At 41.8% G+C, this 72,089-nt stretch overlaps 1 protein-coding gene across 2 annotated transcripts; it reads right to left on the bottom strand.

Annotated features, from left to right (window-relative positions):
• Positions 1 to 28,015: 28,015 nt before the first annotated feature.
• LOC128689770 (uncharacterized) lies at positions 28,016 to 50,496 on the bottom strand. Of its 2 annotated transcripts, none has more exons than XM_053778230.2 (5): positions 49,916 to 50,496; positions 40,188 to 40,371; positions 39,680 to 39,828; positions 30,125 to 30,292; positions 28,016 to 29,363 (listed from the first exon to the last, which is right to left on the bottom strand). In XM_053778230.2, the coding sequence occupies exons 2-5, from the start codon at positions 40,363 to 40,365 to the stop codon at positions 29,211 to 29,213; spliced, it is 648 nt and encodes a 215-aa protein (XP_053634205.2). In that variant the 5' UTR covers positions 40,366 to 40,371; positions 49,916 to 50,496; the 3' UTR covers positions 28,016 to 29,210. The 2 variants fall into 2 exon arrangements, with proteins under 2 accessions (XP_053634205.2, XP_053634204.2); XM_053778229.2 differs by lacking the exon at positions 49,916 to 50,496 and adding an exon at positions 49,816 to 49,840.
• Between the last annotated feature and the right edge of the window lie 21,593 nt (positions 50,497 to 72,089).

The following is a 72,089-nucleotide window of genomic DNA, read 5'->3' as shown; positions in this document are numbered from 1 at the left end:
CCCTGTTATCCCTGCTTGGTCCTCCAGTTTTTGCACTAATCTCTTGTGTGGTACTGTGTCAAAAGCCTTCTTGCAGTCCAAGAAAATGCAATCCACCCACCCCTCTCTCTCTTGTCTTACTGCTGTCACCATGTCATAGAACTCCAGTAGGTTTGTGACACAGGATTTCCCGTCTCTGAAACCATGTTGTCTGCTGGTGATGAGATCATTCCTTTCTAGATGTTCCACCACTCTTCTCCTGACAATCTTTTCCATGATTTTGCATGCTATACATGTCAGTGACACTGGTCTGTAGTTTAGTGCTTCATGTCTGTCTCCTTTTTTAAAGATTGGGACCACATTTGCTGTCTTCCATGCCTCAGGCAATCTCCCCGTTTCGATAGATGTATTGAATATTGTTGTTAGGGGTACACATAGCGCCTCTGCTCCCTCTCTCAAGACCCATGGAGAGATGTTATCTGGCCCCATTGCCTTTGAGGTATCTAGCTCACTCAGAAGCCTCTTCACTTCTTCCTCGGTTGTGTGTACTGTGTCCAGCACATGGTGGTGTACCCCACCTCTCCGTCTTTCTGGAGCCCCTTCTGTCTCCACTGTGAACACTTCTTTGAATCTCTTGTTGAGTTCCTCACATACTTCACGGTCATTTCTTGTTGTCTCTCCTCCTTCCTTCCTTAGCCTGATTACCTGGTCCTTAATGGTTGTTTTCATCCTGATGTGGCTGTATAACAGCTTCGGGTCAGATTTGGCTTTTGCTGCTATGTCGTTTTCATATTGACGTTGGGCCTCCCTTCTTATCTGTGCATATTCGTTTCTGGCTCTACGACTGCTCTCCTTATTCTCCTGGGTCCTTTGCCTTCTATATTTCTTCCATTCCCTAGCATACTTGGTTTTTGCCTCCTTGCATCTTTGGGTGAACCATGGGCTCATCCTGGCTTTTTCATTATTCCTGTTACCCTTGGGTACAAACCTCTCCTCAGCCTCCTTGCACATTGTTGCTACATATTCCATCATCTCATTAACTGGCTTCCCTGCCAGTTCTCTGTCCCACTGAACCTCATTCAGGAAGTTCCTCATTCCTGTGTAGTCCCCTTTCCTGTAGTTTGGTTTCATTTGTCCTGGCCTTCCTGCTTCCCCCTCCACTTGTAGCTCTACTGTGTATTCGAAGCTCAAAACCACATGATCGCTGGCCCCAAGGGGTCTTTCATATGTGATGTCCTCAATATCTGCACTACTCAAGGTGAATACTAAGTCCAGTCTTGCTGGTTCATCCTCTCCTCTCTCTCTCTTGTAGTGTCCCTTACGTGTTGGTACATGAAGTTTTCCAGTACCACCTCCATCATCTTAGCCCTCCATGTATCTTGGCCCCCATGTGGCTCCAAGTTCTCCCATTCGATCTCCTTGTGGTTAAAGTCGCCCATGATCAGGAGCTTTGCCCTGCATGCATGAGCTCTTCTCGCCACTGCAGCCAGTGTGTCAACCATCGCTCTATTGCTCTCGTCATACTCTTGCCTTGGCCTCCTGCTGTTCTGTGGTGGGTTATACATCACTGCAATTATCACCTTGGGACCACCAGAGTGAAGTGTTCCCGCTATGTAATCACTTTCTTCTCCGCTGTCTCCTCTCTCCAGCTCATCAAAATTCCATCGGTGTTTGATCAGCAATGCCACTCCTCCACCCCCCCTGTTCCTTCTGTCTTTTCTCAGGATCTGGTATCCCGCTGGAAAGATGGCATCTGTTATCATACCTGTAAGCTTGGTTTCTGTGATCGCTATGATGTCTGGTGATGCCTCTTTGACTCTTTCGTGCCACTCCTCCCACTTGTTTGTTATTCCATCAGCGTTTGTGTACCATACCTTCAGTTTCCTTTCCAACACTGTGGTTTGGGGGGCCTGTGGGGGTGGGAGACCTGGTAGCATACTGTGGGATTCTATGGTTGGGGGTTGGGTGGAAGCTGTGGGTATGGATTGTATTGTGTGTTGGGATGGTGTGATAGGTTGTGGGGTTCTGAGGATAGTTGTGTGTGTGCTTGCCCTTGCTTCTCTGTTCTGCTCTGACTGACCTCTGCTGGTTCCATCCTTGTCTCCTTTCCTAGCTCCTTTCGCTTTTTTGTCCTCTCCCTCAGCTGCTTTCTCTCTGTTTGTGTTCTGTCTCTGTCTAGGAACACCTTCTTGTACTCTTCTGAACTTTTCAACCGTGGTTTCTCTTGGAGGATCCTGTTCCGCACTGTTTCTGTCCTGAGAATCAGCTTGATCGGTCGGTTTCTCCCCTTCAAGTACCCCCCTATTCTCTGAAAATTTACAATCTCATCCATGTCTTCTCCCCCTATTTCCGTGATGATTTTCTCAATCTCCTTTCTTTCTTCCTGCCGTCTTTCAGTGTGTGTCCTTTCCTCTCTCTCCCGAAGCCCATGGATAATCACTGATTTTGTCCTTTCCTCCTCCCATTGCCTCTTCCTCTGTGACTCTGGTTCCTGTCTGTATGTGGTCATTTTCTCCCTTGATTTTTCCAGTGGCTCTTGGTAGCATGGTTGTGCCTCAGCATTCGACCTATCTCCCTCTCCATCTGCACCCATCTGCTCTTCCCTTCCACTCCCTGGCCCTTCTTTGCAGGCTATGACCTTAGCATAATTCATATCTCCTTCCTTCTTGTTCAGCCTCTCATCATCTTACGGTGTGTCTTCTCTGGTCACTACCCCTGAGACTTGCTTCAGCCTGTTTACCTCAAATTCTAGGACCTTTACCCTGGCTACTGCAGTTTCGACTTGTGCCTCCCAATTCTTTGTCTCCTTCTCCAACCTCTTTTCCCATTTCACGGAGAGCTCTTTCTCCATTTTTTCAGAAAGCTCTCCTAATTTTCTCTCCCATTCTTGCTCTATTCTTTTCCACTGTTCCTCCATCCATTCCTCCCTACCAGTACCATTGTCATCTGATCCCTGATTCCTGCGAGTCCCAACCATTTTTTTTTAATGAAAGAGAGAGAGAAAGAGAAAAAGAAAAAAGGGGGAGAGAGTGAGAGATAGGGAGAGACAGAAGGGGAGCCTAGAAGGAGGGGAAAAGAAGGGAAAAGGGGGAGAAAGTGAGAGAGGGAAAAGGTAAGAGAGGGGGGAGTGACAAGGGAAGAGAGATAGAAAAAAAAGAGGAAGAGAGAGAGTAAGAGAGGAAGAGAGGGAGAGAGAGGAAGAGAGAAAGAGTGAAAGGAAGAGAGGAAGAGAGGAAGAGAGAGAGGATGAGAGAAAGGGGGAGAGAGAAAGAGAGAGAGAGAGAGAGAGGAAGAGAGAGGAGAGAGAGAGAGAGAGGAGAGGAGAGGAGAGGGAGAGAGATGGGGGGAAAGGAAGGGTTATAGGGTCACTTCACAGGAAGGTGTAAAATCCTGTATATGTGTGTGTGTGTCTATATATGTGTGTGTGTGTGTCTGTATGTGTGTGTGTGTGTGTGTGTGTGTGTGTGTGTGTGTGTGTGTGTGTGTGTGTGTGTGTGTGTGCTACAGCTATTCAAGTGCCTAACAGCAGAGCCTGTTCTCCCCAAGTGTGCGTGCATATGTTTATGTAAACAGTCCTTATTTCCCACGTATGTACTACATATATATTGTATATGTACCCGATCTCTTGGTTCCCACTGTACTGTCTTATGCGTTTAAAATTACGTTCAAAAATAAATACACTAGGCTTCGCCTATATGCCGCTACCTCTAAATTCTATTAAATGCCAGTAAATGCTGCTTATTCTAATTCTGATAGCTCGAGGAGAGTGACCCCCAATTCCAGCTAGAGACAGGTACTATTGACCCCATGCAACTCAAACTAGGTGAATATTACTTGCGGCTGGCAGTGGAGTAACGTTGCTGGTCTGTCCTGTGTCCCAGAAGTTGATGTTTGATGCTTCTTGGTAATTTTTCCACTAACTTCCTGTATGCACTATAGTCTCTAGCTCTTCTAATTTTTTCACTCACTCACTGTATTTACTGACACATCTATACATATCTCTTATCTCCCTGGTCTTGAGTCGCACTTATTCTTCAAAATACCCCACAGCGTTATTATGGCAACACTATTTAGGCCTGACACAACCGTTCACCCTTCCAACGGCCTCCACTAAACACTCAACCACTATTTCCTTTGTTTTCTTTTCTGTGATCACTTATATTTCCTTTTTTCGGGGCTTAAGTGATTATATGCACTCTCATGCGTGCACACGCCTATATCCCACACTCTATTCCTTATGGCACAGTCAGAAATTATCACCAAAACACGAGCTCAAACAGCGTGACTCCTCCACGAGTGTGTGTGTGTGTGTGTGTGTGTGTGTGTGTGTGTGTGTGTGTGTGTGTGTGTGTGTGTGTGTGTGTGTGTGTGTGTGTGTGTGTGTGTGTGTGTGTGTGTGTGTGTGTGTGTGTTTGAGCCATTACTCAGCATGCCGGTGATGTTTCTGATACACGACTCGGCACGCCGGGAAGTGAGACACGAAACACCTTTGAAGGTTCACCCTTGTCTTATTACCTCCATCAAGGCGTCACTTTCCACTAAACCTTTGATGGAGCCAAAGTCATTACCCGGTCTTCAAACAATATATAAAAATGTCGTCAATACTTTCTTCTAGCCAGATTACACATTTATCGATAAAATATTTTTTCTAAGCCGCGCATTGGGGGAGAATTTAGGAGGAAAATAAATTGAACTAGACTTACTTTAATGGCTATCCGAGAGGTGTATCCCCCATATCAAATAACCCCAGCACCCTCTACCTCAGTCTACGCAAGAGGCACAGAAGCTCTACCTCGAAACTGTCAAGGGGAGAAGGACCTGCAGCTAAACTGGTTAGTTAGGTAATTGGGTTAAGCCGATCAACACAGGAGGGTCATTACGGGTGCATGTAACCTGATCACTAAAAATTAGGACAACTTTAATCCAAAAACTGGGTGTATGGGGATTATGATAAACTCTAATTGTATATACATACTGAGATATACACCCCACAACGCCAGCCCAGGAGCTGGAGGTATGCGTAGTTTCATCTAACGTTAAAAAAATACATATATAAAATTAATAAAAGAAAGTAAATTTTCATTTTTCTCAGTTTTCCTAAATTATATTCCGAGTTTAATGTTTTACTGTCTGAAAGAAAAAAATATTTAATTAATATAATATTTTAGGAAAGAAAACATTTGCCTCTGCAGAGCTGCATCGGTGAATCTTGACGTGTTGTGTCCGTAGAGTTTTGTTTATCATCGTACACTGACAGCGTCAGTACCACGAGCACTGCTGGTGTCAGTACCACGAGCACTGCTGGTGTCAGTACCACGAGCATTGCTGGTGTCAGTACCACGACCACTGCTGGTGTCAGTACCACGAGCACTGCTGGTGTCAGCACCACGAGCACGGCTGGTGTCAGTACCACGAGCACTGCTGGTGTCAGTACCACGAGCACTGCTGGTGTCAGTACCACGACCACTGCTGGTGTCAGTACCACGACCACTGCTGGTGTCAGTACCACGACCACTGCTGGTGTCAGTACCACGAGCACTGCTGGTGTCAGCACCACGAGCACTGCTGGTGTCAGTACCACGAGCACTGCTGGTGTCAGTACCACGAGCACTGCTGGTGTCAGTACCACGAGCACTGCTGGTGTCAGTACCACGACCACTGCTGGTGTCAGTACCACGAGCACTGCTGGTGTCAGTACCACGACCACTGCTGGTGTCAGTACAACGAGCACTGCTGGTGTCAATACCACGAGCACTGCTGGTGTCAATACCACGAGCACTGCTGGTGTCAGTACCACGAGCACTGCTGGTGTCAGTACCACGAGCATTGCTGGTGTCAGTACCACGAGCACTGCTGGTGTCAGTACCACGAGCATTGCTGGTGTCAGTACCACGACCACTGCTGGTGTCAGTACCACGAGCACTGCTGGTGTCAGCACCACGAGCACTGCTGGTGTCAGTACCACGAGCACTGCTGGTGTCAGTACCACGAGCACTGCTGGTGTCAGTACCACGAGCACTGCTGGTGTCAGTACCACAACCACTGCTGGTGTCAGTACCACGACCACTGCTGGTGTCAGTACCACGACCACTGCTGGTGTCAGTACCACGACCACTGCTGGTGTCAGTACCACGAGCACTGCTGGTGTCAGTACCACGAGCACTGCTGGTGTCAGTACCACGACCACTGCTGGTGTCAGTACCACGAGCACTGTTGGTGTCAGTACCACGATCACTGCTGTTGTCAGTACCACGAGCACTGCTGTTGTCAGTACCACGACCACTGCTGGTGTCAATACCACGAGCACTGCTGGTGTCAGTACCACGACCACTGCTGGTGTCAGTACCACGAGCACTGCTGGTGTCAGTACCACGAGCACTGCTGGTGTCAGTACCACGACCACTGCTGGTGTCAGTACCACGACCACTGCTGGTGTCAGTACCACGACCACTGCTGGTGTCAGTACCACGAGCACTGCTGGTGTCAGTACCACGAGCACTGCTGGTGTCAGTACCACGAGCACTGCTGGTGTCAGTACCACGACCACTGCTGGTGTCAGTACCACGACCACTGCTGGTGTCAGTACCACGAGCACTGCTGGTGTCAGTACCACGAGCACTGCTGGTGTCAGTACCACGAGCACTGCTGGTGTCAGTACCACGAGCACTGCTGGTGTCAGTACCACGAGCACTGCTGGTGTCAGTACCACGATCACTGCTGTTGTCAGTACCACGAGCACTGCTGTTGTCAGTACCACGACCACTGCTGGTGTCAATACCACGAGCACTGCTGGTGTCAGTACCACGACCACTGCTGGTGTCAGTACCACGAGCACTGCTGGTGTCAGTACCACGAGCACTGCTGGTGTCAGTACCACGACCACTGCTGGTGTCAGTACCACGACCACTGCTGGTGTCAGTACCACGACCACTGCTGGTGTCAGTACCACGACCACTGCTGGTGTCAGTACCACGACCACTGCTGGTGTCAGTGCCACGAACACTGCTGGTGTCAGTACCACGAGCACCGCTGGTGTCAGTACCACGACCACTGCTGGTATCAGTACCACGATCACTGCTGGTGTCAGTACCACGAGCACTGCTGGTGTCAGTACCACGACCACTGCTGGTGTCAGTACCACGAGCACTGCTGGTGTCAGTACCACGACCACTGCTGGTGTCAGTACCACGACCACTGCTGGTGTCAGTACCACGACCACTGCTGGTGTCAGTACCACGACCACTGCTGTTGTCAGTACCACGAGCACTGCTGGTGTCAATACCACGAGCACTGCTGGTGTCAGTACCACGAGCACTGCTGGTGTCAGTACCACGAGCACTGCTGGTGTCAGTACCACGACCTCTGCTGGTGTCAGTACCACGAGCACTGCTGGTGTCAGTACCACGACCACTGCTGGTGTCAGTACCACGACCACTGCTGGTGTCAGTACCACGACCACTGCTGGTGTCAGTACCACGACCACTGCTGGTGTCAGTACCACGAGCACTGCTGGTGTCAGTACCACGAGCACTGCTGGTGTCAGTACCACGACCACTGCTGGTGTCAGTACCACGAGCACTGTTGGTGTCAGTACCACGATCACTGCTGTTGTCAGTACCACGAGCACTGCTGTTGTCAGTACCACGACCACTGCTGGTGTCAATACCACGAGCACTGCTGGTGTCAGTACCACGACCACTGCTGGTGTCAGTACCACGAGCACTGCTGGTGTCAGTACCACGAGCACTGCTGGTGTCAGTACCACGACCACTGCTGGTGTCAGTACCACGACCACTGCTGGTGTCAGTACCACGACCACTGCTGGTGTCAGTACCACGAGCACTGCTGGTGTCAGTACCACGAGCACTGCTGGTGTCAGTACCACGAGCACTGCTGGTGTCAGTACCACGACCACTGCTGGTGTCAGTACCACGACCACTGCTGGTGTCAGTACCACGAGCACTGCTGGTGTCAGTACCACGAGCACTGCTGGTGTCAGTACCACGAGCACTGCTGGTGTCAGTACCACGAGCACTGCTGGTGTCAGTACCACGAGCACTGCTGGTGTCAGTACCACGAGCACTGCTGGTGTCAGTACCACGATCACTGCTGTTGTCAGTACCACGAGCACTGCTGTTGTCAGTACCACGACCACTGCTGGTGTCAATACCACGAGCACTGCTGGTGTCAGTACCACGACCACTGCTGGTGTCAGTACCACGAGCACTGCTGGTGTCAGTACCACGAGCACTGCTGGTGTCAGTACCACGACCACTGCTGGTGTCAGTACCACGACCACTGCTGGTGTCAGTACCACGACCACTGCTGGTGTCAGTACCACGACCACAGCTGGTGTCAGTACCACGACCACTGCTGGTGTCAGTGCCACGAACACTGCTGGTGTCAGTACCACGAGCACCGCTGGTGTCAGTACCACGACCACTGCTGGTATCAGTACCACGATCACTGCTGGTGTCAGTACCACGAGCACTGCTGGTGTCAGTACCACGACCACTGCTGGTGTCAGTACCACGAGCACTGCTGGTGTCAGTACCACGACCACTGCTGGTGTCAGTACCACGACCACTGCTGGTGTCAGTACCACGACCACTGCTGGTGTCAGTACCACGACCACTGCTGTTGTCAGTACCACGAGCACTGCTGGTGTCAATACCACGAGCACTGCTGGTGTCAGTACCACGAACACTGCTGGTGTCAGTACCACGAGCACTGCTGGTGTCAGTACCACGACCTCTGCTGGTGTCAGTAACACGACCACTGCTGGTGTCAGTACCACGACCACTGCTGTTGTCAGTACCACGAGCACTGCTGGTGTCAATACCACGAGCACTGCTGGTGTCAGTACCACGAGCACTGCTGGTGTCAGTACCACGAGCACTGCTGGTGTCAGTACCACGAGCACTGCTTGTGTCAGTACCACGAGCACTGCTGGTGTCAGTACCACGACCACTGCTGGTGTCAGTACCACGAGCACTGCTGGTGTCAGTACCACGACCACTGCTGTTGTCAGCACCACGCGCACTGCTGGTGTCAATACCACGAGCACTGCTTGTGTCAGTACCACGAGCACTGTTGGTGTCAGTACCACGACCACTGCTGGTGTCAGTACCACGACCACTGCTGTTGTCAGTACCACGAGCACTGCTGGTGTCAATACCACGAGCACTGCTGATGTCAGTATCACGAGCACTGCTGGTGCCGGTACCACGACCACTGCTGGTGTCAGTACCACGATCACTGCTGGTGTCAGTACCACGACCACTGCTGGTGTCAGTACCACGAGCACTGCTGGTGTCAGTACCACGACCACTGATGGTGTCAGTACCACGAGCACTGCTGGTGTCAGTACCACGAGCACTGCTGGTGTCAGTACCACGACCACTGCTGGTGTCAGTACCACGACCACTGCTGTTGTCAGTATCACGACCACTGCTGGTGTCAGTACCACGACGGCTGCTGTTGTCAGTACCACGACCACTGCTGGTGTCAGTACCACGAGCACTGCTGATGTCAGTACCATGAGCACTGCTGGTGTCAGTACCATGAGCACTGCTGGTGTCAGTACCACGAGCACTGCTGGTGCCAGTACCACGAGCACTGCTGGTGTCAGTTCCATCAGCACTGCTGGTGTCAGTACCATGAGCACTGCTGGTGTCAGTACCACGAGCACTACTGGTGTCGGTACCACGAGCACTGCTGGTGTCGGTACCACGAGCACTGCTTGTGTCAGTACCACGACCACTGCTGGTGTCAGTACCACGAGCACTGCTGGTGTCAGTACCACGACCACTGCTGGTGTCAGTACCACGACCACTGCCGGTGTCAGTACCACGAGCACTGCTGGTGTCAGTACCACGACCACTGCTGGTGTCAGTACCACGAGCACTGCTGGTGTCAGTACCACGAGCACTGCTGGTGTCAGTACCACGACCACTGCTGGTGTCAGTACCACGACCACTGCTGGTGTCAGTACCACGAGCACTGCTGGTGTCAGTACCACGACCACTGCTGGTGTCAGTACCACGACCACTGCTGGTGTCAGTACCACGAGCACTGCTGGTGTCAGTACCACGAGCACTGCTGGTGTCAGTACCACGACCACTGCTGGTGTCAGTACCACGAGCACTGCTGGTGTCAGTACCACGACCACTGCTGGTGTCAGTACCACGAGCACTGCTGGTGTCAGTACCACGACCACTGCTTGTGTCAGTACCACGAGCACTGCTGGTGTCAGTACCACGACCACTGCCGGTGTCAGTACCACGAGCACTGCTGGTGTCAGTACCACGACCACTGCTGGTGTCAGTACCACGAGCACTGCTGGTGTCAGTACCACGAGCACTGCTGGTGTCAGTACCACGAGCACTGCTGGTGTCAGTACCACGAGCACTGCTGGTGTCAGTACTACGAGCACTGCTGGTGTCAGTACCACGACCACTGCTGGTGTCAGTACCACGAGCACTGCTGGTGTCAGTACCACGACCACTGCTGGTGTCAGTACCACGAGCACGCTACAGAACCTGCAATAATGGTACTCATGGTGTCATTACCACAGGCACATTACAGTACTTACTCACCGATGCGATAAAAGGTACAAATGAGAGGACAGAGGTGATGGAAAGGATGAATGAGAAGGCAGATAAGATAAAAAGGTCCAGTGAAAGGACTTGTATTGGAAAAATGAGTTAAGGCAGAGGTGATGGAAAGGACGAGTGGGTGGACTGATGTGATGGAAGTGGGACTAGAGAAGTTAATTACTCGTTGCTAATAAAATTACATTCTAACATTGTTATTAATTAATAATCTACCTTCATTATCAATTTTCAGCTCTCTTAATTTCTTACTTTCAATGTCAATATTCTGCTGGCCTGACTAATTTCCTGTCGTGTTATATAAAACCCAGTGATAATATAATTAAACAATTTTAGTTACACGAATCGCAGTCTGTAACATATCTGTAACAAGTCATGGACTAAGTCACAGAAAAACTTGTTGAAATAGAAGAGATCTCCTTATTTAGTTAGAAAATGGATTGTTGGGTTTGTTATTCAGTCAAGTATAGCATTACAAACAGTACACAATACTGACAACATTGAGAGGATGACATCTGCAGTACCTAGGCATGTTATTGTCGAAACGTTTCGCCTGTGCAGCAGGCTTTTTTAGTCGTTTACAGGCGCTAATAACACGAGATATTACAAGAAGTTGACAGATAGTCTTGATGTGATCAGTCCCGCAACCTTGGTAAGTAGTGGTCAGTCTCTATGAAGACGACTGATCAGGTCAAAATTACCTCTCCATTTCTTCTTCGACCGAAGAAGCTTGCTATACAGGCGATACACTGTAGAATAAAGATACGCATTTGCTGCACGTGTGCCTTGCTCTGGCAGATCAGACCTTGCTGCCACACTGAGGTGACTCAGCGTCAGGAGGCAACCTTACTGACATAAATAATGCACATATCATTCCTGATAGATGACACGGCTTAACTGTTTCAGCATGCAGGTATCACTAACTTTACAATTATCTTTTGTTACAGGAAGCACTGCTCTTACAATTATCCTTGCATCATTGCAGTATATTCTGGATATTTTGGTTTAATGCTGCAAAGCTTAGTAACATGCTTATATTCTTCATTACTGTTAGTGATATTACCGTATTTTCACATTCTGGTACATTCTGAGACAGTAAAGGAGTGTATTTATCTTCCTCTCCACACACTGTCTTTCCTCTTGGAGTTAGTACAGCAGCCTGACACTTATACAAGCAACCAAAATTAATCTTAGCCACTATCCTATCCACTCTGCTATTCCCTCCTACCTAACCGTAATGATTTCTTATATTTCTTATATATAAAACACTGTAGACATTCTATACGTCCTATTATACATCTCTCGTTGAACTCGTACTCGAGATTTTTAAATGTTTTTTTTTATGTAATCTGCTGCAGTGTTTCTTTAAACCCAGTCTTGTTTTCTTGTGCTCGTGTTTCTGGCAGTTCATCAGCTTCCATTCCCTTCAATGATGCACGAGATGGTACCAGTCCACACACTCCATTGCTAGTATTGTGTCACTTTTTAAACATTTTCATTATTTTTAGTGATATTGCTGGAATTTAGATTGAATATGACTGACATTTAGTGAAAAAATAAAAGTGAGTCGATCTTGTTATGTTCACAACCTCAGTGACAACAGTCATGTAGAGGCAACTAATTCAGCCGAGGTTGATGACATACAGTCCTCTGAAGTCTTAAGAGAATTTTTTATAATTTCTGATAAACTTTTTTTGTTTCCGACTACAGCAAGCCTTGATGCAGCAACACCTCTTTCAGGATCTGTTGCTCCATCAGTGAACATCTGGACGAAAACATCAGTGTTAATGACAGCAGGGTATTCGCTGCCATATGAAAACCCGACAACTGGAATTTGTGGCCATATGACAGAGGCCTTCTGCTGGCTTGCTAGTCCACCCCTTTAAACATTAAAGGTAACAACATCATTGGATGATTACATTTTGGCAATATTTTTCGTGTCCATCCTACTAAACACAACGTCCATTTACCAATCGTTTTAGTGGACACACGATACGATGTTGCCACAAGTGATTCTGTTCCCCTTTAAACAGTTACACTGACTCAAGCTATGTCTGCTAAAGGTGAGTTACTGTACAGTAGCTGAGAACTTTCCTTCTCTTGGGTACCTCGGGTCACACAACGTCCTCAGTAACACCATGACTCAACAGCATCCCAACTCAGTATCTACCCATCAATACTGAGAATTAAATCTCAGATCACCGAATTTTTGACATTCATACAACCACGGTTAACTCAGATTTTTTTCTTGTAAGCCGTAAGAAGTCTTAATTTTACTAAAAAAAATAGAAATTATTTACACATGTATGAACAAATGTATAAATACATGTTATAAGTGTTTTGTAAAACAGGTTAAGCCCTTCTCTTATGGTCGCCCTAAACACCTTAAAACCTTAATTAGGTATCCCTCCAGTGGAGATACCAGTACAATAGCAGCTGTAAATACCAGCACATACCTCTCGGTGTATATACAATTTATTATACTTACACACCTCTCAGTGTAGTTATAGGCACGGACGCACCCTTACTATACGTACACGCACACGTCTCTAGGCGCATATATATATATATATATATATATATATATATATATATATATATATATATATATATATATATATATATATATATATATATATATATATATATATATATATATATATATATATATATATATATATATATATATATATATATATATATATATATATATATATATATATATATATATATATATATATATATATATATATATATATATATATATATATATATATATATATATATACATATATATATATATATATATATATATATATATATATATTAAATATAAATATATATAAATATATAAATATATATATTAAATATAAATATATATAAATATATAAATATATATATTAAATATAAATATATATAAATATATAAATATACATATAAATATATATATATATATACATATATATTAAAGATTATGAATTTCCTCCAGCTCCTCCGAAGCCGGACGCGAGCCAAGTAATCAGCAACCATTTCCCCTCTGGATGGCCACGCTGAGGCGCTGGAACATGAAAGTGGCTGCCCTTGAGTCCCTGGTGGTGTCGGTGAGTCTGAAACCCAATTCTTTAAGGAAACTGATGAAGCCACTGTGTGGCGAAACGTTTCCTGAATAAAGATTCCCATATGCTGCATAAGTGTCTCAATCTTCAACTTGCATTTATCTACATTGAACTGCATCTGCCACTTTTCTGACCAAGAGTAGAGTTTGTCTAAATCCTCCTGAAGTTCCCTAACATCTACGTTTGAATCAATTATCCTACCTATCTTCGTGTCATCGGCGAATTTGCTCATCTCACTAGTAATTCCTTCATCAAGATCATTGATATATATTATAAACAACAACGGTCCCAAGACTGATCCCTGTGGAACGCCACTTGTTACTGATCCCCACTCGGATTTAACCCCATTTATGGACACTCTCTGCTTCCTGTCTGTGAGCCATGATTCGATCCACGAGAGCACTCTTCCCCCAATGCCATGAGCTGCTACTTTCTTCAACAGTCTTTGGTGCGGAACTCTATCAAATGCCTTACTAAAATCTAAGTAAATAATATCAAATTCTTTATCGTGGTCAACAGCCTCAAAAGCTTTACTGAAAAAAGTTAATAAATTAGTTAGACAAGACCGGCCTCTTGTGAATCCATGCTGAGTATCATTAATCAAGCTGTGCTTATCGAGATGGCTTCTTATAATTTGAGCTATAATTGACTCTAGTAATTTGCCTACAATTGAGGTCAGGCTTATTGGGCGGTAATTTGACGGTAACGACTTGTCCCCTGTTTTAAAAATAGGAATTACATTAGCCATCTTCCACATATGAGACACTACACCTGTTTGAAGAGATAAATTAAAAATATTAGTTAATGGTTCACAGACTTCCATTTTGCATTCCTTTAGAACCCTTGAAAAAACCTCATCAGGACCCGGTGACTTATTTTGCTTCAGTCGGTCTATCTGCTTCACAACCATTTCACTAGTGACTATGATGTTACATAATTTATCTTCTTCTGGCCCACTATAAAAATTAATTACCGGAATATTATTAGTGTCTTCCTGTGTAAAAACCGAGTTAGTTTTACAATCCCTAGCAACTTTAATTTCATAGTCCCTTTTAGCTTTTCTTATCCCCTTTTTAATGTCCCTCTTAGTGTCAATATACTGATTCATAAGATGACCCTCGCCTCTTTTGATACGCCTATAAATTCCTTTCTTATGCCCTAGTAGATATTTGAGCCTATTATTCATCCATTTTCGGTCATTTCTATTTGATCTAATTTCCTTATAAGGGATAAACGTTCTTTGAGCAGCATGTATTGTGTTCAGAAAACTGTCATATTGATAGCTCTCTTCGTTACCCCAGTCAACAGATGATAAGTGTTCTCTAAGCCCATCGTAATCTGCTAAGCGAAAATCTGGGACTGTTACTGAGTTATCCCTACTATCATACTTCCATTCAATTCTAAATGTAATTGATTTGTGGTCGCTAGCACCCAGTTCTTCTGAAACTTCTAAATTATTAACAAGGGATTCATTGTTTGCCAGAACTAAGTCAAGCAGGTTATTACCCCTTGTAGGTTCTGTCACAAACTGCTTCAGAAAACAATCCTGAACTACTTCTAAGAAGTCGTATGATTCTAAATTCCCAGTCAAGAAATTCCAATCAATATGACTAAAGTTAAAGTCTCCTAGAATTACTACATTATCGTGCCTTGTGGCCCTAACAATTTCCTCCCATAGTAGTCTTCCCTGGTCCCTATCTAAATTTGGGGGACGGTATAACACACCTAAAGTTAATTTTACATGCCCCTCTGAAAATCCTATCCAAACAGACTCTGTATGTGTTACTTCAGACTTAATACCCGTTTTTATGCAACAGTTCAAGCGATCTCGGACATACAATGCCACCCCACCCCCCTTCACGATACTTCTATCTACTTGGAACAATTTGAAACCCTGAATGTGACATTCTGCAGGCATGTCCCGACTTTTTGAATTAAACCACGTCTCAGTAATGGCAAATACATCTATGTTACCTGCACTAGCAACTAGTCTCAACTCGTCCATCTTATTCCTAGCACTGCGACTATTTGTGTAATATATACTTAAGGACCCTCCTTTCTCTTTATCATTCCTGCTCCTTTCTGATATTCCACTAAACCTATTACTGTCCTTGTCAATTAGTGCCACTGGCTTTCCGATATCCACCTCATTTTGCCTATTACTAGTTCTCCTAGTACTCATATTACTACCCTGAGACTTCACAGTTTTCCCGCCAAAACCCATACCACTAACTATTCCTAGTTTAAAGACCTAACAGCTCCCTCCACTGCGTTGGCCAGTGCTCCCACCCCACACCTAGACAAGTGAACCCCATCCCTGGCATACATGTCATTTCTGCCATAGAAGAGGTCCCAGTTGTCAATGAATGTTACCGCATTTTCCTTACAGTATTTGTCCAGCCAGCAATTGACACCAATTGCTCTGGACAACCATTCATTTCCAACTCCTCTCCTTGGCAAAATGCCACATATGACAGGTTTCCCACCCTTCTTCCTAATTATCTCTATTGCTGACCTATACCTGCTAATCAGGTCCTCACTCCTACGTCTGCCAACATCGTTGCCTCCAGCACTGAGACAGATAATAGGATTGCTCCCATTACCTCTCATGATGTCATCCAGACGGCTAACAATATCCTTCATCCTAGCCCCAGGAAAACACACTCTCTGCCTCCTACTCCTATCCTTCAAACAGAATGCCCTATCCATGTACCTAATCTGGCTATCCCCAACAACAACAATGTTTTTACCTTCCTTGGCGTCGTCCGTAGTGATGCTCCGAGTAGTCGACTCACATTCGCCAGGTAGCATTACACCACTTGTAGAATTCGTCATGACGTTCTCGATGGTCTTCGTTGGGGTTTCTAGGGATGTCTCACTCACGTCTGCCAATGCTTCCTTGGTGCTCATTGTGGCATTCCCAGTAGAACACTCACATTCGTCAGGTAGCACCGAGAATGAGTTGGAAGTTTCCACGGCAGTCTTCTGGTTTCTCGTTGTTTCTGCCTCTCCAACCGTTTTCTTAATCTTCAGCTTGGTTCCATGTTGCCCGGCCACTGACCAAGCTCCCCTCTTAACCTGGGGACTCACAACAGGAGGACTACTACGAATCCTCTTGTTCTCCTCCGTTAATCGCCGTATCTCCAGTTTAGCAACTCTGAGTTCTTCTCTCAGCTGCTGGTAAAGCTGCTCAAGAGAGGGCATCCTGGTTCAGATTCACAGAGAGCACACAAACAGGTCTTCACAGAGCTAAGTACATGTCACCACTGTTAAGTACATGTCACCACTGAGCTAAGTACATGTCACCACTGAGCTAAGTACATGTCACCACTGAGCTAAGTACATGTCACCACTAAGCTAAGTACATGTCACCACTGAGCTAAGTACATGTCACCACTGAGCTAAGTACATGTCACCACTGAGCTAAGTACATGTCACCACTGAGCTAAGTACATGTCACCACTCTAAGTACATGTCACCATATATATATATATATATATATATATATATATATATATATATATATATATATATATATATATATATATATATATATATATATATATATATATATATATATATATATATAAATATATATATATATATATATATATATATATATATATATATATATATATATATATATATATATATATATATATATATATATATATATATATATATATATATATATATATATATTAGGTATTAGGTTGGTAGACAGCAACCAGCCAGGGAGGTACTATTGTCCTGCCGAGTGTGAAACGAAAACCTGTAATTGTTTTACATGATGGTAGGATTGCTGGCGTCCTTTTTTTCTGTCTCATAAACACGAGGGAAAATAGGTATGTCTTGCGACTACTACTTACATTTAGGTCACATTACACATGCGTGTACAAGCATATATATACACACCCCTCTGGGTTTTCAACTATTTTCTTAATAGTTCTTGTTCTTTTTTATTTTCCCTTATCTCAATGAGGAAGTGGAACAGAATTCTTCCTCCGTCAGCCATTCGTGTCGTAAGAGGAGACTAAAATGTCGGAAGCAAAGGGATAGTAAACCCTACTCCTGTATAAATTACTAAATTTTAAGAGAAATTTTCGTTTTCTTTTTAGTTCACCCTGCCTGGGTGGAATACGGCTGGTTTGTGTAAAAAATTTATATATATATATATATATATATATATATATATATATATATATATATATATATATATATATATATATATATATATATATATATATATATATGTGTGTGTGTGTGTGTGTGTGTGTGTGTGTGTGTGTGTGTGTGTGTGTGTGTGTGTGTGTGTGTGTGTGTGTGTGTGTGTGTGTGTGTGTGTGTGTGTGTGTGTGTGTGTGTACTCACCTAATTGTACTCACCTAATTGTCGTTGCAGGGGTCGAGACTCAGCTCCTGGCCCCGCCTCTTCACTGATCGCTACTAGGTCCTCTCCCTCTCTGTTCCCTGAGCTTTGTCATACCTCTTCTTAAAACTATGTATGGTTCCTGCCTCCACTACTTCACTTGCTAGGCTATTCCACTTCCTAACGACTCTATGACTGAAGAAATACTTCCTAACGTCCCTGTGACTCGTCTGAGTCTTCAGCTTCCAGTTGTGACCCCTTGTTTCTGTGTCCCCTCTCTGGAACATCCTATCTCTGTCCACCTTGCCTATTCCCCGCAGTATCTTGTATGTCGTTGTCATGTCTCCCCTGACCCTTCTGTCCTCCAGTGTCGTCAGTCCAATTTCCCTCAACCTTTCCTCGTACGACATTTCCCTGAGCTCTGGGACTAGCCTTGTTGCAAACCTTTGTACTTTCTCTAACTTCTTGACGTGCTTGACCAGGTGTGGGTTCCAGACTGGTGATGCATACTCCAGTATGGGCCTAACATACACAGCGTACAGCGTCTTGAACGATTCCTTATTAAGGTATCGGAACTCTATTCTCAGGTTTGCCAGGCGCCCGTATGCCGCAGCAGTTATTTGGTTGATGTGTGCCTCCGGTGACGTGCTCGGTGTTATGGTCACCCCAAGGTCTTTCTCCCTGAGTGAGGTCTGTAGTCTTTGTCCACCTAGCCTATACTCTGTCTGCGGTCTTCTTTGCCCCTCCCCAATCTTCATGACTTTGCATTTGGCAGGGTTGAATTCGAGAAGCCAGTTTCTGGACCACATGTCCAGCCTGTCCAGGTCTTTGCAGTCCTGCCTCATCCTCATCCGGTTTAATTCTTCTCATCAGCTTCACGTCATCTGCGAATAGGGACACTTCAAAATCTATTCCTTCCATCATGTCGTTCGCATATATCAAAATTAGCACTGGTCCTAGAACTGACCCCTGTGGGACCCCGCACGTCACAGGCGCCCACTGTGATACCTCTTCACGTACCATGACTCGTTGTTGCCTCCCTGTCAGGTATTCCCTGATCCATTGCAGTGCCCTCCCTGTTATATGCGCCTGATCCCCCAGCTTCTGCACTAATCTCTTGTGGGGAACTGTGTCAAAGACCTTCCTGCAGTCTAGGAAAATGCAATCAACCCACCCATCTCTCTCGTGTCTTACTTCTGTTACCTTGTCATAAAACTCCAGAAGGTTTGTGACACAGGATTTGCCTTCCATGAACCCATGCTGGTTTTCATTTATAATCTTGTCCCGTTCCAGGTGTTCGACCACTCTCCTCCTGATAATCTTCTCCATGACTTTGCACACAATGCATGTCAGAGACACAGGTCTGTAGTTTAGTGCCTCATTTCTGTTTCCTTTCTTAAATATGGGGACTACATTTGCTGTCTTCCATTTCTCAGGTAGTTGCCCAGTTTCAAGGGATGTGAAGATTGTGGTTAGGGGCACGCACAGCATCTCTGCTCCTTCTCTAAGGACCCACGGGGAGATGTCCGGTTCCATCGCCTTTGAGGTATCAAGGTCACTTAGCAGCTTCTTCACCTCCTCCTCGGTTGTTCGTATGTCATCCAACACTTGATGGTATATTCCTTCTTGATGTTCCCTTCTGTGCTGTCTTCCCAGAGCCCTTCCTGTCTCTACTGTAAAAACTTCCTTAAATCTCCTGTTTAGCTCCTCACATACCTCCTGATCATTTCTTGTGAGTTCTCCACCTTCTGTCCTCAGTCTGATCACCTGGTCTTTGACCGTTGTCTTCCTCCTGATGTGGCTATACAACAGTTTCGGGTCAGTCTTGATTTTCGATGCTATGTTATTTTCATACTGTCTCTGGGCCTCCCTCCTTACCTGTGCATACTCGTTCCTGGCTCTGCGACTAATCTCCCTATTTTCGTGTGTTCTCTGCCTTCTGTACTTTTTCCATTCTCTATTGCACTTTGTTTTTGCCTCCTTACACCGTCGGGTAAACCAGGGGCTCGTTCTGGTCTTCCCTTTGTTTCTGTTGCCTTTGGGAATAAACCTTTCCACTGCCTCCTTGCATTTTGTTGTTACATATTCCATCATTTCATATACTGGCTTTCCTGCCAGTTCTGTGTGTGTGTGTGTGTGTGTGTGTGTGTGTGTGTGTGTGTGTGTGTGTGTGTGTGTGTGTACTGTTAAACATACAGTTACATTCCTAGTGGTGAATATGTAATATGAATAATATTTTTACCGTTACGTAGATAATGACATTACCTGTATTCCGAAAAAAATTAATGTAACATTCTGATGACGATGTGTCCTGTGTTCTGAACAAAGTTAATCCAATATCTGCTGATTTCTTTACGAGATCGTTGTCAGTATTGTCTGCGCTGATGTTTATGCGCAGAATAATCGGTAAAGCAGATTCTAAAAACAAATTTCTCTTTCACACATTGGACATTAAAGTTCCCCTTAGAGGGAATGGGGTGAGAGGAAAGGGAAAGCCAGACACACTTCAAAAACACGAACAGAGGACAGACACAGAGTATCTTTTGGTGCGACAAGATGATAAAACTCCATCAGAGGACTAGAGAACATCCTCACGGTGATCACTTGGCTCTGAGAAGCTACGGTCGTTGATGCTTCTCGCTTCACACTGGAGTGAGGCTTCATTCACTCAATGGTTTGTGCTTGCTTCACACATCAGGTGTGAGGATTCACTCACCAGGTGTGAGGAATCACTCACCAGGTGTGAGGCTTCTCTCATCAGGTGTGAGGTTTCACACACTAGGTGTGAAGCTTCACTCAGTGGTTCATCCACGCTTCACACATCAGGTGTGAGGATTCACTCACTCAGTGAAACACACAAGGTTTCACTCAGTAAAACATACAAGGCTTCACTCAGTGAAACACACAAGGCTTCACTCAGTGAAACACGCAAGGCTTCACTCAGTGAAACACACAAGGCTTCACTCAGTGAAACACGCAAGGCTTCACTCAACGAAACAACCGAGGCTTCCCAGGTCAACCCTTCAAGGAGGAGAGGCGCCTTGTTGCTCATGGAAACCTCTTCATTTCCTCAGATCAAACCAGATGACCCTCCAACAAGCTTGCCTCTTTCCAGACTGCACAAATAATAATAATAATAATAATAATAATAATAATAATAATAATAATAATAATAATAATAATAATAATAATAATAATAATAAGCATTATAAATCTAGGTGAATACGGAAATAAAACCTGAATTACTGTACAGAATTATTAACATGTTAAATAAAACATGGGTATAGGTGAACAACGTGTTTATATTTCTCGTGTGTTGTCCAAGGGTCAACAAAGCTGCCACTGTTTTTGACACTGTGTTTGATACAACTTTCCATCCATCACACACAAACACACCCCGTACGCATCTACATATATATGCATGCATATATATATATATATATATATATATATACATATATATATATATATATATATATATATATATATATATATATATTTTTATTATCACACCGGCCGATTCCCACCAAGGCAGGGTGGCCCGAAAAAGAAAAACTTTCACCATCATTCACTCCATCACTGTCTTGCCAGAAGGGTGCTTTACACTACAGTTTTTAAACTGCAACATTAACACCCCTCCTTCAGAGTGCAGGCACTGTACTTCCCATCTCCAGGACTCAAGTCCGGCCTGCCGGTTTCCCTGAATCCCTTCATAAATGTTACTTTGCTCACACTCCAACAGCACGTCAAGTATTAAAAACCATTTGTCTCCATTCACTCCTATCAAACACGCTCACGCATGCCTGCTGGAAGTCCAAGCCCCTCGCACACAAAACCTCCTTTACCCCCTCCCTCCAACCCTTCCTAGGCCGACCCCTACCCCGCCTTCCTTCCACTACAGACTGATACACTCTTGAAGTCATTCTGTTTCGCTCCATTCTCTCTACATGTCCGAACCACCTCAACAACCCTTCCTCAGCCCTCTGGACAACAGTTTTGGTAATCCCGCACCTCCTCCTAACTTCCAAACTACGAATTCTCTGCATTATATTCACACCACACATTGCCCTCAGACATGACATCTCCACTGCCTCCAGCCTTCTCCTCGCTGCAACATTCATCACCCACGCTTCACACCCATATAAGAGCGTTGGTAAAACTATACTCTCATACATTCCCCTCTTTGCCTCCAAGGACAAAGTTCTTTGTTTCCACAGACTCCTAAGTGCACCACTCACTCTTTTTCCCTCATCAATTCTATGATTCACCTCATCTTTCATAGACCCATCCGCTGACACGTCCACTCCCAAATATCTGAATACGTTCACCTCCTCCATACTCTCTCCCTCCAATCTGATATTCAATCTTTCATCACCTAATCTTTTTGTTATCCTCATAACCTTACTCTTTCCTGTATTCACCTTTAATTTTCTTCTTTTGCACACCCTACCAAATTCATCCACCAATCTCTGCAACTTCTCTTCAGAATCTCCCAAGAGCACAGTGTCATCAGCAAAGAGCAGCTGTGACAACTCCCACTTTGTGTGTGATTCTTTATCTTTTAACTCCACGCCTCTTGCCAAAACCCTCGCATTTACTTCTCTTACAACCCCATCTATAAATATATTAAACAACCACGGTGACATCACACATCCTTGTCTAAGGCCTACTTTTACTGGGAAAAAATTTCCCTCTTTCCTACATACTCTAACTTGAGCCTCACTATCCTCGTAAAAACTCTTCACTGCTTTCAGTAACCTACCTCCTACACCATACACTTGCAACATCTGCCACATTGCCCCCCTATCCACCCTGTCATACGCCTTTTCCAAATCCATAAATGCCACAAAGACCTCTTTAGCCTTATCTAAATACTGTTCACTTATATGTTTCACTGTAAACACCTGGTCCACACACCCCCTACCTTTCCTAAAGCCTCCTTGTTCATCTGCTATCCTATTCTCCGTCTTACTCTTAATTCTTTCAATTATAACTCTACCATACACTTTACCAGGTACACTCAACAGACTTATCCCCCTATAATTTTTGCACTCTCTTTTATCCCCTTTGCCTTTATACAAAGGAACTATGCATGCTCTCTGCCAATCCCTAGGTACCTTACCCTCTTCCATACATTTATTAAATAATTGCACCAACCACTCCAAAACTATATCCCCACCTGCTTTTAACATTTCTATCTTTATCCCATCAATCCCGGCTGCCTTACCCCCTTTCATTTTACCTACTGCCTCACGAACTTCCCCCACACTCACAACTGGCTCTTCCTCACTCCTACAAGATGTTATTCCTCCTTGCCCTATACACGAAATCACAGCTTCCCTATCTTCATCAACATTTAACAATTCCTCAAAATATTCCTTCCATCTTCCCAATACCTCTAACTCTCCATTTAATAACTCTCCTCTCCTATTTTTAACTGACAAATCCATTTGTTCTCTAGGCTTTCTTAACTTGTTAATCTCACTCCAAAACTTTTTCTTATTTTCAACAAAATTTGTTGATAACATCTCACCCACTCTCTCATTTGCTCTCTTTTTACATTGCTTCACCACTCTCTTAACTTCTCTCTTTTTCTCCATATACTCTTCCCTCCTTGCATCACTTCTACTTTGTAAAAACTTCTCATATATATATATATATATATATATACCTGGAGTTTACCTGGAGAGAGTTCCTGGGGTCAACGCCCCCGCGGCCCGGTCTGTGACCACGCCTCCTGGTGGATCAGCCTGATCAACCAGGCTGTTACTGCTGGCTGCACGCAATCCAACGTACGAGCCACAGCCTGGCTGGTCAGGTACCGACTTTAGGTGCTTGCCCAGTGCCTGCTTGAAGACAGCCAGGGGTCTATTGGTAATCCCCCTTATGTATGCTGGGAGGCAGTTGAACAGTCTTGGGCCCCTGACACTTATTGTGTTGTCTCTTAACGTGCTAATGACACCCCTGCTTTTCATTGGGGGGATGTTGCATCGTCTGCCGAGTCTTTTGCTTTCGTAGTGAGTGATTTTCGTGTGCAAGTTCGGTACTAGTCCCTCTAGGATTTTCCAGGTGTATATAATCATGTATCTCTCCCTCCTGCGTTCCAGGGAGTACAGGTTCAGGAACTTCAAGCGCTCCCAGTAACTGAGATGTTTTATCTCCGTTATGCGCACCGTGAAGGTTCTCTGTACATTTTCTAGGTCAGCAATTTCACCTGCCTTAAAAGGTGCTGTTAGTGTGCAGCAATATTCCAGCCTAGATAGAACAAGCGACCTGAAGAGTGTCATCATGGGCTTGGCATCCCTAGTTTTGAAGGTTCTCATTATCCATCCTGTCATTTTTATAGCAGATGCGATTGATACAATGTTATGGTCTTTGAAGGTGAGAGCCTCCGACATGATCACTCCCAGGTCTTTGACGTTGGTTTTTCGCTCTATTTTGTGGCTGGAATTTGTTTTGTACTCTGATGAAGTTTTAATTTCCTCATGTTTACCATATCGGAGTAATTGAAATTTCTCATCGTTGAACTTCATATTGTTTTCTGGAGCCCATTGAAAGATTTGGTTGATGTCCGCCTGGAGCCTTGCAGTGTCTGCAATGGAAGACACTGTCATGCAGATTCGGGCGTCATCTGCAAAGGAAGACACGGTGCTGTGGCTGACATCCTTGTCTATATCAGATATGAGGATGAGAAACAAGATGGGAGCGAGTACTGTGCCTTGCGGAACAGAGCTTTTCACCGTAGCCGCCTCAGACTTTACTCTGTTGACTACTACTCTTTATATTCTGTTTGTGAGGAAATTATAGATCCATCTACCAACTTTTCTTGTTATTCCGTGAACCATTCATCTACAATGTGTGTGTGTGTGTCGTGTGTGTGTACTCACCTATTTGTACTCACCTATTTGTGGTTGCAGGGGTCGAGTCTTAGCTCCTGGCCTCGCCTCTTCACCGGTTGCTACTGGGCCCTCTCTCTCCCCGCTCCATGAGCTTTATCAAACCTCGTCTTATAACTGTGTATGGTTCCTGCCTCCACTACGTCATTTTCTAGGCTATTCCACTGCCTTACAACTCTATGACTGAAGAAATACTTCCTAATATCTCTCTGACTCATTTGTGTCTTCAACTTCCAATTGTGGCCTCTTGTTTCTGTGTCCCCTCCCTGGAACATCCTGTCTTTGTCCACCTTGTCTATTCCATGCAGTATTTTATATGTCGTTATCATGTCTCCCCTGACCCTCCTGTCCTCCAGTGTCGTCAGGCCGATTTCCCTTAATCTTTCTTCATAGGACATTCCCTTAGCTCTGGAACTAACCTTGTCGCAGACCTTTGTACTTTCTCTAGTTTCTTGACGTGCTTTATCAAGTGCGGGTTCCAAACAGGTGCTGCATACTCCAGTATGGGCCTGACATACACGGTGTACAGTGTCTTGAACGATTCCTTACTAAGGTATCGGAATGCTATTCTCAGGTTTACCAGGCGCCCATATGCTGCAGCAGTTATCTGATTGATGTGTGCTTCCGGAGACATGCTCAGTGTTATACTCACCCCAAGATCTTTCTCCTTGAGTGAGGTTTGCAGTCTTTGGCCACCTAGCCTATACTCTGTCTGTGGTCTTCTGTGCCCTTCCCCTATCTTCATGACTTTGCATTTGGCAGGATTAAATTCGAGAAGCCATTTGCTGGACCAGGTGTCAAATCTGTCCAGGTCTCTTTGAAGTCCTGCCTGGTCCTCATCAGATTTAATTCTCCTCATTAACTTCACATCATCTGCAAACAGGGACACTTCTGTGTCTAACCCTTCCATCATGTCGTTCACATATACCAAAAATAGCACTGGTCCTAGGACCGACCCCTGTGGGACCCCGTTCGTCACAGGTGCCCACTGTGATACATCATTACGTACCATGACTCGTTGTTGCCTCCCTGTCAGGTATTCTCTGATCCATTGCAGTGACCTTCCTGTTATATGCGCCTGATGCTCTAGCTTCTGCATTAATTTCTTGTGAGGAACTGTGTCAAAGGCCTTCTTGCAGTCCAAGAATATGCAGTCAACCCACCCCTCTCTCTCGTGTCTTCTGTTATTTTATCATAAAACTCCTGAAGGTTTGTGACACAGGATTTGCCTTCCATGAATCCGTGCTGGTTGGCATTTATACTCTTGTTCCGTTCCAGGTGCTCCACCACTCTCCTCCTGATAATCTTCTCCATAACTTTGCATACTATACACGTCAATGACACAGGTCTATAGTTTAGTGCCTCTTTTCTGTCTCCTTTTTTAAAAATGGGAACTACATTTGCCGTCTTCAATACCTCAGGTAGTTGCCCAGTTTCCAGGGACGTGTTGAAGATTGTGGTAAGTGGCACGCACAACATATCTGCTCCCTCTCTAAGGACCCACGGGGAGATGTTGTCCGGTCCCATTGCCTTTGAGGTATCGATGTCCCTTAGCAGTTTCTTCACCTCCTCCTCATCTGTATGTATGTCGTCCAACACTTGTTGGTGTATTCCTTGCTGGTGTCCCCATCTGGTCTGTCCCCCCAGAGTCCTTCCTGTCTCTACTGTAAATACTTCCTTAAATCTCGTGTTGAGCTCCTCACATACCTCTTGATCGTTTCTTGTGAGTTCTCCACCTTCTTTCCTCAGCCTTATCACCTGGTCCTTGACTGTTGTCTTCCTCCTAATGTGGCTATACAGCAGTTTCGGGTCAGATTTGACTTTCGATGCTATGTCGTTTTCATACTGTCGCTGGGCCTCCCTCCTTATCTGTGCATACTCGTTTCTGGCTCTGTGTGTGTGTGTGTGTGTGTGTGTGTGTGTGTGTGTGTGTGTGTGTGTGTGTGTGTGTGTGTGTGTGTGTGTGTGTGTGTGTGTGTGTGTGTGTGTGTGTGTGTGCGTGTGTGTGTGTGTGTGTGTGTGTGTGTGTGTGTGTGTGTGTGTGTGTGTGTGTGTGTTTAATGGAAAGTGATACATTATATAAGTAGGGGAGATATAATACAGTGAGGTAAATTATTTACCGTAAATACTCGCTAGGATTTGCATTAAAAAACTTGGAAAACACCAAAAATAATTTGTAACCAGCAACCTTTAATAATAATAATAATAATAATAATAATAATAATAATAATAATAATAATAATAATAATAATAATATTATTATTATTATTATTATTATTATTATAATTATTATTATTATTATTATTATTATTATTATTATTATTATTATTATTATTATTATTATTATTATTATTATTATTATTATTGTAAAGTTTTTCTTCTTCTCTTTTTTAGTAAATGTCTACAGGAGAAGGGGTTACTAGCCCATTGCTCCCGGCATTTTAGTCGCCTCATACGACACACATGGCTTACGGAGGAAAGATTCTTTTCCACTTCCCCATGGACAATAGAAGAAATAAAGAAGAACAAGAGCTATTTAGAAAAAAGAGAAAAACCTAGATGTATGTATATATATATATATATATATATATATATTATATATACATATATATATATACATATATATATATATATATATATATATATATATATATATATATATATATATATATATGCATGTGCGTGTCTGTGAAGTGTGACCAATGTGTAAGTAGGAGTAGCAAGATATCCCTGTTATCTAGCGTGTTTATGAGACAGAAAAAGAAGGAGGGGTGTTAATGTTGCAGTTTAAAAACTATAGTGTAAAGCACCCTTCTGGCAAGACAGTGATGGAGTGAATGATGGTGAAAGGTTTTCTTTTTCGGGTCACCCTGCCTTGGTGGGAATCGGCCAGTGTGTTAATAATAATAATAAAAAATTATTATTATTATTATTATTATTATTATTATTATTATTATTATTATTATTATTATTATTATTATTATTATTATTATTATTATTAACAGCAACAGCCTCGTGAAATAACATTAATAAAAATAACGAATAACGATATAATCTACTTTATTTAGCATACTTTACTAATATATCCTGGGATATATCTTAGAAACAGATACATACCATTTCTTGGAAAACGAATATTAATAGCTTATGTAAATATTTAAAATATATTGTTTTCATACATCTAACAAATCTAAATATCCGTAACATATATACAATAGCATAGGTAACATTTTGCATTATATTTTTATAATGAATATTGAATATAAGTCACAATGCCGTGGCAGAAGCAATTCACAACCCACGATATAAATCTTTATATCGTCTTGACCTGATAATGTTGCAAGACGAACCGTAACGTTGTATATCGTAATGAGACCGAATTTGGTCTTCACGAAGGTTTTAAATCCTAGTGATTGTCAGGATTATTATAAAACCTTATTTCTATGGTCGGTATCCTGTTCACAACCCGGAAATATTCTTAAAGCGTAAATATACTTTAAACTCTCAAGTGTATACCTGCTGAGAAGTATACCCGCTGTATATACCATGCCTTACATGTGGCAGCAGACACCACCATCTGAAGGTGAAACTCAAAACACTGAAATTGACAGACGAGGAAGGAGAGGACTGTTAGTAAGGAGCCAGGATGTCAGAGGAAAAACTAGGACGTTATCAGAATAAATAGATTTTTAGGAGGTAGGAAATGAGCTTTTCAGAGAAGGCCTACGCTTTGAACAAGAAGAGTTAAGTTCTCAATAGAAGGCCTAGGCCTTCAACAGGAAGTGCTCTTCTTTCAACTGAGAGGATGGGATATGAACAGGAAAAGCTAAGCTCTCAACAGAAGGCCTAAGTTTTCAACAGAAAAAGTTCAGCTTTCAACAGAGAAGCTGGGGTTCTCATCATCATAGGAAATTCCAGGAAAGCCATGACATGAGCTAAGGAGCTGGAGGATGAGCTGGGCTGTCAACAGCATAACACCACGAATCCTGAGATATCAGCAGAGTCCAGTGTGTCAGGGGTCTGACTAGGAGCCATCGGGAAAGCCACAACCTCACTATGATCTCAGCAACAGCAGCAGAGTCCTAAGAGTATCATAATTTTGTGATTCAGCGAGGTAACCCCAGCACAAGTCTTCTCCAGATGACGACCCATCAGCGCCATGATACCCGCAGTAAGGGCAGCAGGAGAACCACAAGCTCATTAGGATCTCAGCAGTAGCAGTACAGACCTAATGACCGTCATGATGTCAGCAGTAAAGGAAGCAGGAGCAGAAGAATGAGCAGTGAAGATGGTAGGCAGGCCAGAGCACCGTTCAAACACTTCTCGTTGGCAGGTCCGCAGTAGATACTAAAAAAATTCATCCTCCCACTCTCGCAATCACTGTCATATACCTGTGTAAAATATTATAATCATAAATAAATTATTTTCGAAATTTTAATAAGAAACAGGTATATTCCAATTTAAAAAAAAAAATCCTTCAACTCATCAAACTGAAACAAGATATTACCCCTATGTCATTTTTCTACTTGGAAATTATTTTTTTCCTAATTAAATATTACTGGTACATAAATATTAGTTGTTAGTGATGTTTGTCACAGTAGAAAACATCGGAAAAAAATTAGATTTGCACTACGTCAAAATTATTTCTTCAAGAGTGAAAGACTGAATATCTCAAAATAAATACTTCAAGGCTGAAGGACTGAACACTTCAAAATAACTGTATGTCTAAAGGATTGAACACCTCTAAATGTCTTCTCCGAGGCTGAGAGACTGAATACATCGCTGTCTCTGGTTTAAATATCGCCTCTGTATTCATCTAAAAAAGTCTGTTATGAAGGCGAAATATATCGGCAATAAAGATATCCAAGTGTTGTTCATGTGTCTTATTCGTTATCAGGATAACCTATCATACGAGCGATAAACATTTTGTAGTACCGAAGGACTGCTGGTCTTGTCTCTGTCTCACGAGTATGTAAGATGGCAAACAAAAACCTTAAATTTTTTAGATTCCGGTGCTTCTCAGTGTTCTTATATCTGAGACCAGGCGTTATGTGAGACTGGGCCGCGGGGGCGATGATCTATGTGCTACGTATCAAGGTATTTCATAAGATGTAAGAACGACAGAGCACAGGCAAGGTGGTTCATGTATTACCTTGTTGTCTGGATCGAGGTCATCCTGGTTATGGCAGCCGCATGCGTCCACATTGCCGTTAACTGCGGGACGTACGCTGATGTACTGGGAGAAAGGAATTTTGTTGAGGCAAAACTGGAAACATCCATCTGCTAAGCTTGTCATAGGCTCATCCAGCTCTTCCTGCCGCTGAAAGTAACATTTTGTCAAATATTAAACGCCGATTTTTTCGTATTGCATAAGAACAGTTGGACACTGCAGTAGGTCTATTGGCCCGTGCTAGGCAGGTCCAACTCACAATCATCCCCGTTCACTCACGATAATAAGACATTTTATTCCGAAGATATTTAGTCTACCATGGACTTTATTAACTGATAAAGTCTCTAGTGGACGACTTAAAGCCTCCCAAAGTCGTAGCTTCAGCGAGGCTACCTGGGAGTTTGTCCCACTCACACACAACTCGGCTTCTTCCCACTTCACAAATAACCTGCACATGGAGACCGAAACTTATGACGATGTGACTAGTGACTGCGTGACTACTTAATGGCCCAAGTCAGACCGAAACGTCGTCATAAGTTTCAGTCTCCTATGAGCGGGTTATTTGTGTATTGTTCTAGTCACAGTACTTCCCAATATCATTTCTAGATCTAAAACTTAAGACTGCCACACATTATCCCTTCACCTCGCCATCTTGGATGGCGTAATCATATGATCCTTGGATCATATATCATTACCTCTTATCACCCTTCACCTAGTCAAATAAACTAGCAAACGAAAAAATACAAAAAGCTTCGAACGTCACACTCGTTACTTTGTCATGCTAAGGCGCATTAGTTGATCATTCTACGGTATACCATACTCGTTACTTGATCATATAACGGCGTATTAATTGATCATTCTACTTCATACTCGCTATTTTATTCTTAAAGAAGGTTAACGCAAAATATTACTTAAAATTAAAACAATACACATAGCCATCAGTGTCGAGAGTTCTCCCTGACAGATCAAGCTAAGGGACTCAATTCACACATTCTATCCATTCCTTAAAACTGAGAGACTGAACACCTTCTATTTAATCTTCAAGGCTAAGGGACTGAGCACCTTTTATCCATTCTTTAAGACTAGAGGACTGAACACCTCTCCATTCTTCACAGCTAAGGTACTGAGCACTTACCTATTCTTCACAGCTAAGGTACTGAGCACTTACCTATTCTTCACAGCTAAGGGACTGAGCACCTTCTATGAACTCGTCAAAGCTAAGACACTGAACGCCTTAAATTACCTCTCCACTGCTTCCACTGTCTCTAGCATAAAAGTCTCCAACGAACACAGTGAAATATCAAGCCCGACCAAACTTACGATTACTAATCTACAGCTTAGCATCATTAGGGAAGACTCCCATAGTTGACCTGGGTTCCACCCCATAGTTGACCTGGGTTTCACCCCATAGTTGACCTGGGTTCCACCCCATAGTTGACCTGGGTTTCACCCCATAGTTGACCTGGGTTTCACCCCATAGTTGACCTGGGTTCCACCCCATAGCTGACCTGGGTTTCACCCCATAGTTGACCTGGGTTCCACCCCATAGTTGACCTGGGTTTCACCCCATAGTTGACCTGGGTTCCACCCCATAGTTGACCTGGGTTTCACCCCATAGTTGACCTTGGTTCCACCCCATAGTTGACCTGGGTTCCACCCCATAGTTGACCTGGGTTCCACCTCATAGTTGACCTGGGTTCCACCCCATAGTTGACCTTGATTCCACCCCATAGTTGACCTGGGTTCCACTCCATAGTTGATCTGGGTTCCACCCCATAGTTGACATGGATTCCACCCCATAGTAGACCTGGGTTCCACCTCATAGTTGACCTGGGTTCCACACCATAGTTGACCTTGATTCCACCCCATAGTTGACCTGGGTTCCACTCCATAGTTGACCTGGGTTCCACCCCATAGTTGACCTGGGTTCCACCCCATAGTTGACCTGGGTTCCACCCCATAGCTGACCTGGGTTTCACCCCATAGTTGACCTGGGTTCCGCCCCATAGTTGACCTGGGTTCCACTCCATAGTTGACCTGGGTTCCACCCCATAGTTGAACTGGGTTCCACCCCATAGTTGACCTGGGTTCCACCCCATAGTTGACCTTGGTTCCACCCCATAGTTGACCTGGGTTCCACTCCATAGTTGACCTGGGTTCCACCCCATGGCTGACCTGGGTTTCACCCCATAGTTGACCTGGGTTCCACCCCACAGTTGACCTGGGTTCCACCCCATAGTTGACCTGAGTTTCACCCCATAGTTGACCTGGGTTCCACCCCATAGTTGACCTGGATTTCACCCCATAGTTGACCTGAGTTTCACCCCATAGTTGACCTGGGTTCCACCCCATAGTTGACCTTGGTTCCACCTCATAGTTGACCTGGATTTCACCCCATAGTTGACCTGAGTTTCACCCCATAGTTGACCTGGGTTCCACCCCATAGTTGACCTTGGTTCCACCTCATAGTTGACCTGGATTTCACCCCATAATTGACCTGAGTTTCACCCCATAGTTGACCTGGGTTCCACCCCATAGTTGACCTTGGTTCCACCCCATAGTTGACCTGGGTTCCACCCCATAGTTGACCTGGGTTCCACCCCATAGTTGACCTGGGTTCCACCCCATAGTTGACCTGGGTTCCACCCTATAGTTGACCTGGATTCCACCCCATAGTTGACCTGGGTTCCACCCCATAGTTGACCTTGGTTCCACCCCATAGATGACCTGGGTTCCACCCCATAGTTGACCTGGGTTCCACCCTATACTTAACCTGGGCTTCTCAGTTATAACTATATTTTCAGTCACCGAATTCTGGAAGTGTTTGTAACGCACCTCCACACACCTGTTGTAGGGTGGTTAAGACAGCTGGTACAGCTGGTACGTTCCTACGTGTTTTTATCAGTAATTAGATGTACATGTACTTATTTTTTATACAATTTCTACAGGTTATTATTATTAATTTAGTCATATTTTAGATATTTTATTTCCACGCCTGACGTGAGTTGTTGTATTTTTTCCATCCTACTTTTATAGGTTCATTATTTTCATTGTTAACTTAGCCACATTTAGGTAGTCTGTAACTGCCTTATTATTGTCATTGTAACAGCGTTATTATTGTCATTGTAACAGCGTTATTATTGTCATTGTAACAGCGTTATTATTGTCATTATAACAGCGTTATTATTGTCATTGTAACAGCGTTATTATTGTCATTGTAACAGCGTTATTATTGTCATTGTAACAGCGTTATTATTGTCATTGTAACAGCGTTATTATTGTCATTGTAACAGCGTTATTATTGTCATTGTAACAGCGTTATTATTGTCATTATAACAGCGTTATTATTGTCATTGTAACAGCGTTATTATTGTCATTGTAACAGCGTTATTATTGTCATTGTAACAGCGTTATTATTGTCATTGTAACAGCGTTATTATTGTCATTGTAACAGCGTTATTATTGTCATTGTAACAGCGTTATTATTGTCATTGTAACAGCGTTATTATTGTCATTGTAACAGCGTTATTATTATCATTGTAACAGCGTTATTATTGTCATTGTAACAGCGTTATTATTGTCATTGTAACAGCGTTATTATTGTCATTGTAACAGCGTTATTATTGTCATTATAACAGCGTTATTATTGTCATTGTAACAGCGTTATTATTGTCATTGTAACAGCGTTATTATTGTCATTGTAACAGCGTTATTATTGTCATTGTAACAGCGTTATTATTGTCATTGTAACAGCGTTATTATTGTCATTGTAACAGCGTTATTATTGTCATTATAACAGCGTTATTATTGTCATTGTAACAGCGTTATTATTGTCATTGTAACAGCGTTATTATTGTCATTGTAACAGCGTTATTATTGTCATTGTAACAGCGTTATTATTGTCATTGTAACAGCGTTATTATTGTCATTGTAACAGCGTTATTATTGTCATTGCAACAGCGTTATTATAGTCATTGTAACAGCGTTATTATTGTCATTGTAACAGCGTTATTATTGTCATTGTAACAGCGCTATTATTGTCATTGTAACAGCGTTATTATTGTCATTGTAACAGCGTTATTATTGTCATTGTAACAGCGTTATTATTGTCATTATAACAGCGTTATTATTGTCATTGTAACAGCGTTATTATTGTCATTGTAACAGCGTTATTATTGTCATTGTAACAGCGTTATTATTGTCATTGTAACAGCGTTATTATTGTCATTGTAACAGCGTTATTATTGTCATTGTAACAGCATTATTGTCATTGTAACAGCGTTATTATTGTCATTGTAACAGCGTTATTATTGTCATTGTAACTGCGCTATTATTGTCATTGTAACAGCGTTATTATTGTCATTGTAACAGCGTTATTGTCATTGTAACAGCGTTATTATTGTCATTGTAACAGCGTTATTATTGTCATTGTAACAGCGTTATTATTGTCATTGTAACAGCATTATTATTGTCATTGTAACAGCATTATTATTGTCATTGTAACAGCGTTATTATTGTCATTGTAACAGCGTTATTATTGTCATTGTAACTGCGCTATTGTCATTGTAACAGCGTTATTATTGTCATTGTAACAGCATTATTATTGTCATTGTAACAGCGTTATTATTGTCATTGTAACAGCGTTATTATTGTCATTGTAGCAGCGTTATTATTGTCATTGTAACAGCGTTATTATTGTCATTGTAACAGCGTTATTATTGTCATTGTAACAGCGCTATTATTGTCATTGTAACAGCGTTATTATTGTCATTGTAACAGCGTTATTATTGTCATTGTAACAGCGTTATTATTGTCATTATAACAGCGTTATTATTGTCATTGTAACAGCGTTATTATTGTCATTGTAACAGCGTTATTATTGTCATTGTAACAGCATTATTGTCATTGTAACAGCGTTATTATTGTCATTGTAACAGCGTTATTATTGTCATTGTAACAGCATTATTGTCATTGTAACAGCGTTATTATTGTCATTGTAACAGCGTTATTATTGTCATTGTAACTGCGCTATTATTGTCATTGTAACAGCGTTATTATTGTCATTGTAACAGCGTTATTGTCATTGTAACAGCGTTATTATTGTCATTGTAACAGCGTTATTATTGTCATTGTAACAGCGTTATTATTGTCATTGTAACAGCATTATTATTGTCATTGTAACAGCATTATTATTGTCATTGTAACAGCGTTATTATTGTCATTGTAACAGCGTTATTATTGTCATTGTAACTGCGCTATTATTGTCATTGTAACAGCGTTATTATTGTCATTGTAACAGCATTATTATTGTCATTGTAACAGCGTTATTATTGTCATTGTAACAGCGTTATTATTGTCATTGTAGCAGCGTTATTATTGTCATTGTAACAGCGTTATTATTGTCATTGTAACAGCGTTATTATTGTCATTGTAACAGCGTTATTATTGTCATTGTAACTGCGCTATTATTGTCATTGTAACAGCGTTATTATTGTCATTGTAACAGCATTATTATTGTCATTGTAACAGCGTTATTATTGTCATTGTAACAGCACATTATTGTACTTGCGTATCACTCATTCTGATTTCATATTTTGCATAATTATTATTTTGGTAATTTTTTAACTTCGATAGATTCTGATGGTACAATGAGCCAAGTGGGAAACGTTAATCTCATATATACAGTATACATTTAGTCACTAATATTTATTGATCTGCAACCTTTGTTTTCCCTGCAACATATTTGTCACTAAAATATAATGTCGTGCCGAATAGGTAAAGCTTGTGATTTTGGCTTAAATAGCAACGCTCTTCTTGCCTAATAAGGCAAGCGAAAATTTGTGTATGTAATAATTTCGCAAAAAATCATTCTAAACCTAACGAAAAAAAATACATGTATATTTCATTGTGTTTCTTTATTATTAAATTATTGTAAACTTATCTAAAATATATTTAATTGGATTAGGGTAAATTAAATTGCGATTGTTATTATAAGATTAGGTAAGTCTTCCAAGGTTCTTTCGGTACAAAATTATTAATTTTTACATAAACATAAATAAAAAATATATATTTTTAAACTTATAAGCTAAAATTTTAGAAAATACTTAATTTTAAATGAGTTCTTGCTAATTGACCAGTATCACCCACTCGGCACGACATATATATATATATATATATATATATATATATATATATATATATATATATATATATATATATATATATATATATATATATATATATATATATATATATATATATATATATATATATATATATATATATGTATATATATATATATATATATATATATATATATATATATATATATATATATATATATATATATATATATATATATATATATATATATATATATATATATATATATATATATATATATATATATATATAGAGAGAGAGAGAGAGAGAGAGAGAGAATTGCAGGAAACGACGTCAAGCAGGTAAGCTGTAAATTTAAGAAACGCATTTAATGAGTGAACAGCAGAAGTTTCTTGGTATAGGAGGGTGAGATGGGACTGGAAAAGGAATAATTAGTGGAATAATGAGGTAAAGCGGGTAGTAAGGGAAAAAAATTAGCATAATAAAAACTTTTTACAGCGTGAAAATGATAGAGGTACGACAGAATATGTGGAGAGGAAAAGGGTGGTTAAAATAGTGGTGAGGGAGTGCTAGAGGAGAGCCAGAGAGAAGGAGGATGATGCTTTATCAGCAGTTTTTACTGGAAAGAAAATAATATATGGAATCCATGAGAGAAAATGCAATTATCAGTTAAAAACAAAAGATGTTAAATTGGGAGTAGGAAGTACTGGAAAGATGGAGATGGCATTTTGACGAGTTGTTGAAAGTTGGTGCACGAGGCAGAGAGGGATAACATCGTATGTAAGTGAGGAGCCTGAGATGGATGTGAAAAAAGTTTGTGTGAGGTAGAGGGTAGAATGAAACGAATAAAATAGACGGAATTAAGACATATGTTAAAAACAGGTGGGGATATAGTGTTGGAGTGGTAGATGTGTTCGTTCAAAATATGTTTAAAAGAAGGAAAGAAGTCTAAGGATTGACAGAGAACGTCCATAGTTCCCTTGTATTTAGAAAAAGGGAACAATAGAGAAAGAGAAAAAAAATTATAGTGGAAAGGAGCCTGTTGAGTATGTCGGGTAAAGTGTACAGTAGAATTATTTCTGAAAGGGTTAGGGGGTACGAGAGAAAGTAGTATTTATTGTACTGGAGAAGGGAGGACTTTTGAAGAATAGATGATGTGTAGACCAAGTGTTTACAATGAACCATATAAGTAAGCACTGCTTAGGTAGGGGTAAGGAGATGTTTGCTACATTTAAGGATTTTAAAAAAGACATGACAGAGTGGACAGGGAAGCCATTTCCAGATGTTGGAAATGTGTACAATAAAGAGTAGTAGGTTACGAACAGCAGAGAGGGGAGTGGTTCAGCCGGTACATTGGTCCGGGGCCCGGCTGTGAATCCTTGCAGGGGCCCCATAGCCACAGACGTTTTATTTTGATTTTTTCATGTTTTTTTTGTTTGTTTGTTTTTTTTGGTAATTTCAACTATTTTTTTTAGTTTATTTAGAAAAATAATTATGTAAAATTTACTTAGACTGGGGTCTCAGCCTGCCCCCAGGGGCCCCCAAAGCAGTCTTTTACCGCCTTGCAAAATTTCTCTTGGAGGCCCTGCTGAATAGGGATTGTTCAGATGCTTCGAGTATGTGGAGAGGATAGAAGAGGAATAGCGTAACGAAGGGGTGTATAAATCTAGGGTGGAGGTGGGAAGAGTAGGGATCATCCAAGGTATGGCTGAAGGGAGGGGGGTGGGGGTTCAAGAGGCTTTGAGTTTTATGGGCTTAAGTATCCAGAAGCTTACATGAGCGTGTTAAAGAGGGGTGAATGAAGATAAATGGGTTTTAATGGAAGTGCTGTTGGAGCGTGAGCAAGGTAACGTTTATGAAGGGATTCAGGGAAACCAGTTAGCTGGACTTGAGTTCTGAAGGTGAGAAGACAGTGACTGCACTCTGAAGGATAGGTGAGGATGGTGCATCTGGAGGGTAAAGAATAGTGATGTTAGAACATTTCAGGCAAGACAGCAATTGAATGAATTATGGTGAATGTGTTTTTGTTTGTTTGGGTCACCCTGTCTTGGCAGGAGACGACCGTTGAAATAAAAATAATATTTAACGCACAGTGAGATGCCATTTTACTTCAAGAGTTATGGAGAAAATCCATATCTTTGCATGAACAAATCGAAGTGAGCGTAATGAATCTCAGACTGCTTATACTCACTGTGTTGAAGCATATATATGCGGTGTTAAATCAATATAAAAAATAACAGAATTCATAAACATTTCATAATAGTTACTATACAGATTCCTCTTGTTTAAACAAAAAAATAAATGAATACATTGCCACAAAGAAAAATTAATGTTCAAGTGAATACTTTACGGGAAAGTAAAGAAAACTATGGAAAATGTTACTTATAATAGGGTTAATGTTTATGCCACATTTATTGCTTGGTAACTAACGTACTGAAGACAATATATTTTTTAAATGTAACTTAATTGAATAATGAAGTCCCTGGCACCCGTAAGAGCAAATTTTACAGCCGAAATTGCTTAATATGAACGTGGCACTTTACCCTCGTGTACCCGGGAAATGACTCATAAAAAAATGATGGAGAGATTGGGGACTAGTTTTTTGCCAGCCTTGCCCAAGAAAAAAGTTATAGTATCTGAGGCGATGAGGATGGTTAAATAAAGTTAACTCCTCAAATGAAGGTTAAATAAATAAACAGTAACTGACAATTCATTTTGCTGACCCCCGGCCATTGACCGGATACAGAAAGAAGCCACTAGATTTTTAGATTTTTGTCCCATTAATTAATGGAAATGATTAATAGGATATATACCCAAAACATCCTTTCTAGCATGCCTAGATGATGAGGGAACTTCTACCTATTAATAGGTACTGCCCTCTCCTCACATCAAACAATATTATCCCCCACCCCACCTCACCCCCTCTCTACGCTCCCCCGTGACTGTAATAATAGTAATGTGTTGGAAAGTGAACGTTAAAACAATTGCTCCAGCTGTCCAAAGCAAAAGTGAGACAACACTCGTGAATCTTCTAATGGCATCTATACGAATCCACAACATCATAAAAAGCAGAGTTATGTTAGTTAGTGGATACCACTGTATCAATGCACGTCAGTGTTACAGCAGTGAACGGCAGTGCTATAGCAGTGCACACCAGTGCTTGCTTCCTAATACTCCCCTACCATGTGATCAACGATACCATTGCACAGGTCATCTGACGACGACGCTCCGTGTCATAAAGGATGCTGGAAACAAACAACAGACAGCTGCTTAGTCCCACTCCCCGACCTGCCTAGTATTGCCACCCCTCTAGATCCCACCCAGGTAACCTCCCCACCTTACCCTCCACAACACCTCAGCATCTACTACCTCTCTAGAATCACCCCGTCTCCCCGTCTGTCTCTCCCTCACTACCTGAGTAAGGTTGAGAAAATTGAGAGTGCCATTGAAGTTGTCTTCCTCTTGTAGACAGCCGAGGTAAGTTTCTTCTACTGGAGTCCACTTCTGTGGAGGCTCCACCTCCACCGTCCCCCTCACCTCCACCTCCTCCTCTTCCTGTTCTTCTGTGGGATGATAAAACATCATTTTTGTTAGCTGACTGTAAAATCATTATCTAGAATAATAATAATAATTAGTAGTAGTAGTAGTAGCATTTTTATTATCACTAATTTTATTAATGAAGGTACTATTATCAGCATTAATTTTATTATGACAGCTTTACTACACTTTCAGCATTTATTTATACATTTATTTCTTACGTGTTCTTCCTTTTACAAGAAGAGTGAAGATACTCGCTGAGTCTGTCTTCCTGTTAGTACAGACAGACATGTACTCAGACATAAATAATTTTTCTTCCTTTGCCCAGACAAGGACAACTGACTGACTGCTGCCCCACGACCCACAAAGAGCTGGTACCACTTACCACCATGGTCGTCTTGCAGTGGGAGGTCCTGGGAGGTCGTGGCGTGCCCAGTACTGATGGTAGTGGCGTTTCCACCCACGCCTTCACCCAACTGGGCGTAGGCGTGGCCAGCCAGGCACGCTGCTACCACCCACACCCACGCCCACGCGCCCATCTCCCGCAGCCGGGCGCTCCTCATCCAGCTCTGGGGTAAGAGAAAACTGTTTTATTCATTCTTAATTATATTTATGTATAATAGTGGCTGAATGACAGCTTTAAATTTAACGTGTAAATTATAGGCGACACTCAGCAGCGTTGAAGAAAAAGAAAAAGATTTTATTTAGATTAACCCAAAGAGTTAGTAACCCAAGATAGTCAACTAAAGTTAGAATCTGTTAGGTGATACCAACAAGTTGTGGGAAGACCTTGCTCACTCCATACACTCCATGTTTGTTCATACACTCCATGTTTGTTCATACACTCCATGTTTGTTCATACACTCCATGTTTGTTCATACACTCCATGTTTGTTCATACACTCCATGTTTGTTCATACACTCTATGTTTGTTCATACACTCCATGTTTGTTCATACACTCCATGTTTGTTCATACACTCCATGTTTGTTCATACACTTCATGTTTGTTCATACACTCCATGTTTGTTCATACACTCCATGTTTGTTCATACACTCCATGTTTGTTCATACACTCCATGTTTGTTCATACACTCCATGTTTGTTCATACACTCCATGTTTGTTCATACGCTCCATGTTTGTTCATACACACAATGTTTGTTCATACACTCCATGTTTGTTCATACACACAATGTTTGTTCATGCACTCCATGTGTGTTCATACACTCCATGTTTGTTCATACACTCCATGTTTGTTCATACACACAATGTTTGTTCATACACTTCATGTTTGTTTATACACTCCATGTTTGTTCATGAACTCCATGTTTGTTCATACACACAATGTTTGTTCATACGCTCCATGTTTGTTCATACACTCCATGTTTGTTCATACACTCCATGTTTGTTCATACACTCCATGTTTGTTCATTCACTCCATGTTTGTTCATTCACTCCATGTTTGTTCATACACTCCAAGTTTGTTCATACACTCCATATTTGTTCATACACTCAATGTTTGTTCATACACTCCATATTTGTTCATGCACTCCATGTTTCCCTGCTTCATGCACTCCATGTTTCCCTGCTTCATGCACTCCATGTTTCCCTGCTTCATGCACTCCATGTTTGTTCATACACTCCATGTTTGTTCATACACTCCATGTTTGTTCATGCACTCCACGTTTGTTCATACACACAATGTTTGTTCATACACACATTGTTTGTTCATACACTCCATGTTTGTTTATACACTCCATGTTTGTTCATACGCTCCATGTTTGTTCATACACTCCATGTTTGTTCATACACTCCATGTTTGTTCATGCACTCCATGTTTGTTCATACACACAATGTTTGTTCATGCACTCCATGTTTGTTCATACATTCCATGTTTGTTCATACACACAATGTTTGTTCATACACTCCATGTTTGTTCATGCACTCCATGTTTGTTCATTCACTCCATGTTTGTTCATACACTCCATGTTTGTTCATACACTCCATGTTTGTTCATGCACTCCATGTTTGTTCATACACACAATGTTTGTTCATGCACTCCCTGTTTGTTCATACACTCCATGTTTGTTCATACACTCCATGTTTGTTCATATACTCTATGTTTGTTCATACACTCCATGTTTGTTTATACACTCCATGTTTGTTCATACACTCCATGTTTGTTCATACACTCTATGTTTGTTCATACACATAATGTTTGTTCATGCACTCCATGTTTGTTCATACATTCCATGTTTGTTCATACACACAATGTTTGTTCATACACTCCATGTTTGTTCATACACTCCATGTTTGTTCATTCACTCCATGTTTGTTCATACACTCCATGTTTGTTCATACACTCCATGTTTGTTCATACTCTCCATGTTTGTTCATACACTCCATGTTTGTTCATACTCTCCATGTTTGTTCATACACTCCATGCTTGTTCATACACTCCATGTTCGTTCATACACTCCATGTTTTTTCATGCGCTCCGTGCTTGTTCATACACTCCATGTTTGTTCATACACTCCATGTTTGTTCATACTCTCCATGTTTGTTCATACACTCCATGTTTGTTCATACTCTCCATATTTGTTCATACACTCCATTGAGTGTATGAACAAGATTCCAGGACTGAAACGTCTCCATAACGAAATGTCGTAAATATTTGTCCATGGGTCTTTAACCATAACAAAATAAAACCACTATGCTTGACGTTTCGCCCATTTCTGAACCATTAATAAATCAGGACATGACACGGGTCCAGGGCTGACCAAGACGTACCGATATCCAATTTGCGGAATAGCTGTGAATTAGTCCCGCTAGGTTAGCACGACTAGGTAAATCGTCTGTCTCCTGATTAACGGACGGAGGATCGAGCTTCTGCCAATACTCACTGAATGACTCACACGGGTTTACTGCTTAACGTTATTAGAATCCTTCTATTCGATAAAAAAAATAGCTGCACTCGCCCCTGCGTGTTATATTACATCGCTGTTAAAAGACTTGAGAAAGGGACAGGAGTTATTAATTCGTTACATAAATACATCTTAAAAAAATGACAAACGAAATTTCACAACAATATGAATGTAGCACTAGGCAAGGCCAAGGAATAAGCTGGGATCGATCCCCCACACGAGTGGAATGCCGTTCACTTATCCTATTATTCAAGCCTCGATGAACTTCAGTATTTTCACGATGACAACTGAAGGACCTGCGTTCAATCTTGGGAAAGTCGAGACTATGGTCAAATCTTCTATACACCTATTGCCCCCGTTCACCTAGAAGTAAACAGGCACCTGGGTGTTAGTCGACTGTTGTGGGTGGCATCCTGGGAACATGGGGTAACGTTGGTGGTAGTTACTTTTCCGTGGCTACAGGAGGAGAAATCAGGGAGCGGGTGGAGTGTGAACCCATGGCAAGTGAGTTCCAAAACTCGACCAGCTAGCAGTGTTATTACGAATTCGTGAGTCATGGTTACAGGAGGAGAGGTAAATGGGCACAAATGTATCTAAGGTGTCATTTCATTGTGGCAACGTTTCTCTCTCCAGGAGCTTAGTCAAGCTGTTACAAACCTTACAAAGACTTAACAACGCTCCTGGAGAGTGAAACGTTGCTACAATAAAAGTTCACATTAGTTGTATCTGTGTATATTTACCAAACATTTAGTGGGTAATTCTGCCATTATTACTAAGACAGTTGTGCTCATGGTGCCCCGTCATACTTAATTTTAATTGTACATTATTAATTTCCTATGGTTGTAGCACCTACTACCTCCTCTTTCAATTTATTCCATTCTTCCACCACTCTATTTGTAAAAAAAATGCCCCATTATCACTTCGGAATTATTTTTGTCGTCATTGCTCTGGTCTCTTGTTATTATTGGTAAAGATACTAAGATATCTTTTTTATTTATTCTGTCGTTTCCTTCTATAACCTTACATGGATACTAATATAAAAAATATATTTTTGTCCTGGTCAAAATCGAACACAAAATATCTAAAATTAATAATGTTTAAATAATATTAAAAATTGTTGTTATTATTATTATTATTATTATTATTATTATTATTATTATTATTATTATTATTATTATTATTATTATTATAAGTATTAGTAGCAGTCTTTTAATTTTTAATATCATTATTATTATTATTATTAATTTACTTATTCATTTATTCATTTTTATCATATATAACAATAAATTTATTAAAGTTTACCTAGCAAGCAACGAGACTACGAACAGAATCTGTGTAAGAATGTTGAGATAGGCTGAGAATTATTTCCTGGAAGGAAGTGCGGAAATGTCTCCGCTTCGAGCAGGACAAAAAAGGTCCTGTCACATTGAACTTTCAAATTAGTGCATTTGCACTAATTAAAGTAATTTAATATGCTAATTTTCTGCAATATTTACACAGAGTTGAACAAATTTCAATTATCTGAAGCAAGAACTTTGAGAAGCTTGAATTACAGTAACCTTCCATCTACTGTATCTTAATCACGTATATCAGGGTCGATGCAAGATTCAGTGAGTTTCTTTCTATAATAAAAAAAATATCTCAGCACTTTCTTTGGTTTAAATAACGAAGACAATACCCCATTCCTTCAAATTTTAACATTATATGATACCAACAGGATTAGAGTTTTTTCCACTAAAAAATAATATTCCGCTGTCTAAATGTACCTTCACTTGCCTCGATCATGAACACGATTCAGACGCCGAAAGCTGATACCAAAGAAATTAGTAATGGTGCATTATTTCTGGCCAAGGTGCATTTTGTGACACACATTCACCACCTAAAGTGACTTTTGGATACATGGAACATCCACCGTCCCTTTCCCAAACGTCGCTGTATATTGGTACCGCATTTCAAGAAACTGTTCAAAACTCTTGTGTATGGAAATGTAAACATTTTTCTCTCAAAGTGAATTTGCCAAAAAATGATAATCGCGATCGCGTAGTATGTTATTGCCTGTATAACACATGAGACAGGCTTCCAGACTTCATGTGCCACTGACACTGTTTTCGTGGTACCAATCTTAAGTTTTCATAGTTTGTATACAACCTGTCATTATTATCACATGTAATATTATTGTTAGACGATAAGCAAGTTGAAATGTAACTTATAGCTAAAAGAACATAAGTAATATCCTTACAAAAGACTGTTATTTCACATATATAGTAATTTATTTATAGCAGGTTTGCTAGGTTAAGTTAGGTTAGGTCAAGAGCGCGATAGACGTCAGGGGTTATTTACCCTGGGGCTCGTGCCTGTTGCTGGGGCCGCGACTAAGCCCTTTTATATAATATAAATTAGCTAACACTGCAGGTTGCTCCTTACATAATAAGTCTGACATACGTTGGTCAGCTTGGCTACTCATATTTACATGAAACTGTTATCTATATGAAATCCTTCGAGTGCATCTTTATGGCTTCAGTTTGTTTAAAAATTCTAAGAGCCATTGACTACAGAACCGAGAGTCTTAAAGCCAAAAGTTCAGCATCAGATCCTGAGGTTAAAATATTTAGGAAAGCTTGAACGCGGATTACGTTCATTTACGCTAAGAAATAAGTGAAGTGTAATTGTATCCGAATGCACGTTTGTTGACGAAAAGTTAATAAGAGCTTTTCAGACGAAACAAATGAAGAGAAAATGGAAGAAACGAATTCAGGAAATCAGTTCAAAACTAATATTTTTATGGTCTTCTGGATTGGATTGTTGGCAACATTACAAAGCTATATAAAGCAGTATGAGAGCTGTAGTTAACCCGTAAGTCGATGATGTAAAAGAAAGTGCTGGAAATATGTGAAGTAAATATAGCGATTCCCAGCCAGAGTAGAAACATTGGGCGTGTTTCTTTACACTTGTTGTCTATGTTCCCCATCAGCAAAATAGGTACCTGGGTGTTAGTTGACTGGTATGGGTCGCATCCTGGGACACTGACCTAATTTGCCCGAAATGCTCAGCATAACAAGGGGCTTTCTATATAGTAATATGTCATTGTTGTCAACTAGGACTGTATACCTTGTACATGTACTTGTAGTAAATGAAGATATTATTATATTACTATTATTTGTCCCAGGATCTAGTAATGGAATTACACCATTTGAAAGGTATTCATTCAGTACATCTGGAAAAAAAAACACGCTATTGAATTTCAGAACAGAGCACTCTGCTTGTACCACTGACATTAGTAAAGTCTTCCTTCAGACTGGCTTATAGGATCAAGAGTAGGGTTACGCTAGGACTTTGTGAGTGAAAAATAATACTTCGGAAACTAAGCAAGAAACATAGATCTTTCAGTTACTTAACAGTTTAAGTCATTTAAGTCTTAACGCTTTATTTCTGAATGTACGCATTATTCTGAGAGTATTTCGGACTTTTGCAGCTACGGCTGCGAGAGGCGGACACATTCTAATGTTCTCTGGCAAGAGTAAAAAAATGTGCTGAGATCAACTTTGTGCCAGAGTCGACTAAACAATTTAGGATTTTGGCAATGGCAGTTCGTCTGACAAGAAAACTTAATTTTAATGGCATTATCAATTTGCTTGCTAGACATAAAGTCCCAAGAATGTATTTTAAATAGTAGTTAGGTTAGGTAAGGTTCGTCAGGAAACAGGACAAATGTTTTCTGACGCGGGTCTTAGTCAGATGATGACCCGCCTTTGGAGCTTTTGGTCATCTGACCGAAGCCTTCCGCTGACTTACCGGTCCACCCCTTTAAAAATTATGGTCATTTATAACCAGTCTACTTTTGATTTTAAATAGTAGTAAATTCGAGTTCTATTTGTATAAAGTTTATTAGTCTGTTGTTGCCATATTTCTTTCTTTTGTATATATATATATATATATATATATATATATATATATATATATATATATATATATATATATATATATATATATATATATATATATATATATATATATATATATATATATATATATATATATATAATCTATCTACACTCTGTACCTTATAAATGTTATACACTCTTTTTTTATTTTCGGAGGAGGTGGAGAGGGAGGCCCAACAATGTATTAGTGTCGGGGCCCTGGTTGGCAGGCTACTCTCCTGGATGAAGTGGAGGGGGGGTTACGTAGCCTACGTAACTTAAACTATCGTAGTATATGAATAAAACATGTGCAACACCTGGGAATCTTTACTGATTAGACGGTTCGCCAACCTGTAAAGTGATAATTTCGAGGTGTTCAATCCCTCAGTCTTGATAGATGGTGCTCAGTCCCTCAGCCTTGATAGATGGTGCTCAGTCCCTCAGCCTTGATAGATGATGCTCAGTCCCTCAGCCTTGATAGATGGTGTTCAGTCCCTCAGCCTTGATAGATGGTGCTCAGTCCCTCAGCCTTGATAAATCTAAAGCAGATGCATGAAGATGGAGACTTCATTACTAGAGCTAGAGGAGAGGTGCTGCTGTGTCTGACAGGTATTCATTAATGACATACATCTCTTAGGCATGACCTACTTCCACTAGCGGGTTCTGCCTACACTTCCTCTGGCTTCGGTATTCAAGTCTCCATTCTTAAGCATCTGCTTTAGATTAATATCAACACCTCTAAGAAACTTGATTCCTATCAAGACTGAGAGACTGAACACCTCAATATTACCTCTCCACTTATTACTGTCTCCAGAATATTTTCTCAGTATTTGACTAAAAAAAACACTTGTGGGAAAAATATCTCAATAAATGTTGTTAGGTTCGGCACATGCCTTATTCATCAACATATCGGTACTGTGTACCAATAATGTAACTCATCACAAATTCTTAAAGCAAAATAATATATAAAAGAGAGCCTCATTTCAAAGAATATTAGTTAAAAATTCAACTTGTTGAACATTATGTCCGAACATTACATACAAAAATGAGGAGAGTCGTGTCATCAGGGTGTTATGTCCTATAAATAACATCATATGACGTTTATGCAAACACTGGACTATAAATTATAAAGCTTGAAAGCATATTAACAAGCGTCACTGCCAGCTGCCTTGTCCATTAATACTGACAGCATATACAGTCAACACCGCTTGCTTAAACAACACAACAAGCCGGTCTAAAACGCAAAACTGTTTTGCTTATATTACATATAATATAGTTCGCGAGGATGAGATAAACTAAATTTCTCCTTGATATATTAAAATAATTTTAGAGTAGAGGGGTCTCTTGATGCTGAAGGACTGTCGATCCAGGGAACTGGAGCTACTTGGATCACACCTGATTATTCACCTTTACGTTACCCAGGCTCTCGTATAACCTCTATAGAACATCACCTCTCTATGAGTATAATAATAATAATAATAAATAATAATAATAATAATAATAATAATAATAATAATATGATTATTCCGGTGGCAAAATCCTTTCTTTCACTTGAAAGATTCTTAAAGGATTTTGTCTAAATAACTGGTTTTTTTTGTATTAGGAATGCTTGAAAGGAAATGTATGGCTGGTTTACACTTGTTCTCTCCAGGCTGGAATATTGCTGTACATTAACATCTCCGTTCAAAGCAGGTGAAACTGCAGACCTAGAGAATGTACAAAAGAACATTTACTGCTGATAAATTAGACACATGTGCAACTCTTGGGTATCTTTATTGAGGAAACGTTTCGCCACACAATGGCTTCATCAGTCCATACATAGGAGAAACTTGAAGAACAGGAGGAGAATGAGGTAATCAGTCCCTCAACCTTGAGTCGATGTGTTCAGTCTACTCAAGATTGATGGACTGAACACATCGACTCAAGGTTGAGGGACTGATTACCTCATTCTCCTCCTGTTCTTCAAGTTTCTCCTATGTATGGACTGATGAAGCCATTGTGTGGCGAAACGTTTCCTCAATAAAGATACCCAAGAGTTGCACATGTGTCTAATTTATCAACATGTCGGTTCTCTGAACCATTCATCTACAAACATTTACTGCACATACAAGCTCTATCAAACTACCGGGAACGCTTGGTGGCACTTGACTTATTACTCACAGGCGCGCAGGCGAGAGAGATACATCATAATCTACACTTGGAAAATCCTAGAAGGAATGGTTCCTAATCTGCACACAGAAATCACTCCCTACGAAAGCAAAAGACTGGGCAGGCGGTGCAAAATACTCCCAATGAAAAGTAGGGTCGCCATTGGTACACTAACAGAAAACACAGTAAGTGTACGGGACCCAAGACTGTTCAACAACCTCCCATCAGGCAAAAGAGGAATTACCAATAGACCCCTGGCTGCCTTCAAGAGGGAGCTGGACAGACAAAGTTGGTGCCGGATCAGCTTGGCTGTGGTTCGTATGTTGGACTACGTGTAAACAGCAGTAACAGCCTTTTTGATCAGGCCCTGATCCACCGGGAGGCTTGGTCGTTGACCAGGCCGCGGGGGAGTTGATCCCCGGACCACCCTCCAGTTAGATAGAAGTTTGTAGGCCTCAAAGTCCAACTGATTGATCAAAGGCCAACCCGACAACCTATCGTGTACTATTTTCAAGAAGTGCTCGAAGTTATTCTTCCTCAGGAAAAATCTGTTGACGTGGGTCTTAGTCATATGTCGCCCCGCTCAGTGATTGAGCAACCGCCTCTGTACCAGCGTTCCGTCTCCACCTCATCAAAACAAAAAAAAAGATCCCTTAGTGTACTAATTTTGTTGCTAAAGTTACTGCTGTTGTTAAGATGCTGTTTCGTATTTTTGCGGTGCAAATAAAGCATATCTCATATCCATCAAACATGTGGATAAAAACATTGTGTAACATTGTATATATTTTTTTGCCTATGTTTGCTAGTTGATGTGTGTGTGTGTGTGTGTGTGTGTGTGTGTGTGTGTGTGTGTGTGTGTGTGTGTGTGTGTGTGTGTGTGTGTGTAATGTATTTACATTACTCGGCAGTGGAGAATTCATAATGTGACCTTACTAGCTACCCGACTGAATTCACAGTAAACACCATAACTACCAAGTATACAATGGAAAACATTATAAAAAGAACTTGGGATATAAGTTTTACCCGAAGTTTAATTGGTGTATCCTGTCACGTTATGGAAGAATGTGGTGTTGAAGAATTAATGGAGGGAAGAGTGAGTGGCCGGGCTACATGACATGCTCACCTGGGCAGAGAGATGTGACGCTCACACTGATACGATTTTCTAAAATGTAAGTTAACACAATTTTTTCTTTTAAGTAATTCTTGGTACAGATATTCCTTCTCGGTGCTTTTCTTCCTTTCTGGACACCACTGTCATATGTTATCTCCAGCTTATCTAATTCCTTATCAATCTTATCATGTAGCTCCCGCTACACGAATTGCACTGAATTGTCCATCACTGTTATTTATATAATACACTCAGTCTTGGGACACTGCTAGGATAGACCGAGACAGGAGAAGGGAGAGAGAGAGAGAGAGAAAAGGTGTTGTTGCGTGTAGTGAAGAGAGGGAAGTGTATTCCATGCCACGCCAGCTCTCATGACTCAGGTCGAGACGTGAGTCACTTTGTGGCCGTCACCACGCTTACAACTTCCACTTATTTACTGTTGCTCAAGTCTTGTCCCTTCTTAGAAGACTACGTCGTCGTATTCACTAACCGCGTGATTAATCCAGGATGAAAATGAGCTAAGTAAAGCGAGAGTGGCGTATCTGTTAGGTTAGTTATAGCAGAACGTAGGTTAACACTAGTCATAGCACCGGTAACAGGTGTCTCCCTTCACTCAGTTGTACGTGCTGTATTGATTACTCTTGTGTTTTGTTATTTACTTCCTCTTTTATATAATGTTTGATATTACCACTGCTATTATAAGACCTTCGCTCAGTTGTAATAGCATTATTTTTTGGTTATGTTAGGTTCTTCACACATATGCTGCTATGTATGATAATCTGTGTAACTGTGTATACCTGAATAAACTTACTTATTAAATTTGTTGCATTCTATGTTTTCAGTGTTCTTAATTTATTAGAATCGCTTGAATTAAGACAATAATATACACCAAGAGGCGTGCTTCTCTCAGTGTAAATATATGTTCAGAGTTTACTTTAATCCTTGTTTAAAGGCTTAAAGTAATCATAACTGGTGGTAAACAGGTGATGTGCAGACTTGATGACCTTCGTTTGGTCAAGAGGCTGTAAACCCCCAGGATGATGGTTATAATAAATAAATCGAGCTATTTTTATGATACGTACATTATAATATGGTAAGGCTAGGTGGCCAAGTTAGCTTAGATGCAAAATAAAAGATTGACCTCTTACAAATTCACATAATTTTTTTAGGGGGATGATGCGAACATTCATGTGGTCCAGTCATTATATATTGCCCAATATTTTTTAAACTGCCGTTAAGCAGGCCGAGCTGCCCTTAAAATAGGGCATTTCAAAAATATCTGTATTGATTATGTATTTTTGTATATTAACATATATATATTTTGGCAACAAAACTAAAACTAAGTTATCAATCTCACCGAATCTTTCTAAAACGAAATTAATATACGGTAATTTAACATAATCCTACCCTAGCTATATTAGATCAATGTAAATAAGTTAATAAGTTAACGTCAATGCAATATATTAATTTTATTAATTTAACATTAATGGGCTATATTAATCTCGTAATGTTTAGGAGGATTTTAGCAGCGTTACTACAACAGTGAGTTTACACTCTTATCTGCATCTCCCATAATACCCGCCGTATCTACTGACCACGCCTGACACACTTCCATTTTCCTGTTTATTTATTTTTTATCAGGGCTTGATGAAGGATCCATAGCGACTCTTGAAAAACTGTTTCAAACATTTTTCCCATTTCTGGAAAATATCCTGATTATATATATATATATATATATATATATATATATATATATATATATATATATATATATATATATATATATATATATATATATATATATATATATATGTATATATATATATATATATATATATATATATATATATATATATATATATATATATATATATATATATATATATATATATATATATATATATATATATATATATATATATATAGGATGGGGTCCACCTCTGGTGTAAATTGTGGGACCCATAGCCTCGGAGAAGTGGATAAAAAGGCTTCAATTAAGAATATTTGGATTTCTTCCTGAAGCCGTTTGAATATTCCACTTCCCCTACCACCCCATCTTTTCATATAATTTTTTACGAATAGGAATATTTTATTACAAAATATGGTACAAAAGATTTAAGAGCTACATTGTTGATATAAAGGTGGCATATACGTTACATGTTGTTACGTGTGTATCACCGATTATAAGGCGAGAATCTCATCCAGCTCCTCAGAGCTGGGGCGTGTGCCCAAAATACAGCAGGCATTACCCCTTTGAACAGCCGCACTGAGCCGCTGGAACAGAAAACTAGCTGCCCTGGGATCCCTAGTTACCCTGATGAGTCTTTTTCCCAGCTCCTTAAAGAATTTAGATGCATTCTTTCCCCATGAGCCAAGGGTCTCTGAGCCTATATATATATATAAACACTCCGGCCGAGTTTCACCTAGGTAGGGTAACCCAACAAAGAAGAAAATACTTTCACTGCCACTCAATCGCTGTCTTGCCAGAAGCACGCTGACATTGCAGTTGAGATGATCCTCCAAACTGCAAACACTGTACTTTCCATATAGAGGACTCATGAACGACTAACTGGTTTCCATGAATCGCTTTATAAATGCTACCTTGTTCAAACTTCAACAGCACATCAAATTACTTGCCTTAACTGATTCTTGTATAACATGCTCACAAAAGACTGTTAGATGTGCTTAGAGTTAGGACAACCAGCTTCTTTTCATTCATAACATTCACAGTCAGTTCTTTCCTGACATTCACACTATCCCCATGCTCAAAAAAAGTCTCTTTTGTCCTTGCTCCTGGCATTTAGTAGCCTTTTACTATACACGTGGCTTATGAAGGAAGAATTTTCTCCTACTTCCCATGCTGATGATAGGAAATGCTATAAAAACTAGAACTATTAAAGGATGAGAAGAAAACTCAGATGAGTGTATATGCACATACGTACGCATATATACTCCATGTGTAGTGTAAATAGTAGTAAGATGTACTTGTCACCTTTATGAGACAGAAAGAAAACACACTTGCAGTTCTGTCACTGTGTAAAACAATCACATATTTCCGTTTCACACTCATTCGACAAAATGGTAATACCTTTCTGGGTGGATGCTGGCTGCCAACTTACTACCCATAACATTTATTTGAGTGATACATGGGAACATATTGATGAGTACAGCTGTTTAGGAATTTGCATATATGCAGAATTGTAGGGTGTGGAAACTCTTAATTTGTGGAGGTCATCGAGCTCAGACTCAGCAGACATTCCCTCTCTTGATCTTCCATACTGAGGAGCTGGGAAAGAAAGGTGGCAACTCCTCACTCATCACCTGGTGGCTTCGGTGAGTCTGGAATACAGCTCTTTGAAGAAACTCATGACATGCTTTCCGGGGGGAGGTAGGTAGGTCTCTGATCTTTAGGGACGAGGTGGTACTGGTGGGCCAAGTTATGGTTTTTCCTGTGATCAACAGCACTACTCTGTTGACCAGCAATATATATATACTCAGTGGCTACTTTATTAGGTGCACCCTTTTGGTACTGGGTAGTGTCACCCGTTTGCCCCCCAGAACAGGCACGAATTCAACAATGTACTGGAAACATGCCTTAGAGATCTTGCTCCTCATTGACATGACAGCATCACACAGTTGTTGCACATTTCTCGGCTGCATAGTCATGCTGCGAATCTCCCGTTCCACCACATCCCGAACATTTACGCCAAGTTCTGACCCTACCATCTACATGTCGAACCGGAAATCGCTATTAGTCAGGCCAGGTGATGTTTTTCCAGTCTTCAACTATTCAGTCTCCTGTTCTTAGCTAAAAGAAATGGAACCCCGTGTGTTCCTCTACTCCTATTTCCCATCCACATCAAGGTTCGACTTGTGCATTCAGAGATGCTATTCTGGATACCACTGTTGTAACGTGTGATTATCTGAGTTACTGTCGCCTCCCTGTCAGCTCGAACCAGTCTGGTTATTCTCTGACCTCTGTTATTAACAAGGCGTTTTCGCCCACAGAAATGCCGCTCACTAGATGTTCTGTGTTTTTTACACCATTCTCTGTAAACTTTAGACTGTTGTGCGTGAAAACCCCAGATTAGCAGTTTCTGAGGTACTCAAATAATCCTGTCTGGCACCAACAATCATTCCACGGTCATGTCACATACATCATATTTTTTTCCATTCTAATTCTTGGTCTTAACATGCTTTTAGGCAATGAGGTGCAGCCACGTGAATGATGGCTAATTAGATATTTGCGTTAACGAGCAGGTGTACAAGTGCACCTAGTAAAGGAGCCACTATACACACACACACACACACACACACAAATATATATATATATATATATACAAATATATATATATATATATATATATATATATATATATATATATATATATATATATATATATATATATATATATATATATATATATATATATATATATATATATATATATATATATATATATATATATATATATGCAATAAGATCACAGTAAACAGGTGATTTCAGAATATGCAAAACAACCACTGTGAAAGAATGGAGAAGTTCCAAGCGCTTTCGTGACTACTCACATTATTTATTTATTTATTTATTTATTTATTTATTTATTTATTTATTTATTTATTAATTTGAACATGATAAAGTGAAGTACAAAAGAATACAGTAAAATGCAGCATGCCAAAGCCACTTGAATGCAGAGCATTACGGGCAGGCTTAAAATTAACTTAAGATTAACTAAGCAATGATATATTCAGCGGTACAAAAATTATTGTAAATCAGATAACAATTTAGTACAAATGAGTATTACAAAGACAGGTCATATGGTCATTTACTGTGTTGCTGTGTAATCAGTAGTAATCAGTAGAATGGAGTATTCTGTTAGGTAATGAAGTTAAATAGTAACAAAGTTTGATTGGGTCACAGGTTGACATTTATGAGATACAATAATGAGATACATATATGAGATACAATTTATGAGATACAATTATTCAGTATTTATTTAGTTGTGGGTGAGTAAGTGATTTTTGAGAAGAGACTTGAATTTATAAACAGACAGTGTTTCTTTTATATTCACAGGTAATAAATTCCAGATTTTAGGGCCTTTTATGTGCATTGAGTTTTTGCATAGCGTGAGATGGACACGAGGAACATCAAAGAGTGATCTGTGCCTTGTGTTATGGTCATGTGTTCTGTTGAGGTTGGTAAGGAGATGTTTGAGGGGAGGGTTTATGTCAGAGTTAAGTGTTCTATGTATGTAGTAGGTGCAGTAATAAGTATGGATCTTTTGTATTGTGAGTAGGTTGAGAGTTTTGAATATTGGTGGTGTGTGTTGTCTGTAGTGGGAATTTGTTATCATTCTGACTGCAGCCTTTTGTTGGGTGATTAGTGGTCTGAGATGGTTTATTGTTGTTGAGCCCCATGCACAAATTCTATAGGTGAGATAGGAGCAAATAAGTGAGTGATATAGGGCCAGGAGGGCTGACTGTGGAACATAGTACCGTATCTTCGATAGTATGCCTACGGTCTTGGAAATTTTTTTGGAAATTTGTTGTATATGTGTTTGAAATTTGAGTCTTTATCAAGGTGGATTCATAGGAATTTTCCCTCTGTGAGTTTTGTGATAGGTGATCCATTTATCATTATGTTAAGAGACACATCTGCAGCTCTGTTACCAAACTGAATGTAGTATGTTTTGTCAATGTTTAGAGTAAGTTTGTTGGTCCTCATCCAGGTTGATATTTTCTGTAATTCGGTATTTACAGTATTGGCTAGCATGACTGGGCTCGGGTGAGAGTAGACGTATGTAGTGTCATCTGCAAATAGTGTGGGTTTGAGTAGTTGCGATGCATTTGGTAGGTCATTTATGCATATGAGAAAGAGAAGAGGGCCTAGGACACTTCCCTGTGGGACACCAACTGTAATTGGCTGTAATTATCAAGGAACAATGAAAGTAAAGCATCAAAGGAAGGTATATAAAGGGGTAGCCCACACCTCACTATCAGATCCCACAACAACGAAACACCTGCTGTCTCGCGTCAGGTGTTTCGTTGTTGTGGGATCTGATAGTGAGGTGTGGGCTACCCCTTTATATACCTTCCTTTGATGCTTTACTTTCATTGTTCCTTGATAATGTGAGTAGTCACGAAAGTGCTTGGAACTTCTCTATTCTTTCACAGCGGTGGTTTTGCATATATATATATATATATATATATATATATATATATATATATATATATATATATATATATATATATATATATATATATATATATATATATATATATCCATGGGGAAGTGGAACAGAATTCTTCCTCCGTAAGCCATGCGTGTTGTAAGAGGCAACTAAAATGCCAGGGGCAAGGGGCTAGTAACCCCTTCTCTTGTACATATTACTAAATGTAAAAGGAGAAACTTTCGTTTTTCCTTTTGGGCCACCCTGCCTCGGTGGGATAAGGCCGGTGTGTTGAAAGAAGAAGATATATATATATATATATATATATATATATATATATATATATATATATATATATATATATATATATATATATATATATATATATATATATATATATCCTAGGTAGCAGGTTGGTAGACAGCAACCGCCCAGGGAGGTACTACCGTCCTGCCAAGCGAGTGTAAAACAGAAACCTGTAATTGTTTTACATGATGGTAGGATTGCTGGTGTCTTTTTTCTGTCTCATAAACATGCAAGATTTCAGGAACGTCTTGCTGCTTCTTCTTACACTTAGGCCACACTACACATACATGTACAAGCACACACACACACACACACACACACACACACACACACACACACACACACACACACACACACACACACACACACACACAAACATATATATATATATATATATATATATATATATATATATATCTATATATATATATATATATATATATATACACCCCTCTGGGTTTTCTTCTATTTTCTTACTAGTTCTTGTTCTTGTTTATTTCCTGTTATCTCCATGTGGAAGTAGAACAGAATTCTTCCTCCGTAAGCCATGCGTGTTGTAAGAGGCGACTAAAATGCCGGGAGCAAGGGGCTAGTAACCCCTTCTCATGTATAAATTACTGAATTTAAAAAGAGAAACTTTCGTTTTTCTTTTTGGGCCACCCTGCCTCGGTGGGATACGTCCAGTTTGTTGAAAAAAAATATATATATATACATACCTGGAGGGTATTCCGGGGATCAACGCCCCCGCGGCCCGGTCCACGACCAGGCCTCCCGATGGATCAGGGCCTAATCAACCGGGCTGTTACTGCTAGCCGCACGCAGTCCAACGTGCGAACCACACTCCGGCTGATAATATATATATATATATATATATATATATATATAGGTAGGGGACTTGAATGCTAAAGTAGGAGAAACTTTTAGAGAGGGTGTGGTAGGTAAGTTTGGGGTGCCAGGTGTAAATGATAATGGGAGCCCTTTGATTGAACTTTGTATAGAAAGGGGTTTAGTTATAGGTAATACATATTTTAAGAAAAAGAGGATAAATAAGTATACACGATATGATGTAGGGCGAAATGACAGTAGTTTGTTGGATTATGTATTGGTAGATAAAAGACTGTTGAGTAGACTTCAGGATGTACATGTTTATAGAGGGGCCACAGATATATCAGATCACTTTCTAGTTGTAGCTACACTGAGAGTAAAAGGTAGATGGGATACAAGGAGAATAGAAGCATCAGGGAAGAGAGAGGTAAAGGTTTATAAACTAAAAGAGGAGGCAGTTAGGGTAAGATATAAACAGCTATTGGAGGATAGATGGGCTAATGAGAGCATAGGCAATGGGGTCGAAGAGGTATGGGGTAGGTTTAAAAATGTAGTGTTAGAGTGTTCAGCAGAAGTTTGTGGTTACAGGAAAGTGGGTGCAGGAGGGAAGAGGAGCGATTGGTGGAATGATGATGTAAAGAGAGTAGTAAGGGAGAAAAAGTTAGCATATGAGAAGTTTTTACAAAGTAGAAGTGATGCAAGGAGGGAAGAGTATATGGAGAAAAAGAGAGAAGTTAAGAGAGTGGTGAAGCAATGTAAAAAGAGAGCAAATGAGAGAGTGGGTGAGATGTTATCAACAAATTTTGTTGAAAATAAGAAAAAGTTTTGGAGTGAGATTAACAAGTTAAGAAAGCCTAGAGAACAAATGGATTTGTCAGTTAAAAATAGGAGAGGAGAGTTATTAAATGGAGAGTTAGAGGTATTGGGAAGATGGAAGGAATATTTTGAGGAATTGTTAAATGTTGATGAAGATAGGGAAGCTGTGATTTCGTGTATAGGGCAAGGAGGAATAACATCTTGTAGGAGTGAGGAAGAGTCAGTTGTGAGTGTGGGGGAAGTTCGTGAGGCAGTAGGTAAAATGAAAGGGGGTAAGGCAGCCGGGATTGATGGGATAAAGATAGAAATGTTAAAAGCAGGTGGGGATATAGTTTTGGAGTGGTTGGTGCAATTATTTAATAAATGTATGGAAGAGGGTAAGGTACCTAGGGATTGGCAGAGAGCATGCATAGTTCCTTTGTATAAAGGCAAAGGGGATAAAAGAGAGTGCAAAAATTATAGGGGGATAAGTCTGTTGAGTGTACCTGGTAAAGTGTATGGTAGAGTTATAATTGAAAGAATTAAGAGTAAGACGGAGAATAGGATAGCAGATGAACAAGGAGGCTTTAGGAAAGGTAGGGGGTGTGTGGACCAGGTGTTTACAGTGAAACATATAAGTGAACAGTATTTAGATAAGGCTAAAGAGGTCTTTGTGGCATTTATGGATTTGGAAAAGGCGTATGACAGGGTGGATAGGGGGGCAATGTGGCAGATGTTGCAAGTGTATGGTGTAGGAGGTAGGTTACTGAAAGCAGTGAAGAGTTTTTACGAGGATAGTGAGGCTCAAGTTAGAGTATGTAGGAAAGAGGGGAATTTTTTCCCAGTAAAAGTAGGCCTTAGACAAGGATGTGTGATGTCACCGTGGTTGTTTAATATATTTATAGATGGGGTTGTAAGAGAAGTAAATGCGAGGGTCTTGGCAAGAGGCGTGGAGTTAAAAGATAAAGAATCACACACAAAGTGGGAGTTGTCACAGCTGCTCTTTGCTGATGACACTGTGCTCTTGGGAGATTCTGAAGAGAAGTTGCAGAGATTGGTGGATGAATTTGGTAGGGTGTGCAAAAGAAGAAAATTAAAGGTGAATACAGGAAAGAGTAAGGTTATGAGGATAACAAAAAGATTAGGTGATGAAAGATTGAATATCAGATTGGAGGGAGAGAGTATGGAGGAGGTGAACGTATTCAGATATTTGGGAGTGGACGTGTCAGCGGATGGGTCTATGAAAGATGAGGTGAATCATAGAATTGATGAGGGAAAAAGAGTGAGTGGTGCACTTAGGAGTCTGTGGAGACAAAGAACTTTGTCCTTGGAGGCAAAGAGGGGAATGTATGAGAGTATAGTTTTACCAACGCTCTTATATGGGTGTGAAGCGTGGGTGATGAATGTTGCAGCGAGGAGAAGGCTGGAGGCAGTGGAGATGTCATGTCTGAGGGCAATGTGTGGTGTGAATATAATGCAGAGAATTCGTAGTTTGGAAGTTAGGAGGAGGTGCGGGATTACCAAAACTGTTGTCCAGAGGGCTGAGGAAGGGTTGTTGAGGTGGTTCGGACATGTAGAGAGAATGGAGCGAAACAGAATGACTTCAAGAGTGTATCAGTCTGTAGTGGAAGGAAGGCGGGGTAGGGGTCGGCCTAGGAAGGGTTGGAGGGAGGGGGTAAAGGAGGTTTTGTGTGCGAGGGGCTTGGACTTCCAGCAGGCATGCGTGAGCGTGTTTGATAGGAGTGAATGGAGACAAATGGTTTTTAATACTTGACGTGCTGTTGGAGTGTGAGCAAAGTAACATTTATGAAGGGATTCAGGGAAACCGGCAGGCCGGACTTGAGTCCTGGAGATGGGAAGTACAGTGCCTGCACTCTGAAGGAGGGGTGTTAATGTTGCAGTTTAAAAACTGTAGTGTAAAGCACCCTTCTGGCAAGACAGTGATGGAGTGAATGATGGTGAAAGTTTTTCTTTTTCGGGCCACCCTGCCTTGGTGGGAATCGGCCGGTGTGATAATAAAAAAAAAAAAAAAAAAAAAATAACATTGCACTAGCCAAGGAGTCGAACCCATGTTATTTTGGCCTCCCTCATGGTTAGAGAAAACGCATGACGCTTTAGACCACTAGACCACACAATCCTTAACTATGGTACATCTAGCCAAGCTAGATGTTGTACTCACCATCGAAGGACATACGGTGGTGTGAAAGTTAAGACACATGTCCAACATCTGGATATCTTTATTGTAGACGTTTCGCCATCCAGTGGCTTTATCAATACAGATTCTAGGACATAATTAGAAGACAGTAGAACTATATACAAAAGATGAGGCAATCAGTCCCTCAGCCTTGGAGTTAGTGTTCACAGCATCGTGGTGGAGGAGAATCTGGAGCAAAGGCAAGAAGATTGGCGGTTATATAGGTTATATATACGGTGGTGTGGACGCCTCTGAGCTAATTTCATTCTACTCCCTGTTTGTGTACTAGCTCAACAAGCAGTATATTACATTATTGTACCCACGGAACAAGTGGATGCACATTGTTAAGGATTGTGTGGGCTAGTGGTCTAAATGTCATGGGTTTTCTCTCAACATGAGGCGGGCAAAAATAGCATGGGTTCGACTCCTTGGCTAGGGCAGTGTTGTTATTGGTTACAATAATATATATATATATATATATACATATATATATATATATATATATATATATATAGATATATATATATATGCTTAGCATACACAGAGACGGAAGTTAAAGAAATTATATATATATATATATATATATATATATATATATATATATATATATATATATATATATTATTGTAATATATATATATATATATATAAATATATATATATATATATATATATATATATATATATATATATATATAAATATAGGGAGGGACCACCTCTAGAACTATCTAGGGACCCTCATCCTCAGAGAAAACAATAAACTTGCTTCAGAGAAAACTCAAGGTTCTCCCTGAAGCTGTTTGAGAATTTTCTCCTACCACCCCCTATATTTAATTAATATATATTTTATTTAAAGACAAAATACATTGACAAAACATTCACAAAGATACAAGAGAAAGTAAAACAATATATATATATATATATATATATATATATATATATATATATATATATATATATATATATATATATATATATATATATATATATAATCATTGTTCAGGACACCAGCCTCATCTCAAAAAACTTTACTAATAGGTCACAAACTTTTCAATAAAATTTGTCATTAACATTCTACTAAAAGATAGTTTAAATTTCCATCCTGCCATCAGTCATTCAGGGATTGGCGTGTCCAACTCATTCAAGAAGAACCAGAGGTGGTGGAGGAGGTGTTGGAGGGGATAGAGAGGGCGTGTTGGGGAAGAGGAGGGGAGAAAAAAACCCTCCCACAGCCGTATTGATTCCAGGAACACGTGGCCGCCCCCACTAACCCAACCTCCCCATATCCCTAACAACCCCCAACCATCCTCGCGGACACATGCACTCGCTATCTATTTCCAACACTAACTACCCTCTTCCATCTTTCGCTATCTACCTCCAACACAAACTACCTTTTTCCATCTATCGTTATCTACCTCCAACACTCACTCATCCTCCAACTTTCGCTATCTACTCTCAACACTTATTGTCCTCCAATACTCACCATCCTCCACCATCATACTCCGTAGTCACACCATCCTCAAATTCGTTCGTTTTCTCGTGCAAAACACTGCTAATTTCTGAGCGTCCTCACCTGCCTCACAAGACCAAAATACACCAGTTACGGATCCATCCTGGATAATCATAGGCTGGATAATATTCAGTGGTATTCCTAAGAGATTCAACAACTTTTTTATTGAGAGCAAGTTATAGAAGTTTATCTCTGACGTCATGATGATTGGGAAGGAAAATGGATGGTAGTTTAGGGGAAGGAGGTAGGCTGATGGAGGTTGTTAGTGGAGGAGGGGGTTGTGGGTGGAGGTGGGAGGTTAAGGGTGGGGAGGGAGGTTGCTGGTGTTCTCAGAATGCATGCATAATTCTTACACAGTGCGTCAAGGTGTCTATGCGCGGAACGCTTAGCATACACAGAGACGGAAGTTAAAGAAATTAGAACGAAATTTTATGCTTTTTGCTGACACCAGAGATCAAAGTGGACAGGGCTCGTACGTTGGATTGCGTGCAGCCAGCAGTAACAGCCTGGTTGATCAGGCTCTGATCCACCAGGAGGCCTGGTCACAGACCGGGCCGCGGGGGCGTTGACCCCCGGAACTCTCTCCAGGTAAAGTTCAGGTACTTACAACCATCTACTGCCCTCGGCACTTATGTGTGCTTCAGTTACTGCTCGATCCATGGGAGGTATTCCCAGCGTCACATTACCTCAGCCCACTCTACCACATCCCACGCAAAAGACCAAGTAACAATATGCCTGGAATTATTATTATTATTATTATTATTATTATTATTATTATTATTATTATTATTATTATTATCATTATTATTATTATTATTACATTTGGGAGAAAGCGGTATGCCCATAGGATAACAGGGAGAGTAGTTCATCAACTAAAACGACGAAGCTCGATTGCTAGCGCCCTCATCTCATAGAGTAAGGTTCGGGGGTTGATCCCAAGTACGGATAGAAAAAATTAGATATATTTCCTTAAGACACTTGTAGTCCATGTTCACCTATCAGTACAATGGGTACCTGGGTGTTTGCTGACTGGTGTGGGTCGCATCCTGGAGACAAAATTGACCTAATTTGCCCGAATGCTTTGCATACAAAGGGCTTTCTATATAGCATGATGCTGATGCCAGCTAGGCCTGCATACCTTATACATGTACTTGTAGAAATAAATATTATTATTATTATTAGTAGTAGTAGTAGTAGTAGTAGTACTATTGTTAATGTTATTTACGCTATTCAGGAGGGAAAAGACCTAAAGACCATACAAAGTTTGCTTTGGTGGGGTGTGCAGCGAGGGGAGGAAGTTACAAGGAGTGTGTGTTGATGTCAGAAGTGAATCCTGCGTGCTCTCTGATCGACAGAACAGTCTATTAGTGCGCATCAGGGTATTGTAAATGCAATCTGATAGTTATAACTGTCCATTATTACGCTTCAGGGCATTGTTGATGCTCTCTAATAGATAGAACAGTCTATTAATACACGGCAGGGAATTGTAGATGCTCTCTTATAGATAGAATAGTCTATTAATACACCTCAGGGCATTGTAGATGCTCTCTGATAGATAGAATAGTCTATTAATACATGTCTGGGTGTTGTAGATGTAAGTGAATCCTGCTTGCTCTCTGATAGATAGGCTGTGAAAATTTGTCTGGGCTGCCTCCAAGTGAGTCGCCTACCCTGGCAAACTCTGTTGACACCGAGCTCTGAGATGGGTACCTCAGCCTCACAAGTGGCTTATAGGACAGATTTTTCACAAATGATTGGTATTGCAAGAAACCTCGCCTGCATGCACGTATAAAGGACTAACTTACTTGGTGTTGCAGCATATATCCTGATCTTCAACTTCCTAAGCCTAGCTTTAGCCCCCTAGGACTTCCCCTTGGGAATCACGTGCAACCGGGAGCATTAATTCCTGCAATATTCAATCGTTATTAGTGTCCTGCCTGCACCTCAGAAATTCCTATATCCAAGAGGGTATGTATCCCCTAGTATAACTATGCAGACTCAGACGCTAGCTTCAGACGACTCTGAGACGCTGGTACTTACTGGGCATACTCTCTCTGTAGCACGCCGAGCCCTCAGTTAACTCAATCCACAATCTCCTAAGTCACTGGCCAGATCCTACTGGAAAAGGTGAATATCTCGTCTTACTGTATGGGCTGATGGAGGAGATCATCTACGGTACATCGAGGTGTCTCTACCAGATTTCCCCAGGTCTCAGATGTGAAGACACGTGGGGGCGCCGCCTGATGTTCACGGCACGTCTTGTCCAGTCGAAGTCTATCGTAAGAAGGACGCTATTCTGTCTTTGTGACCTGCGCCCCGCCATTCAAGCTAGGGCTGCCAGTTCTCCCTAGCTAACTTATCCTAATGTTTGCCTACATTATCGGCCTATTCCTACCTATGTTAAGGTCTTAGGTCTACTCTATCATTATCTACAGATGCCTTAGTAAACCTAATATTAGTGTATTACCAGTAAACCTACCTACTCCTTCCCTGAAGAGTAAATCTATAAATTAAATAAGCTTACCAACCGCCAACCAGAGAATGCCTTGCTTGTTTGGGAGGGTTTAAGGGTCGCTCGGCTCAGACGACCAGACGCTCATGCTGGATCTGAGCTGTGGAACTATTTGGACCAAATAAATTTCCACATCCTCCCGCCGGCGAAGGTAGGCGCTAAGTCTAGATCAAGTCTGCCTCCCGCAGGCCCCCCCAGTGGGCCCTGGACTCGAGCGCCGTTCGACGGGTCGTCCGGCCGCTCAGCTCACTCAACCTCTGGTCTGATTTCTCATGTCCCGGTCCCACCGTGTGGACCTCGAGAGGCAAAAGCCTGTTGATGGGTCTTATAGTCTCGACACCGTTCATTCTCACTTTCACCATTCTCAACCGCCCAGCCTTGTCTGGGTGGGTTGACACTACCAGGCCAAGAGGCCAGTGTGCCCTCGGCGCCTCGGATTCTACCAGCACCAGGTCCCCTTCACTTAGCATCATCTTATTCGCCTCGGGGTCGGCACCATAGAAATGTTCCCGCAAGGTTGTCAAGTAATCCCTGCGCCACACCTGGTTCCATTTGTCCAGGATGTTCACCAGTCTGTTGTGACTCCTGTGCAGTTCTTCATTGATGGGGGGACCATCTGGCCCATAATAATCCAGCTCCTTGGAAGACTGACTCAAAATTGCGGGGAAGGGCTCAATCCTTCTTCCAAACAGCATGTGATTGGGGGTGAGAGCTTCTTGCTCGTCAATCCCATTTTGTACGTAGGTCAGAGGCCTGTTATTAACTCTTGCCTCTATCTCAACTAACACTGTCCTCAGTTCATCACAGCTCACCCTCCTGCCGTGCAAGACCTTCCGAATGCACCTTTTGACTGTGCCCACCATGCGTTCATAGAATCCCCCTTGCCAGGGTGCCCTGGGAGCTATGAACCTCCACTCGCACTCTATTCTCTTCAGGTGTTCTCGTACTTCTCCGTTGTCCCTAAGATTCCTGAAAACTTTATCGGCCGCCCTAAAGCTTGTGCCATTGTCCGAGATAATCAATCGCGGGCACGAGAATCTGGCAGTAAACCTCCTGAACAACTTCACGAAAGTCTCTGTCGTCATATCTTCTGCCAACTCCAAATGCACCGCTCGAGTAGTGGCACAGGTAAACAGGCAGACATATACTTTCTGAGGGCCCTCCTTAACGTCTCCTGGGTTCTTCAATGTGATAGCCCCCGTATAGTCTATTCCTACAGTCTCAAAGGGCCTGTCACTATGTACCCGCTCCTGAGGCAGCGGTGGTGGACCTGGGTAGGGTAGGGTCCTCCCATCGTACCGCCGGCAGACCGTGCAACTCTTTAGCACCCTTTTGACGGCAGCTCGACCCTTCAGTACCCAGTAATTCTGACGTAGGCAGGTGAGGGTATCTCCAAACCCCCCATGTAAGGTCCTCTGATGGGCATCTTGTATCAATAGCTCTGTCGCCCATCCCTCCTTTCCCAGCAGCACGGGATGTTTGGCCCCATAGCTGAGCTCAGAGTTTTGTATTCTTCCCCTGCATCTTATTAGCCCCGCATGATCTAGGAACAATCCCAATGAGTGAACCAATTTGCTGTTCCCTGAGTCGTCATCGTTGGACACGCGTCCTGACGCCATAACCTGCTGCCGGGTCGCAAGTACTTCCAGCACTCCTGGAAACCTCCCCCTTTGGTACTGCCTTATCCAATATTCTCTGGGACCCACTAGAGACAACTGTCGACCCTGGCTTACCTTGTCATGCAGCTTCCTCACGAATCGAAATACCATTTCTGTGACTCCTATAAGTTTTCTCCACGAGGAGTAGCGCCTGGGGTCAAATAATTCAGTGTCGTGTTCCCCCGCAAAATGTACTATGCTGCTGATTGTCTCCACGAATTTCTGCTCCGGCCAGCAATCCCTTGCCGGTAACCAGTCTGGGCCTTTGAACCAAAGCTCGCTTTTACTCAACTTTCTGTGTGTCACCCCTCGGCTTATCAGGTCAGCTGGGTTTTGATCTGTAGGCACATACAGAATTGTTGACGTTGACTGTAGTTCCCGTATCTCCTTTACCCGATTCCTGACATAGGGGAGCTTAGACCTGTCATTCTGGACCCACTGTAAGGCCACCTCCGAGTCTGTCCATACATAGGTGTGTGTCACCCTCAGATTACTTAACACCTCCTCTACGTACTTACCCAGTCTTGCTCCCAGCAACATCGCCGTGAGCTCTAGCTTTGGGATCGAGCAATCCTTCAGGGGTGTCACCCGCGCACGACTGGTGACCAGATTGACTTGGTCCCCGGCCACCAAATACGCTACTGCCCCATAGGCCCTGGAGGAGGCATCACAAAAGACGTGCAAGTCATAATCCCGCCCGGTGCACCCGATGGACCTGGGGAATGTGAACTCGTGCAATTCCGCTAGGTCTTTGTTAACCAGATCCCACTCCTGGCAGACTGTTTCTGGCAGTGGGTCGTCCCAACCTAGGTTCAGCTCCCAGGTCTGTTGTACTAGCATCCTCCCTCGAATGGTGATGGGTGTCAACAAACCCAAAGGATCGAAGGCAGTCTGCACTTTGCTCAGCAAAGACCTCCTGGTCAGCTTCCCTTCCCCATCAGGCTTCCTCTTTAGCCTAAGTCTGTCTTCCTTGACTTCCCACTCTAGTCCCAACACCGATGTTACCTCAGGCACTGAGTAGCCAGTATAGTCATGTTCCACCATGCCCCGCAACGTTGGATTGTTTGTCACCCATTCTCTCAATGGCATGTTAGCTGAGAGCATCTCCTGATTAGACTCTCGGTAAATATCCATCAACAGCCTTTCATCTGAGGTGGTACCCTGCATGTTGTCTACATAAAATAGGGTCTTCAGTAATTCTTTAAGCGGGCTGTTACAGTTCACAAGGTGGTAGTCTATGGTAGCCTGTAATAGGAATGGTGAACTAGTGGCACCAAACAACACTGCCCTGAATCTATAGGTATCATACCCTTGCTTGGGCATCTCCCTGTTAGCCAGCCACAAGAACCTTGTGTAGTCCCTATCCTGTGGCTGCAACCCAATACGTAGGAAGGCTTTGCTAATGTCTGCCGCATAGGCGTACTGTTCCGTCCTGAATCTCAACAACACATCTGCTAATTTCTGCGTCAGGGAGGGCCCTGTGAGCAGACAGTCGTTCAACGATGGCTCTCGGGGACTCGCCTGCGAGCTGCAGTTGAAGACTACTCTGATGGGAGTGGTTACCGACTCCTTGGTGACTGCCATGTGTGGAAGATAATGGGTGTTTTCCCCAGGGCTGGCATTGGGCACTTTCTCGATGAACCCAAGGGCCAGCTGTTCCTTAATAATATCATCATATTTCCCCACCAGACCCTTCCTGGTCAGGCTGTTCACCAATGAATTCAACTGACCACGTGCCCTCTTGAAATTAGTGGGCAGCGTTGGGTGGCCCGGTTTCCATGGGAGTCGCACCCAATACTGCCCGTCCCTGAACTGCACATGGTTCAAGTAATCTCGATACGTCTCTTCGTGTTCGGGGGGCGGCTGGTCACCTTTAATCCCTACTACATCCAGGTCCCATAGTTTATGGACCGGCTCACTGTCGGATATGCCAACTTGCGCCTCTGACAGGCCTTCGTGCACACCAATCTGCATCACCAGTACAGCCTCAGTCGCTGTAATACCAGAGCCCTCCTTTCCCGGGGTCGCAGGGAAGTGAGCTGGTATTCTGCCTCCTACGATGTACCCCGCTGGAGTCCTGTACAGGCCCACACCTTTCTTGATAACCCTTCTCGTAGACACGAACTCATCTAGGTAATCCCCTCCTACCAATATGCCTACATTACTAACATTGTCTGTAGCAATGTCTGGTTCTGCTAGCTTCACACCCAACTCCCTCAAACGTTTGACTGCTTCAGCCAGTCCCCTAGTGGTAATGATATTGGGCAGCCTCTTCACCATCAAGGCTGAAATTTCCCGTCGATGCCCGGCTAACCTGACCGTCACATTGACTACTGGATAAGACCTGCGTGGGACTTCCCCACCAAACCCTTCCACCTTCATGTCAACTTTACCAACTGTCTCCAGCTTCAACCTAGTGGCTAGACTCTCCGCTATGAAGGATCTCTGTGCCCCACTGTCGAAGAACAAACGGGTTGTTTCAGACTTCTTCCCGTTCGCGACCACCGCCATTATGGTGGGCAAGGCCACCAAGCCTTGAAACTGCTCACCAGAACAAATTCTCGGTGCCGTACTCACCACACTCATCGTTACTTCTGACTTGTTCTTGCTCTCCGCCCTTTCTTGCGGTTTGCTCTCCTTAACTTGTGCTAATCCGGCATCATTAGGACACAGTGCACTGTGGTGCTTTCCCTTCCGGCAGCCCCGACACTCCCTGAGCATGGTGTTACAGTCCCTGGCAAAATGTTCTCCACAACACTTGAAACAAAGTCTCAACTCTCTTAGCCGTTGAACCCTTTGGTTATAGGTGGTGAAGCTTGAACACCCTGAACTAGCGTGTTCTTCATCACAAAACACGCACCGTCTCATACTGGCCGTTTTAGTGGCTTCTCCCTTGGCCCTGTGGGTGGAGGGTTCGCCCTGGGCATAATACGTGCCTACTTTAGTGGGAGGTGGTTTAGGTCTATCTCTCGAATGTCTGGGGAAGTCGACCGACTTCTCCTTGGTAGGTAATTTCTCCCCCTGACCTATGCTCAGGTGAGATATGAGATCCCCTAACCCTTCAACAATTTGGTCTATCGTGAACCTATTCGTCCGATGTTTTAAGTATAACTCATGCACTGTCGTGCTAGCCAGTTTCCTCTGAATCACCTGGCTAAGGATCCATTTTGAATCATTCTCATCATGCAAATCTCTGAAACTATTGGACAAGCTCATAACCTCAATACGGAACTTCTCTAGACTTTGACGGTCATGTCGGCAAGCCTCTAGATCCAACAACCGATAAAGTATAGCTACCTTTATCTCCTCAGTGTTGCCAAACATGTCTTCTAATTGGTCTTTGGCATGTTGGTAATTAGCGTCAGTAATCGGGTAGTGCCGGACCAGATCTAAGGCTTTACCCTTGAGCTGCGACCGCAAATACTGCAACTTGACGGCATCTGACAAATCATTTCTGTCATCTATCTGGGCTCTAAACTGATCCCAGAAACCAATGTACTCTGTTAAGGTTCCGTCAAACGTTGGTAAATTCAGCTGGGGCAACTTGGGCAACATATTGACAGGTGTGTGGTTGTTTGGGGTACCTGCGGTGTTCAACACCATCCTTGGAATACTAGCCTTTAATGTACTTAACTTATCTTTGTACATATTCATCTCCTGATGACAATCTACATCATCCTTAGTGAATTCGTCCATAGCCTGCTGAAGACTTCCCTGGGATTCCTCATCCTCAATAGCCTGTAGCTCATATGCTGAGAATGCTTGTTCATAGGCTTCCCACTTTTCCCCCAAACTCTTCAAGCAGTTCTGCAAATCATCGCAGTCTACATTACTGCGTTGGCAAGTAGCCTTGCACCTGTTACGCGTTCTGTTCAGATGCCCTTTGTATGCTGCTACTGATCGTTTTAATTTTGTTAGCACTGAACCAGACTCTCCTGAACCCCCATCTGCCATTGTCGAAGTTTAATGAGGAGTGTGACACTAATTGTACTTTACCCAGTCCACCCCACAGCACGTCACGGTGTTAGGTAAGAATGAACGAGTCTTAAGGCTTCTCAACAAGCTTAACAATTCCCTTTGTTATATTGACTCTACTATGAATCAAAAATGTACACTGTTAGCTCTCAAATCCCAATCAAAATGTGTATCGATGTGAAAGCTTAACCTAGCACTTAACTGTACAATGCCAGCAAATAATTACAGGACTTAACCTAGTCTCAGGTATAATTCACAAATCCCACATTAACATGAATCAAAGACAATGAAAATCACACACTAATAGGGCAGTATACAAATTAAAATCACTTGGTTAACACAAGCAAATTCAACAATTCAACTTGTGAAACAGTAAATAAATAATGTATGTAAACAGCTTGGCCTAACTGTGCCCAGCTTACTCTGTTTAGCGTGGATGGTTGGATAAGGTAAATCCTAACCTAGCTAGTGTGCTATAACTTAAACCTGGCTTTATAACTCCCTGTAAATAATAACTAGGTTAAATCTGTCCTAGCTACTATAACCTTTTGTAAATATTGCACAAGCCTAGCCTAACTGTGGCTACCTTGCAAATCCACTGTAAGTAATTAACACACAAGTCTCCTACTCTGGATTACTTGTAATCACTGTAAATAATTAAATTCACAAGCTTCTCTAGCCTACCTGGCCTGCCTGTAAATTACTGCAAATAACAACTTCTGTGTATAGTCAGCTTGGCCTAGCCTCTGAGTAACTTTGACCTAGGTGTGCTAACTTAAACCTAACTTTTTTAAACTGGTTCCTAACTGTGGCCTAGCTATGATAGCTTAACCTAGCTATTCCACATCCGGTTTTCGAAGGACCACTTTTGTGAAAATTTGTCTGGGCTGCCTCCAAGTGAGTCGCCTACCCTGGCAAACTCTGTTGACACCGAGCTCTGAGATGGGTACCTCAGCCTCACAAGTGGCTTATAGGACAGATTTTTCACAAATGATTGGTATTGCAAGAAACCTCGCCTGCATGCACGTATAAAGGACTAACTTACTTGGTGTTGCAGCATATATCCTGATCTTCAACTTCCTAAGCCTAGCTTTAGCCCCCTAGGACTTCCCCTTGGGAATCACGTGCAACCGGGAGCATTAATTCCTGCAATATTCAATCGTTATTAGTGTCCTGCCTGCACCTCAGAAATTCCTATATCCAAGAGGGTATGTATCCCCTAGTATAACTATGCAGACTCAGACGCTAGCTTCAGACGACTCTGAGACGCTGGTACTTACTGGGCATACTCTCTCTGTAGCACGCCGAGCCCTCAGTTAACTCAATCCACAATCTCCTAAGTCACTGGCCAGATCCTACTGGAAAAGGTGAATATCTCGTCTTACTGTATGGGCTGATGGAGGAGATCATCTACGGTACATCGAGGTGTCTCTACCAGATTTCCCCAGGTCTCAGATGTGAAGACACGTGGGGGCGCCGCCTGATGTTCACGGCACGTCTTGTCCAGTCGAAGTCTATCGTAAGAAGGACGCTATTCTGTCTTTGTGACCTGCGCCCCGCCATTCAAGCTAGGGCTGCCAGTTCTCCCTAGCTAACTTATCCTAATGTTTGCCTACATTATCGGCCTATTCCTACCTATGTTAAGGTCTTAGGTCTACTCTATCATTATCTACAGATGCCTTAGTAAACCTAATATTAGTGTATTACCAGTAAACCTACCTACTCCTTCCCTGAAGAGTAAATCTATAAATTAAATAAGCTTACCAACCGCCAACCAGAGAATGCCTTGCTTGTTTGGGAGGGTTTAAGGGTCGCTCGGCTCAGACGACCAGACGCTCATGCTGGATCTGAGCTGTGGAACTATTTGGACCAAATAAATTTCCACATAGGCAGTCTAGCTATTAATACATGGTTGTCGAAACCATCTGACAATCATAGCAGAGATGCCGTGCATCTCTCCACATAATGTCCGTGGTGTTAGTGTTCGTGATGTCCATGGTCTTCGTGTTGTGTGTATCCGTGGAGTCCCCTGTGTTCGTGGTGTTCGAGGTGTCCATGGTGCATGGGGCCCGTGATATCAGTGATGTTCGTGGTGTCCGTATTGTTCGTGGATTTCGTGGGGTCTGTGTGTTCGTGGAGTCTGTAAGGTCCTGCAGTGTCCGTGGGGTCCGTGAGGTCTGTGGTCTTCACAGTGTTCGTTGCATCCGTGAGCTCTGTGGTCTTCATGGTGTCCGTTGTGTCCAT

The sequence above is a fragment of the Cherax quadricarinatus genome, chromosome 22 (genome assembly GCF_038502225.1).
Source record: "Cherax quadricarinatus isolate ZL_2023a chromosome 22, ASM3850222v1, whole genome shotgun sequence".
In the NCBI taxonomy this organism is placed as follows: Eukaryota; Metazoa; Arthropoda; class Malacostraca; order Decapoda; family Parastacidae; genus Cherax; species Cherax quadricarinatus.
This window is presented reverse-complemented; position numbering and strand designations above follow the sequence as displayed.

Bases quoted from the DNA above. Each gene is read 5' to 3' on its own strand.
- LOC128689770 (XM_053778230.2), bottom strand. From the start codon at position 40,365: ATGAGGAGCGCCCGGCTGCGGGAGATGGGCGCGTGGGCGTGGGTGTGG. The intron at 39,829-40,187 runs GTAAGTGGTACC...ATCATCCCACAG, and splicing joins ACTGCAAGACGACCATGGTG to AAGAACAGGAAGAGGAGGAG. The intron at 29,364-30,124 runs GTAATACATGAA...TATTTTACACAG, and splicing joins ACCTCGATCCAGACAACAAG to GTATATGACAGTGATTGCGA.